Source organism: Ranitomeya variabilis, chromosome 4, assembly GCF_051348905.1.
Source record: "Ranitomeya variabilis isolate aRanVar5 chromosome 4, aRanVar5.hap1, whole genome shotgun sequence".
In the NCBI taxonomy this organism is placed as follows: Eukaryota; Metazoa; Chordata; class Amphibia; order Anura; family Dendrobatidae; genus Ranitomeya; species Ranitomeya variabilis.
In genome coordinates this window covers 662,741,093-662,813,181 of record NC_135235.1, presented here as the reverse complement: position 1 = coordinate 662,813,181, position 72,089 = coordinate 662,741,093, and the positions used below count along the sequence as shown (strand labels likewise).

Genomic DNA, 72,089 nt, shown 5'->3' with positions numbered 1-72,089 from the left:
TTTGTGACGCAACAGCGACCTCAGTAGCGATCTCGCTATGTGTGACACGTACCAGCGATCAGGCCCCTGCTGTGAGATCGCTGGTCGTGTCGGAATGGCCTGGACCTTTTTTTGGTCGTTGAGGTCCCGCTGACATCGCTGAATCGGTGTGTATGACAACGATCCAGCGATGTCTTCACTGGTAACCAGGGTAAACATCGGGTTACTAAGCGCAGGGCCGCGCTTAGTAACCTGATGTTTACCCTGGTTACCAAAAAAAACAAACAGTACATACTCACCATCTGATGTCCGTCAGGTCCCTTGCCGTCTGCTTCCCACACTGACTGAGCGCCGCAAAGTGAAAGTACAGCACAGCGGTGACGTCACCGCTGCGCTCTGCTCTCACTGTACGGCGGCACTCAGTCAGAGCAGGAAGCAGACGGCAAGGGACCTGACGGACATCAGATGGTGAGTATGTACTGTTTGTTTTTTTTGGTAACCAGGGTAAACATCGGGTTACTAAGCGCGGCCCTGCGCTTAGTAACCCGATGTTTACCCTGGTTACCCGGGTGCTGCAGGGGGACTTCGGCATCGTTGAAGACAGTTTCAACGATGCCGAAGTCGTTCCCCTGATCGTTGGTCGCTGGAGAGAGCTGTCTGTGTGACAGCTCCCCAGCGACCACACAGCGACTTACCAACGATCTCGGCCAGGTCGTATCGCTGGTCGTGATCGTTGGTAAATCGCTATGTGTGCCGGGGCCTTAAGTCACCATCTATAACTGTAGAGTAAACTCTATATGTTCTGCAGGACTGGAATCTACCACTGACCATGTGGCTGTAATATCAGTGCTGGTCTTTGTATAGAGATTTATTTTCAATAATGCGCATTTATCTGCTGAGGTTCCCCTATACACACTGTAGTAATAATCATGGTTAGGGGCCACAGGCGGTCACAGAAAAGGGCCCATGTGCAAGAACAATATATGGGTCATTTGCAGCACAAGAGCTCCTAAAAATGCAAAATTCAGCTTCTTTGGAGGTAGAAATGGTCCCCCTTACCTCTTGGGCCCATGTGCAGCCGCACAGGTTGCACTAATGATATGTCTGCCTATTAGGAGCCCACTCACATGTTGCGTTTCCCATGAGCTGAACCCCTAGCTTCGCCTCTGATCCTCACCCATCCCTTGTAGATTATGAGCCCTCATGGGCAGAGTCCTCTTTCCTCTTCCTCATTTTGTTTTAGATTATTGAACTTTATTTTTTTATGTATACTCCTTTTCAAATGTAAAGCGCAGTGGAATAAATGATTGTACGATAATAAATATAATAATCTTTTTTAATTTTTGTAGGGTGATAGAAAAAAGGGGTAGTAGGATTTTTGATTACAAGAAACTTTTTTGAATGTAATATATTATCCTCAAGATGCCTTATTGCTGCGGTTATTATACTGTATATTGGAATCAATTTAGGTAGAGGATCTGAAGGAGTCTTTTGATAGTAGTTTGCATCTGATATTATCCTATAAGCTTCATTACAGTAGTCGGTACAATTTTGTGTTACTATGCCACCTCCCGTATCAGCGAATCTGATGACCAAATTTTCTTTTCTGCAAAGAGAATGGAGAGCTTTCTTTCTGATGCTGAAAGGTTGTTGCTGTTTTTACGTGGTGGACCTCTATTGTCTCTGTTGGGTAGAACTTTAAAGGGAACCTGTCACCTCCAAAATCGAAGGTGAGCTAAGCCCACCAGCATCAGGGGCTTATCTACAGCATTCTGTAATGCTGTAGATAAGCCCCCGATGTATCCTGAAAAATGATAAAAAGAGGTTATATTATACTCACCCAGGGGCGGTCCCACTGCGGTCCGGTCGGCATCGCGGTCCGGAGCCTCCTATCTTCTTACGATGACATCCTCTTCTTGTATTCAGGCTGCGGCTCTGTCGCAGGCGTACTTTGTCTGCCCTGTTGAGGGCAGAGCAAAGTACTGCAGTGCGCAGGCGCCGGGCCTCTCTGACCTTATACTGGGTGAGTATAATCTAACCTTTTTCTCACCTTTCAGGATACATCGGGGGCTTATCTACAGCATTACAGAATGCTGTAGATAAGCCCCTGATGCTGGTGGGCTTAGCTCACCTTCGATTTTGGGGGTGACAGGTTCCCTTTAATTTAGTTTTCACATCCACATGCTGTTGAGTGTCGGTTTGTAAAGGGGAGGGATTGGAATGTGCCTGCTCGTTATTCATAATAAAATGTCTTTTTAGCATCATTTTTCTAGTAAATATTTCAAGATCCAAAAAGAGATCAAAGTCTTTGTGTTTCTTAGTATGGTCATTGGAAGTAATAAGTCATGTGCCAGTATTTTGCACTGGCCACACATATATTTTTTCTAAGATAAACAAGCCCAACTTTTCCAACCTTTCATTATATGAGAGACCTTGCATCCCTTGTAATAATTTAGTTGCCCACCTTTAAACTAACTCTAACTTCTGAATATCCTTTTTACAGTGTGGAGCCCACAACTGGATCCCATATTTTGGATTGCGGGATTTTATCTCTCTATTTATATCGGGATTTAGGGATTTTCTCTCTCTTTTCTACTAGTTCCTCAAGTTGTTTTTTTTTCTTTTCCCTGGTTGGGGAGAAGTCTTGGTTTATGCATCCCTTTTTGGGGATATAGCTCGAGATAAAAAAAGACACCAATTATTGTGATAAAATCATCTATGAGGCAGGATAAATTCCTCGTGTAATTGCTGAGATGAACAGAAAGCATTATTGGACAATAGACAGCAATATCTTGTAATACATGATGAAATCCATTTCTCAAACCATCTAGATGTGGTAGATTCTGGTAGGGTCCAATTGTTCCACAAAAGTGTATACAATGTGAGGCCTTCAAAACATTTTGTTTTATTTTTATTACAATTTTTGGATAGGCCCAACAGTCAATGGCCTGGATTTCCCTTAGTTTTCCCAAGCAGGTAATTAATCTGTATACTTGAGCTGACATTTCAGTGTGTCATCATTGACATCTATTCCTTGTCCCTCTCAACAACCCCTTAAAAACGTTGTCCACTACTTTATAATTGATTACCTAAAGTGCAAATTATCACCGGAGAGCTGACACCATTCAGTAGATGTTTCCACTCCTCAAGCGCAATCTTGATAGCCAGAAGTTCACAATCCCCAATAGAATAATTTTGCTCAGCTGTTGAAAACCGTTTGGAGAAAAACCCACAAGAGACAGACTTCCCTGAAAAAAAGTTATTTGCAGAAACACTGCCCCTGCACTGACAGAAGTTTAAGACAATCTAGCCAAGGAAGAGTAAGAGGGTTTTTGCAAAGACAAATTTGGATAACTTTGCAAATAAATTGTTCTCCGGAAAACATTGTAGAGCTTGTTGGACATGCTCTCTGTGGGTAGGAAGATAGGGAGAGATTATCAGGAAATCGTCCAAGTATGCAACCATGGAAACATAGTGGAGATCCTGGAAGATATAATTAATGAACTCCTGAAACATTTTGGGTGTATTACACAACCTGAAGGGCATGATGACATTTATAGTGACCAACATGGGTAATAAAGACCATTTTCCATTTTCTGCACATACGGATACGAATCAAGTTCTAAACCCCTCGGAAATCCAATTTAGAAAGGATCTTAGCTCCCCAGATTCTGTTGAAAAGTTCAGAAATCAAAGGCAAGGGATATTTGGTGATTTTGATAAGACCTTGCTATACACAGGGACAAAGAGAACCATCCTTCTTGGTTACAAAGAAGAAGCCAGCATTAGTGTGGTAGGTCTTATGGACGAATCCCTCTGCAAAATTCTCTTGGATATATTCAGACTTGGCACGAATCTCAGGAAAAGAAAGGGATAAACCAACTCTGATAGGAGAAGTGCCAGGTAGGAGATCACTGGGACAGTCATAAGGCCTCTAGGGTAGCAGGACATAATGGATGCGCAGCAAGGCAAGGTTCAAAGAGATAGTAGCAGGACTCTTAAGCGTGACCTTGGTGGAGGCAATTGTAAGACCAATGTGATAACAGTCGATAACTGTCACATGTAGACACAGCCATGGAATTCCCAGAACTGAATTCACCGATCTGGATCGCACATAGAAGGCGATCCTTGTAGTAAGAAGCTCACCAAGCCACAGCACAACTGGCAGTGTAATGAATCAAACAGGTTTAGCCAGGAGTTGTCAGTCTATGAAAACAATAATCGGGAAGATGTAACCGTATTGTAGGGAGTAGAATATGACAGTCAACATCCAGATTAATGAAGTTGTATGTGGAGCCCGAATCCAGATGGGCAGAGATGGAGAGGGACCTCTCCTGCCATGGCAAGGTAATGTCAGACATTAACCTTGTAGAACATTTACTCTCACCTAGGGTAATCTCTCCGGCAAACCCTTGGTGCTAGTTTCCCAATTTCACTGGCGAACAAATTGTCCCTTGCCACCGCAATACAGACAAACATTCTCTCTGTACCTCCGCTTCATTCCTTACAATAAAGTTTAGTGCACTGTGAGGCAGCGACCGGTGTCACAGGTAGGAGTCGCTGTTTATGCTCCCCAGGATGCGCACAGAGGTGTATTGAGGTCATGAGGGGGCATTGCAGTCACAGGTGTAGCTGTGATTCCAATGGTGAAGCAGTGATTGATGTCATAGGTAGGGGTCAATGCGTGTTCTCCCCAGGATGTGCGTGGAGGCGTATGAAGGCCATAGGAGTGCATGGCAGTCATGGGCGTAGCGGTAACTGCAATGCAGACTAGAGATAATCAAAATAAGTGTAGTCTTGGAAATGCTAGTGTCCAAGGCAGATGTAGGGAAAACCTGCTCTGGGATGTCGTGTTGTCAAACAGACTGCAGGATGGTAGTCGTGCAGTTCGTTTCATTCCAAGGTCCGGGTTTTCCTTGTGGCTGAAGGCCACAGGTTTCTTTGTTAAAAGCCCTGCAGTAAAAGGTTTGGGTGTGTCAATGCCAGTTTCACTTTCGTGTAGGTGAGAGTGAAGAGACACAGGACAGAGCGGAGCCAATAGGTCTAGCACCCACAGCGGTGTTGCCGTCCACAGTGACTGGTCTCGAAGGTGGATGTCCTGTGCTCGAAGGAGGACTAGCGTGTTTAACGGCTGCAAACAGGTGGATATGGTACCCCGTTGTAATAAAGAGGATATCAAGGACTGTGTACGGCTGTGAGCAAACAGACATTAACACGGTGGTGTAGTTGCCCATGAAAAATAGTCAGAGGAAGACTGGCGTGTTTAGTGACTGCGATCTAAAGGATATTGTGTACTGTGTAAAGGCTGTAAGAGACATAAACACGACTGTGCAGTCGCCCACGGCTACTGGTCAAAGAGAAGGCCAGCGTGTTTAGTGACTGTAAATGGAAAGGATGCCGTGTAGTATGTAGTGCGGTGAAATGGACAATAATACTATGCACTGAAATTATATGCACTTGTGTGAATTTTGGACATTTAATGCTGTGAAGAAACACATTAAAGGAGTTTGTTTGAACTTTGTGGGTCATTGCCTCATCACTGCATAAGTGTGCTACTGTGGCACTACAGTACTCAACCTGAAAAGGTTCAGAAGCTGGTGGTAGCACTTGCGGTGGCAAAGGAACCTGGAAGTTTGGAGCCAGTCTGGGAGGTCCTCTGCCATGAGGAGATGCTGAAGCTTGTTCCAAAGCTAGCTCATGGAAGTAGAAATCAATCCTGGTGGAAAGATGTATGATGGGGAGCGAGGAGGTTAAGTCTCTGCCAGGCAACTCATCCTTAATTCAAGTGGAGAGCCCCTGCAAGAAGATCACCAACAGAGTTTCTTCATTCAAAGCCAGCTCCGCCGCCAAGGTATAGAAATGCATGGCATACTGGGCCACAGGATCCGTGCTGTGCTTTGGACTCAACAGAGACAAGGCATCAGAAAAGTTATGGCCTGGAATGTAAAAAAATGCAAAGAACATCTCCAGTAACCTTTCAACACCATGGGTCTCTGGATCACCAGGCTGCAAAATAGGGTTGTCCAGACCAGGGCTTGTCCCGACAACAGCGAGATCATAAATGCTATCTTAGTCTGGTACAATGGAAAGAGGCGAGTATGGAGGGTAAAGTGGGCCTTTCATTGATTAGTCAAACCTTGGCTCTCTTTAGGGTCTCCTGCAAACCAAGACAGAAATAGAAGTTGGAGCTTAGCAGTTCCAAAAGACACTGGAACATAAGGTATATCCCTCAGAGAGACTAACTGTCCAGAAGGGGGGTGGCTGGACATGGTAAAATTTGACATAGGGGTGGACAGACCCCACAGGGGTGTGACCACCACATTGATAGCCTGCATCAACTGGTCCTGATGCTCACACTGAGAGCAGAGCTCCTCATACAACACCTGTGCAGTATTGGAATCGCTGGGTCTATAATGGGTCAGAGGGGTCAATGGCTTGAACGTACTGTAACGCTGGTGGGTATGGACCCACTGCACCATGGGCTGGACTTACCTTGGAGGGCAATGACTACCTTTTTTTTGCTAAAGCCTCTGGTGGTGATGATACGCCTGGTCCCAGTTAATCACCAGATACCACTAGTGCCAGTGCAATTCCCAGGACTTCAGAAGCTGACAAGAAGGTCAGAGCAACAAGTGAGCACATACTACAGGAGTGCAAAGACAGATATGTGGTTAGACGGTCCGAGGTTGGGGTAGCAGGACAGGATCAGTAGGCGTAGCTAAGGACAGAGGTAGATAGGTCAAGTAGGACAGGTAAACAAGCCGAGCAGCAGATTACAGGAGAATGCTATAACATGAACAGGGAACGAACAATGTTCGAGCAAAGAGTAGTGGGTGGAGCTGCTTAAAATAGGACCTGATGGCAAGGGTAGGCCAGTGAGCCAAATATCTGCAGGACATAACAGGGTTAAATTTGTGCAGAAACCGGCCACGCCCCCATAAAGCTAGATGTATACCACCTGCAGAAGCATCACTGCTGAGGAGTGCAGGAGGAAACAAACTCAGTGTCATGGCCTGCAGTGAAGAGAAACCGCACTGTGAGGGGTGCGGCGCTGAGGATACATGCTAGTTGCCACCGTGACACTCCCCTCCTGCTCTGTGACATCAATCTTCAATTAACGCTGTCAAAATTTTCCAGTCAACAACGGATCCCCCTACAAACGGCCCATACACATGTCACAGTACCTCTGGACGGCGCGTAGACTCCAGGCCCCAAAAAAACGCTGCAGAATATGCTTCTGTGCCTTTTTGGCCCACAAGTGCCCTCCTAGCATGGGTGAGCCATGTTGAGCCCACCCTACCATAGGATTTGGGCACCACCAACTGTTCTACCACATCATCCCAGACTTTATCCACCTGGTATAACAACTCCAGCCTGTTGACCACCACCCTCTCTACCATCTGGAAAGGATTTTATGTCCCAGGCTGGAGCCATTTTTTAACCAACTGCAGCAAGTCATATGCCTGAGACCTGGCAGGACGCAACTCAACAAAAGACCACTGGAATACCCGTTGAGCCCACACATAAATATTAACCCCCAGTCAGGCAAGGATCTCACCTTTCAGCTTCCCATAGTCAAGGGCATCGTCCCGACTGAGGTCTAGGTAGGCCTTCTGGGCATCTCCTGTCAGAAAGGGGGCCACCACTTCAGCTCACTGGGTTTATGGCAAGCTCTCCCACACTGCTGTGCGCTCGAAGACTGTAAGGAAGGCCTCCATGTTATCCTCAGGACCCATCTTCCTCAGCGCTGACTGGACTTTATACCGTACCTCCGAACGGATTGAGGTTGCTGGTGGGGCCGCCTCTCGCATAGCCACGATCTACTGCATTAACAAGTTATTCATCTGCTCCTGCTGCCGTTGCCGCTGCTGAGCGAGGACCAACTGTTTCAAAAGTTCCTTCATCTTGTCAGCAATTTTGAGCTGTAGCATTACTTGCTTGCTTACTGACATGCAGCACACTGTGGGGTATGCCTCAGTTGACACTGCTTGCATTTTCCAACCATATGTAGTGCAGTGGGGTGGGTGTGGTATGACAAGCAGTGACCACAGGGAAAGTTCACAGCAAAACATGTTTAATGTCAAAAACTCACAAGTGTGCAGCACTCTGTATCCTCCAGATCGCAGCCGGGAAGCGAGACAGTCCATAAATGCGTCCGGTTGCTGAGGGTGATTGCACCACCGTATCCCGCTGCGGGGTGCCTGGAGTTCACTCTGCTGGGCTCTGTGATACTCTTACACAGGCTAAGCTTTTGAAGAGAGGACTGCTCTGCTCACTACAAACTCCACACTGACCCACCCAAACCAAACCCTGCCTGCAGGGTTTTTCCTCTAAACTGGAATCTGTAACATTGAGCCACTTGTAAGATCCGGCCTGGAAGAAGCAGACCAGCCCCACTAACTTCTTGGAATCCATTTAAAAAATAAAAGCCCATACCGGGTTTTCCTGAACAAATGCCTTGGCCAAATAACTTGACCAGGTTCATGCTTACTTTTATTTTGCCATGTGACTCACAGGCATCCTGTGTGACCACAAGCCACTCCAAGGGGTCTAATACGCTTCTGAGCGCATCCTGGGGAATACATAGCGACTCTCACAAAAAACACCAGTCGCTGCCTCACACTAAGTAGTACTGTACAGCCACATATGGGGTATTGCCACGTTCAGTAGAAATCGTGGGATAAATTTTGGGGCCATTTTTACCCACTTCTTGTGTGAACAATATAAAATCTGGTTCTAATCTGGTAAAAATGTAGTTATTTTTACTTCACTGCCCAATGGAATAAAATTCTGTGACATACCTTTAGTGTCGGTATGATCACTGCACCCCTAGATGAAATCATCGGGAGGTGTAGTGTGTAAAATAGGGTCATTTATGGGGGGTTCTGTTGTTCTGGCACCTCATGGGCACTCCCTGTGGGCCATGGCACCTGCAAACCATAACAGTAAAATCTGGCGCTCCTTGCCATCTGAGCTTTACACTGTGCCTGAAAAATATTTCCAAATTACATGTAGGGTATTGTATTGGCGCCCTTAGGTAAAAATGCACCTCAGTTTGTTTTAAAAAAAATTTCCTATTAGGCCATAGAAAATTTAAAAACTTGGGGTCTAAAACATTTTAGTGGTAAAAATGTAATTTATTCTTTCTTCACCGCTCCGTGGTATAAAATTTTGTGAGGCACATGTGGTGTCAATATGATCACTGCACCCCTAGATGAATTCAATGTGGAGTGTAGTTTGTAAAATGAGTTCACATATAGGGGGTTTCTGTTGTTATAGCACCTCAGGGGCTCTGCCAATGTGACATGGCACCCTCAAACCATTTATGCAAAATCTGAACTCCAATATGGTGCTCTTCCCTTTTGAGCTTTGCACTATGCCTCAAAAGTAGTATTCCCCCACATTTGGGGTATCGGCGTACTCAGGACAAACTGAACAAATTGTATGGTGCACTTTTTCCTGCTACCCATATGAAAATGTAAAATTTAGGCCCAAAATAACATTTTTGTGGGGAAAATGTGATTTTCTTTTTATTTTCACAGTTAAACTTTATAAACTTCCGTGAAGCACCTGGGAGCTCAAGATGCTCACCACTCATCTAAATATGTTCCTTGAGGAGTCTAGTTTTCAAAATGGGGTCACTTGTGGGAGGTTTCCAAGGTTTAGGCACATCAAGGGTTCTCCAAATGGGACATGATGTCCCCTAATGATTCCAGAAAATTTTACATTCAAATTATGCTTTTTCCCTTTTGAGCCCTGCCATGAGCCCAAACAGTAGTTTTCTCCCTCACATTGGTTATCAGCGTACTCAGGAGAAATTGCACAACAAACTGAATGGTGAAATTTTTCTTTTTACGTCTCAATGTTATAAACTTCTGTGAAGCACCTCGGGGTTCAATATGCTCACCACAAATCTAGATCAGTTCCCTGAGGGGTCTAGTTTCCAAAATGGTGTCACTTGTGGGGGATTGTCACTGTTTAGTCACATCAGAGGCTCTCCAAACGCGACTTAGCATCCGCCAATTGTTCCAGCAAATTTTGCATTGAAAAAGTCAAATGGCACTCCTTCCCTTCCAAGATCTGCCATGCGCCCAAACAGTGGATTTCTTCCTCATATGTGGTATTGACATGCTCAGGAGAAATTACACAACAAATTTTCGGGATTATTTTTTTCCTGTTACCCTTGTCAAAATAAAAACATTAGATAGGAAGTAATTTTTTTGTGAAAAAGTTAAATGTTTATTTTTTCCACATTCCAAAAATTCCTGTTAAGCACCTGAAAGAGTTAATAAACTTCTTGAATGTGGTTTTGAGCAACTTGAGGCGTGCAGTTTTTAGAATGGTGTCACTTTTGGGTATTATATAGACCCCCTAAAAGGGACTTCAAATGTAATATGATCCCTAAAAAAAAGATTTTGTAAATTTTGTTTGTTGTAAAAATGAGAAATCGCTAGTCAACTTTTATCCCTTTATAACTTCCTAACCCCAAAAATGTTCTGTTCCAAAATTGAGCTGATGTAAAAAGTAGACATGTGGGGAAAACTAAATTACTTACCGGTAATTGTGTTTTATGGAGTCCACAACAGCACCCACTTGAGAGGATCCGCCCACAGGGACAGGAACCTGCAGAAAAAAAAGGGCTGTCCCCCTCCCCTCCTCAGTTGGATTACAGAGCATGAGAGGAGCCGCAAATTTTAAGACATTCTGCATAATGATTAATCAATATACATAAATATATACAGCCTTCACCAGGAGTGAATCGCATACACCCATATATTTTTTTTTACTATGAGTAACTAAGGGAGGGAAGTGAGAGGGTAATGTCATGGACTCCAAAAAACACAATTACCGGTAAGTAATTTAGTTTTTTCTTTTTACCGCGACAGCACCCACTTGAGAGACTTTCAGAGAACCATAAGCTGGGTGGGACCACCATATTCAGGACAGATCTGACCCAAAAACCAAGTCAGGGGGTGATGATAAATCAAGTCTATAGTGATTGTAAAAGGTAGATGGTGAAGACCATGTTGCTGTCTTACATATCAGATCGATCGACATGTCCGCCTTCTCAGCCCAGGAGGATGCCATAGCCCGTGCTGAATGGGCCCTTACTCCGTCTGAGGGATTTTCACCTTTCGCTGAGTAGGCCAGACAGATTGCCTCTCTGATCCATCGAGATAAAATGCTCTTTGTGACTCCAAACCCATTCCAGTGGCCCCTAAAGGACACAAACAGAGCCCTACTCTGCCTCCAGGGACGACTTCTGTCTATATAATGTAGGACAGTTCTCCTTACATCTAAAGTGTGGAATCTCTCTTCCTCAGGAGTATAAGGGTTAGAAAAAAAGGAGGGAAGAAAAATTTCCTGACTTCTGTGAAATTTGGCAACTACTTTAGGGAGATAGGAAGGGTCTGGTTTCAGCACTATCCTATCAGAAAAAACTAAAAGAAAAAGGAGGCTCTATAGATAGAGCATATATGCACTATTCTAGCTGATAATGCGACTAACAGAGCAGTTTTTAACGATAGGCATTAGTGATGACTCGGGTGGTTTACGAGTATTTGTGAGTGCTCGGAGATTTAGTTTTTGTCGACACAGCTGCATGATTTGTGGCTGCTGGACTGAGCTGAGTTGAAGGTGGCTGTAAGTGGAAAGGGCTTGGATATGTGGTTTGAAGGAGAGATCAGTGTCAAGGATTACCCCGAGGCAGCGAGCTTGTGGGACTGGGGGCAGCCGTTTACTGTAATGGATAGGTTCGTTGGGGGGGTCGCGTGAGATGGGGGAAAGATGACTAATTCTGTTTTGTCCATGTTAAGTTTTAGAAATCTAGAGGAGAAGAAGGATGAAATAGCGGACAGACATTGAGGGAATCTGGTTAGTAGGCTGGTGATATCTGGTCCAGAGAAGTAGATCTGTGTGTCATCAGCATAGAGGTGATACTGAAAGCCGTGAGATTCTGTGAGCTATCTCAGGCCAAAGGTGTAAATGGAGAAGAGCAGTGGCCCTAGGACTGAACCATGTGGGACTCTGACAGATAGGGGGTGAAGTGAGGAGGTGGTGTGTGAGTGGAAGACGCTGAATGTCCGGTCTGTTAGGTATGACGAGATCCAGGATAAGTCTGTGATGCCAAGGGATGAGAGGGTCTGTAGTAATAGGGAATGGTACACGGTGTCAAAGGCAGAGGACAGGTCCAGGAGGAGGAGAACAGAGTAGTGTCGCTTGCTCTTGGTGGTTAATAGGTCATTGGTGACCTTAGTTAGGGCAGTTTCAGTCGAGTGGTGTGACCGGAAGCCATATTGTAAGCGGTCAAAGAGGGAACAGGAAGAGAGATGGGAGGACAGTTCAAGATGGATGTGTTCCAGTAGTTTTGAGGCACAGGGGAGAAGTGATATAGGGCGATTGCTAGATACAGAGGATGGGTCAAGAGAGGGCTAGGTGTGATTGAGGCATGTTTAACATGCATCTGGGGAATAAAAGTTTAATAGCCGATTTTATAGACTCCATCTTGAAGGTGTGAAATCGAAGGAAGGTATTCAATTTCTTCAAATTAATGATGATTCTATAAGAACCATCTGGCTTGGAGACCAGGAGCAAAGGGGAATAAAATCTCCTTCCCTCCTGGTCCCCTTCTTTTGAGCACCACTACAGCTGTGCCACGATATACGTTTATATACATGTTTAGACAACAAACTCAGGACCTCCAACACAAGAGGATTCTGTTGCGCAGGGGATTTAAGTGAAGTCACTGTAAAGGAATTTGGGGGGATCTGATGAAATTCCAGCTTCAATCCAGATGATAATAGGCTCAGCATCCAGGGATAAGATGTAATCTCCCCGCATTTGTGGCAAAAGAATTTTAATCTGCCACATACAGGAGGGTCAGGGTTAACAGAATTTGTTTCCGCTTTTGGAAGAGGATCCACTAAAAAGGGCACCTTTTTGTTTGGACTCCTTAGTCCCCCAGCGATCTCTGTCTCTATAGGGCTTTCTTTTACCAAATGGCCGCTTCTTGAAAGGCCATCCCTGGCATGGAATTGCGCACAACTTAGATTTTGAATGCGTGTCACCCTTCCAGCATTATAGCCATAAGGCACGGCGAGCAGAATTTGGGAGACCAGCTGATCTAGCCACCAGGCGTAGGGGAGTCTGCAGAAGAATCAGCTAGATATGCGGTAGCTCCCCTGATCAATAGGAAAGAAGACAACAGCTTCTCTCTCCTTTCCTGATCTGTTCTTCTAGCTGATCAACCCAGACCAACATTGACTTTGCTGTACACGTGCCAGATATAGCCAGTTTAAAGGCCCCAGTACAGGATTCCCATGATCTTTGAGCAACGTCTCCACCTTTAAGTCCAGAGGGTCAGATGGAACCCCAGAGTCTTGTACGAGTAGGGCAGAACTTTTAAATTTCGAAGCCACTGCGGCGTCCACTTTGGGAACTTTAGACTAGGTTGCCAAATCTTCACCGTCAAAGGTATACTTCCTCTTGGAAGATGAAGGAAGGAATCATCGCCGCTCTTGTTTGTTCCACTCCTTCCTGACCAGATCTTTTACTGACTGGAAATGATTGTCTTTTTTTTGCGAGAGACCCGCAAACATGATCTCTGGAGTAGTAGTGGCTTCTTTTGTATCTGCCATTCCCATGGTAGTATTTCTAACCAATTTTACCAGGTTATCGATGCTTTCTATGGGAAAACAGGATCATACTTCCTCATCAGATGATGATGAATGAGCAGAACAGGTGGACCTAACCTGGTCACTATTGGAAGAGGAGCTGGAGACGGGGGTAAAACTCCTTGTTCTGGTCTTATGCCTTTTTAGGTTTGTCTGAGCGTTTTAGGGACTGGAGCTCTTCCCTTATCATTGCTGGACCTGACAGATGATTCATCCTCCAAATTTTGGCTGATACTCTTCTGACGCAGTCTTTTAGTATAGGTGTCAGGAAGGGGCTGCGAGCACAAGGCACATTCTTTGTGTTTAGACTCTTTAGCTTTCTTAGCCTAAAGGGGTACACAGAAAGAAGGGGTAATCAGCTTAGTAGGCAGAGCCATTTAACACTCACCCAGTGAAGCTTGCAATGTGGTACCAGTTCTGGAGGTGGAGGCACAGCATGAGTTGTAGTCGGCTCAGATTTGTTGCACCATCCACTCTTAGGGTATGTGTCCACGTTCAGGATTGCTTCAGGATTTGGTCAGGATTTTATGCAGGTAAAATCCTGAACAAATCTGCACCTGAGGTCACTGGCAGGTCACTTGCGTTTTTTCTGCAATGTAAGGACATGCTGTGTTCTTAAAAGACGCGCCGCATGAGCGTTTTCTCAGGTGTGCCGCATGCGTCTTTTACTGCATAGTGGAGAGGGGATTTCATGAAATCCCCTCCACTATGCTGTAACATCTGGACGCTGCATTTTTTTATGCTGCAGCTCAACGCTGCGTCAAAAACGCAGCGTTTCCTGAACGTGGAAACATACCCTTATCGGTGGAGTCGCCCTCACTGGAGCGCCCACTGCTGCTCTTGGTCTTGCTGTGGATTTGCAGTTCCACCACCTGTGAGTGCACTTTGGATTCTCCTGGAGAGGACATCCTGTGGGCACACCAGCAGCAGGACGCCGCCTGATTTTATACTGACAGACCGCCCATCCATCTCTCCATCCTGGAATACACCTACCTGGATCCCCAGAAGTGAATACTGAGCACTTCCGGGTCAGGAAAGCTAAACGTTGTACATGCGCGGCTCCACTTCATACATACCACACACGCGCAGCTGCGCTCCGTACACACACAGCTCCGCTCCATACTTCCTGTACACACGCAGCTGCGCTCTGTACACCTCATACACACACGGCTCTGCTCTGTACACCTCCTATACACATGGCTCTGCTCCGTACACCTTGTACATACACGGCTCCGTTCTGTACATCTTGTATACACGCAGCTCCATTCTGGACCCCAGGACCGAGAGTCCGTGTAAGTAAGGCTGGGTTCACATTCTGTTGGTGCAGTCCGTTCAACCCCTGCATTAAACGGACTGCACCAATGCTAGTGCCTTTTCCAAGATCACGTTATGCCATCGCGATAGCATCTGCATAGCGAAGACGGACCCGGAAACGCTGCAGCCCGTGTCCGAGGGTCTGTCACAGAATTACGGCACATCGCTAATGCCGACAATGGGAGCGCTGAAGCATCTGTTACATTGCGTTAGTGCCGCTGTGTAACGGATGCCATTGACGCAATGTGAACCTGGCCTAAGAGACCGGAAGAGACTTCTACCAAGATGTCTCAAATCTGTAAGAGAGAGAGAGCACCGCCCCCCCGGGACTGAGAGTCCATGTAAGGAAGAGGCCGGGAGAGACTTCTACCAAGGTACCCCAAATATGAAAGAGAGAGCGCCGGACCCCCGGGACTGAGAGTCCATGTAAGGAAGAGGCCGGGAGAGACTTCTACCAAAATGCCCTAAATCTGAGGCTGCCGTCACACTAGCAGTATTTGGTCAGTATTTTACATCAGTATTTGTAAGCCAAAACCAGGAGTGGGTGATAAATGCAGAAGTGGTGCATATGTTTCTATTATACTTTTCCTCTAATTGTTCCACTCCTGGTTTTGGCTTACAAATACTGATGAAAAATACTGACCAAATACTGCTAGTGTGACGGCAGCCTGAAAGAGAGAGTGCCGACCCCAGGACTGAGCCCAGGGCAGAGAAATGGTGGTGTAAGGGGAAAACTGGGTGTGCCAAGGGGAACACAATAATATACACACAGCTTCGCTCCGTATACACATGGCTCGGCTCTGTACATCTCGCACACACATGGCTCCAGTCCGTACACGCGTGGCTCCGATTCATACATGTTGTACACGCGGGGCTCCACTTCATACATCCCACACACACGGCTCCGCTCCATACATCCTGTACACACGCAGCTCTGCTTTGCTTCGTACACCTCGTACACACGGCTCTGCTCCATACACCTCGTACACACGGCTCTGCTCCATACACCTCGTACACACACGGCTCCGCTCCGTACACCTCGTACACACGGCTCTGCTCCATACACCTCGTACACACGGCTCCGCTCCGTACACACACGGCTCCGCTCCGTACACCTCATACACACACGGCTCCGCTCCGTACACCTCGTACACACACGGCTCTGCTCCGTACACCTCATACACACACGGCTCCGCTCCGTACACCTCGTACACACATGGCTCTGCTCCGTACACCTCGTACACACACGGCTCCGCTCCGTACACCTCGTACACACACGGCTCCGCTCCGTACACCTCGTACACACATGGCTCTGCTCCGTACACCTCGTACACACACGGCTCCGCTCCGTACACCCCATACACACCCGGCTCTGCTACATCCACACTGAAAACCCCTCCTGACCCCACACATAAACTTCCCCTCATCCAGCACCATGACAACCAGCACAGCAGAGTCCTGCATACACTGAGGCCCCTGATCATGTGACCCCCTGACTCCTCCCCTCCTGTGACCTCATCACAGGTCCTGTGCGCACAGAGCAGCCATATATGTGGTGTGCGGCTCTGCAGGTGGAGGTAGGTGCTGGAGGTTCCCCATTACTGGGCGGGGGCAGGGGGCAGTAACCCCTTTAGTGCTGAGACTTTTGGTGTTTTTCTGTTGCTACTGATAGATACATATGACCCCAGTATGGAAGAAAGGAAATGTATTGTTCACATAGCACAGGGCCGCTTTATTGCCCCCCCACACACAGTATAAAGTTCCCCCAGTACCACCATCCCCCCACACACATTATGATAGTACAAGTTGCCCCCACAATATGGCACCCACCTCCTAATAAATATCTCCTCCTTCCCCCACTCCTGGTACAGATACAGATGACCCCGGGACACAGCACCGACCTCCTGGATCAGTTTCCCAGGGCTGGAGATGTGGCCCCGGGGCCGGTGCTATAGATGTATGAGGGGCTGTTATCTGCGGGGGGAGCTGTACATGTAATGGAGACTGTTAAATATATTTATTTTGCACATTTATTTAATCAGGACTCTGTACCAGATGTCTCATAAAAATGTAGTGATTTATTGGATTGTCCACCAAAACGCATCATTGCAGCAAAACATAAAATAGGTGAAATAGTTACACATAGATTGTCCATATCAAAGTTTGTTCCCCATTTTTCCTGAGATTCTGAATGGTAAATGGTATCTGTCCCTGTCATAGAGTATGGTAGTAGTCATCCTTGTTAACTCACATACCAGCTGTTCAATCCATCTGGGTGAAGTCTGAAGTCCATAGAGAGAGAAGGAGAAGGCAGGTGGAGGCCCCAAGTGACAGCCCCCCTCCTAACATATATATATATATATATATATATATATATATATATATATATATATATATGTCCCATAGAGCACGTGTTCTCTCTATATGGTGTCACTCTAAGCTAAATATACAGAAATAGATTTTGTAATGTTAGCCAAACCTTCCACGAGGCTCAGTACAGAATTGAGTATAATAATAATTAATATTTAACCCCTTAATCCCATATGACGTACTATCTCGTCGAGGTGACCTGGGACTTAATTCCCAGGGACAGGATAGTATGTCATATGCAATCGGCCACGCTGACGGGGGGGAAGCGCGGCCGAGTGTCAGCTGACTATCGCAGTTGACATCCGGCACTTTGTGCCAGGAGCGGTCACGGACTGCTCCTGGCACATTAACCCCTGGCACACTGCGATCAAAGATGATCACAATGTTCCGGTGGTATAGGGAAGCATCGCGCAGGGAGGGGGCTTCCCTGAGACCCTCGGTACAAGACAATGTGCTCACCTTGTACCGTACTTCTCCTCCCTGCAGGCCCCGGAACCAAAATGGCCGCGGGGCTACTTCCGGGTCCTGCAGGGAGGTGGCTTACCAACTGCCTGCTCAGAGCAGGCGCCTGTAAGCCTGGAGCAGTGCACGTCAGATCGCTGATCTGACACAGTGCTCTGCAAAATGTAAGATCAGTGATCTGTCACTATATAGTGATGTCCCGCCCTGGGACAATGTGATAATGTAAAAAATATATATTTAATAAAAATAAAAATAATTCCTAAATAAAGAAAAAAAAAATTGTTCTCATAAATACATTTCTTTATCTAAATAAAAAAAACAATAAAAGTACACATATTTAGTATCGCTTCGTCCGTAACGACCCAGCCTATAAAACTGTCCCACTAGTTAACTCCTTCAGTGAACACCGTAAAAAAAAAAAACTAGGCAGAAAACGCTTTATTATCATACCGCCGAACAAAAAGAGAAATAACACGCGATCAAAAAGACGGATATAAATAACCATGGTACCAATGAAAACGTCATCTTGTCCCTCAAAAAACGAGCCACCATACAGCATCATCAGTGAAAAGATAAAAAAGTTATAGTCCTCAGAATAAAGCGATGCAAAATAATTATTTTTTCTATAAAAGTTTTTATCGTATAAAAGCTCCAAAACATAAAAAAATAACATAAATGAGGTATCGCTGTAATCGTACTGACACGAAGAATAAAACTGCTTTATCAATTTTACCAAACATAGAACGGTATAAACACCCCCCCCCCCAAAAAAAAAAAAAAAAAAGAAAGAAATTCATGAATAGCTGGTTTTTGGTCATTCTGCCTCACAAAAATCAGAATAAAAAGCGATCACAAAATGTCACGTGCCCGAAAATGTTGCCAATAAAAACGTCAACTCATCCCGCAAAAAACAAGACCTCACATGACTCTGTGGACCAAAATATTGAAGAATTATAGCTCTCAAAATGTGGAGATGCAAAAACTATTTTTTTGCAATAAAAAGCGTCTTTTAGTGTGTGACAGCTGCCAATCATAAAAATCCGCTAAAAAAAGCGCTATAAAAGTAAATCAAACCCCCCTTCATGACCCCCTTAGTTAAAGAAAAATAATAAAATTAAAAAAATGTATTTATTTCCATTTTACCATTAGGGTTAGGGCTATGGTTGGGGTTAGGGTTAGGGTTGGGGTTAGGGCTAGGGTTAGGGCTAAAGTTAGTGTTAGGGCTGGGGCTAAAGTTAGCTTTAGGGTTGGGGCTAAAGTTAGGTTTAGGGCTGGGGCTAAAGTTAGGGTTGGGGCTAAAGTTAGGGTTTGGATTACATTTACGGTTGGGATTAGGGTTAGGGGTGTGGTTAGGGTTATGGTTGGGATTAGGGTTAGGGGTGTTTTGGAGTTAGGGGTGTGGTTAGGGTTGGGATTAGGGGTGTGTTGGGGTTAGGGGTGTGGCTGGGGTTAGGGGTGTGTTTGGGTTAGGGTTTCAGTTACAATTGGGGGTTTTCACTGTTTAAGCACATCAGGGCTCTCCAAACGCGACATGGCGTCCGATCTCAATTCCAGCCAATTCTGCGCTGAAAAAGTAAAACAGTGCTCCTTCCCTTCCGAGCTCTCCCGTGCGCACAAACAGGGGTTTACCCCAACATATGGGGTATCAGCGTACTCAGGACACATTGGACAACAACTTTTGGGGTCCAATTTCTCTTGCTACCCTTGGGAAAATGAAATGATTTTTTCTATTCGCCACGACAGCACCCACTGAGAGAGGGGATCCGCCCCTGGGAACAGGAAACCTACAGAGAGATAAAAGGGGCGGCCCCCCCTCGCTCCTCAGTTGGTTTCCTGTTCCTAGACGGGAACCCACAGAGAAGACTCTATGGAGTTGCTATCAAGAGGAAGACCCGCCTGGACTGCCGCCTGTACGACTCTGCTGAGCGGCAGGGGCTCCAGAGCGGGTAAACAGAGACGGGGGGATGATCCTGTGGACCCCTCATCTGCTGAAGCCATCAACAGTCTCCCTGCTGGGACACTGTTGTATGAGGCCACCGATGTTGCAGAGCGGCACCTACCTCGTCCAGCCCGGGGTCCGGGGCAGGTAGGAAGATATGCTCCTGGTGGAGCTGCGGTAGGCTGGCGTCTCCCCGGGGGTTTTTTTGTTCCCCTCCTGGTCCCTCCAGAGTGAAGCTAACAGGGCTGCAGGTACAGCGCTAGAGCGTCTTCCAGCGTGTAGCAGAGACGCCGGCGCATGCGCAGTAGCAGCGGCGTCCCGGAAATGCTTGGTTCAACTTCCGGGGTCGCGGGGGCAGCCTGGGCTCGTCTATGGGCGCAGCGGTTGCCGGTAATTACTGCAAGCATCTGCGGCTGGAGAAGGAGACTGCGGGCCACACACCTGGGATAATCGCTGATCTCCTCTGTTGATCAGGTATAAAAAAAAAAAAAAAAAAGGGGAGTGCTTTCTCAGCTGTGAGGCACAGGATGTAAAAGAGTTGAAGGCTATATTTTATTCCCTGCTCCACTTTCTCCCTCAGCTGAGAGGCTCTCACACAAGGGTCTTCTCCGACAACACAACCGCAGTGGCCTATCTGAACCGTCAAGGAGGTACTCGGTCAGAAAATCTTATGGGAGTTGCTTCAGACATCATGGAGCTAGCCGAAGGTCACCTACTATCCTTGTCGGCAGTTCATATCAGAGGCATAGACAATCTTCGTGCAGACTTCCTCAGCCGCCACACTCTGCATCAGGGGGAATGGATGCTCAACAGGAAAGTGTTCAAGTTAATAACAGCCAAATGGGGTGTACCCCAGATAGACTTGTTCTCCACACGAGCAAACCGTCAGGTGAGGATGTTCGCCTCTCTATGCAGAGAGGACAATCCAGACATATTCGATGCCCTCCATATAACATGGGCATTCGACCTAGCCTATGCATTCCCTCCATGGAATCTACTGCCAGTGGTCATAAGAAAGATAAGGGAAGAAGGGGCAAGAGTTCTGCTGATAGCCCCATTCTGGCCCAAGAGGCCATGGTTTTCGTGGCTCAGAGCGATGTCAATTTCAGACCCCTGGATTCTGCCTCAGACCAAAGACCTTCTATCTCAGGGGCCGTTCCTACATCCTCAAGTGAAAGGAATGAACTTGACTGTCTGGAATTTGAGAGGCAATTACTAGAGCTTAGAGGGTTCTCTAGGGGGCTAATAAATACCCTCATGAGGAGTAGAAAGCCTTCCACTACCAGAATTTATGTTAGGATTTGGAAGAAATTTCTTGAATTCCATACTGCACAACTCTCTTCGGAAGTTCCTATATTCTCAATATTAGAATTTCTACAGAAGGGTCTGGACTTGGGACTCTCGGTTAGCACATTAAAGGTCCAAATTTCGGCTCTAGGAGCTCTATTTAATTCTGATATTGCAGGCAATAGATGGATATCTAGGTTTATTTCTGCTTGCGAGAGATCAAAACCTATTAGAGTACCACAGATTCCTCAGTGGGATCTGACGTTAGTCCTGGATGCATTGACACAAAGCCCTTTTGAGCCTCTTCAGACAGCCTCTCTGAAGCATATCTCATTAAAAACGATATTACTAGTGGCATTAGTATCTGCCAGAAGGGTGAGTGATCTCCATGCCTTATCAGTAGATCCTCCATTCCTATCAGTGACTTCTGACAGAATAGTTTTAAAAACAGATCCATGTTATCTCCCTAAGGTAGCCACTAGTTTTCATAGGTCTCAGGAGATCTTGTTACCTACCTTTTATGAGAACCACTCGACTCCAGAAGAAGCTAGGCTTCATACCCTAGACGTTAAAAGAGCTATTCTAACCTATATAGAAAGAACTAGGGACTGGAGGGAGAGTAGGTCTCTCTTTGTGTCTTTCCAGGGGAAAAACAAAGGATCCAGAGTCACAAAGTGCACACTGTCGCGCTGGATCCGGGATGCTATAATCTTGGCGTACAAATCTAAGGGAAGAGATCCTCCTCTGCATATCGGAGCACACTCCACTAGGGCCGTGTCGACTTCCTGGGCAGAAAGAGCGAACGTGCCAATACACCTTATATGTAAGGCTGCAACTTGGTCTTCGCCTAATACCTTCTATAAGCACTATAGACTAGACCTATCTGCTGCTTCTGATCTAACCTTTGGGGTTTCGGTTCTTGACTCAGTTAACCCACCCAATCTACAATCTCTGTAAATCTCTCAGTGGGTGCTGTCGTGGCGAATAGAAAATATCGGATTACGTACCGGTAATGCTCTTTTATAGAGCCCACGACAGCACCCATTCGATTCCCTCCCTTTTCTTTATTTAGTTGCACGTGGTGTCTTGTAGGGAGATGTATATAATAGAGTAAGAGGCTATGAAGTTGTAAATATGTATATATAACTGAACCTGTTGAACTAATAAGCCTGGCGGCGGTTCCTCCTTATTCTCTGTAAAACAACTGAGGAGCGAGGGGGGGCCGCCCCTTTTATCTCTCTGTAGGTTTCCTGTTCCCAGGGGCGGATCCCCTCTCTCAGTGGGTGCTGTCGTGGGCTCTATAAAAGAGCATTACCGGTACGTAATCCGATATTTTATTTTCACGGCTCTGCGTTTTAGACTGTAGTGAAACACTTGGGGGTTCAAAGCTCTCACAACACATCTAGATAAGTTCCTTAGGTGGTCTACTTTCCAAAATGGTGTCACTTGTGGGGGGTTTCAATGTTTAGGCACATCAGGGGCTCTCCAAATGCAACATGGTGTCTCATCTCAATTCCAGTCAATTTTGCATTGAAAAGTCAAACGGCGCTCCTTCCCTTCCGAGCTATGCCATGCGCCCAAACAGTGGTTTACCCACACATGTGGGGTATCAACGTACTCAGGACAAATTGTACAACAAATTTTGCGGTCCATTTTCTCCTGTTACCCTTGGTAAAATAAAACAAATTGGAGCTGAAGTAAATTTTTTGAGAAAAAAAGTAAAATGTTCATTCTTTTTAAACATTCCAAAAATTCCTGTGAAACACCTGAAGGGTTAATAAACATCTTGAATGTGGTTTTGAGCACGTTGAGGGGTGCTGTTTTTAGAATGGTGTCACACTTGGTTAGTTTCTATCATATAGACCCCTCAAAATTACTTCAAATGTGATGTGGTCCCTAAAAAAAAAAATGGTGTTGTAAAAATGAAAAATTACTGGTCAACTTTTAACCCTTATAACTCCCTAAAAAAAAAAATTTTGGTTACATAATTGTGCTGATGTAAAGTAGACATGTGGGAAATGTTACTTAGGGCTGTCCCACACGTCCAGATAATTCCGGTACCGGAATAAATCGGTACCGGAGTTATCCGTGTCCGTGTGCCTGGGAACTCACGGAGGCCATACGTGCGGCACACGTGTGCCGCCCGTATGGCGAGTGGGTACCACATGGAGCGTGTGGTACCCACTCTGCATCATGCTGAAGCCGCGATTCATATGTTCCCTGTAGCAGCGTTTGCTGCAGAGAAAATATGAATAATAGTGTTTAAAATAAAGATCTATGTGTCCGCCGCCCCCCCACCCCCTGTGCGCCCCCCACCCCCTGTGCGCCCCCCCGCTGGTCAGAAAATACTTACCCGGGTCCCCTGTCGGCTGTCGCTCCTTCCTGGTCTGGCGGCGGCTTCTAGTGTATGCGGTCACGTGGGCCCGATCATTTACAGTCATGAATATGTGGCTCCACCTCCCATAGGGGCGGAGCCGACTATTCATGATTGTAAATGATCGGCCCCACGTGACCGCATACACTAGAAGCCGCCGCCAGACCAGGAAGGAGCGACAGCCGACGGGGGACCCGGGTAAGTATTTTCTGACCAGCGGGGGGGCGCACAGGGGGTGGGGGGGCGGCGGACACATAGATCTTTACTTTAAACACTATTATTCATATTTTCTCTGCAGCAAACGCTACTGCAGGGAACATATGAATCGCGGCTTCAGCACCATGTGGGGGGGACAGCGCTTACTGTAGCGCTGTCTCCTGCACGCACACGGACCCCAGACGGAGAATGTCCGTGTGAGGTCCGTGTTTTACACGGACCCATTGACTCTATTGGGTCCGTGTAATACGTGCGCTCCCACGAACACTGACATGTCTCCGTGTTTGGCACACGGAGACACGGTCCGCAAAAAATCAATGACATCTGAACAGATGCATTGATTTTTATGGGTCTACATGTGTCAGTGTCTCCGGTACGTGAGGAAACTGTCACCTCACGTACCGGAGCCACTGACGTGTGAAACCGGCCTTATTAAGTATTTTGTGTGACATATCTCTGTGATTTAAGGGCATAAAAATTCAAAGTTGGAAAATTGCAAAATTTTCGCCAAATTTCCATTTTTTCACAAATAAACGCAGGTAATATCAAAGAAATTTTACCACTATCATGAAGCCCAATATGTCACGACTCGAGAAAACAGTGTCAGAATCACCGGGATCCATTGAAGCGTTCCAGAGTTATAACCTCATAAAGGGACAGTGGTCAGAATTGTAAAAATTGGCCCGGTCATTAACGTGCGAACCACCCTTGGGGCTTAAGGGGTTAACAGAGACAGTCTGGGGACAGATTATCCCAGAAGTAGAACTTTTTATCTTTAGTGAATGTAGCTGGTTTTGATCTTGTTTGGGTTCGCCTTATAATTTAATTACATCATTATAGGATATAGATCACGACATGTGTTGGTGGGAGTACTGTGCCAAAAAGCCTATGAGTTTAAAAAAAAACAACACTTTTTTTTTACTCTGTACTTGTGTCTGTAGGACCACTGTGCCAAAAAGCACTATTTTTTTCTTTAAACTGTAAAACCCAACATACAAGGATAAAAAAAAAATTGACGCTTTTCTTAATCATAGCATAGTACTGAAATGGCAATGGTCCTGTTTTAAACTAAACACAGCCAATCATAAAGAGGCTGAAATTTTGTGTAATTAGCAGGTGTGCAGGAGTAGGGAACATGTCGTGAAGAGCAAGAAGTAACCAATCAATACGTATATAATAGTGATCTATCCACTTGTTCATACATATGAAGTATGCCACGCTCGGGTGGTCTCCGAGTATTTGCTAGTGCTCGGAGATTTAGTTTTCGTCACTGCAGCTGCATGATTTGCGGCTGCTAGACAGGCTGAATACATGTGAGGAATGCCTGTTTGTTAGGGAATTCCCACATGTATTCAGGCTGTCCAGCTCGCTCATCACTAATAAAAACCCTTCAGAAGGTCAGTCCCGGTTCAGTGTTTCAGCTGGGGGGGGGGAGGACACCCTGTATCTCTCTTTCTGCGAAACTCACTCAGCAAGAGCAGTGCCTCCAGGCTCAAACCAGAGTGCAGGCTCCTGACATTAACCCCTTCCTGACATCCGACGTACTATCCCGTCGAGGTGGGGTGGGCCCGTATGACCGCCGACGGGATAGTACGTCATAGCCGATCGGCCGCGCTCACGGGGGGAGCGCGGCCGATCGCGGCCGGGTGTCGGCTGCATATCGCAGCTGACATCCGGCACTATGTGCCAGGAGCGGTCACGGACCGCCCCCGGCACATTAACCCCCGGCACACCGCGATCAAACATGATCGCGATGTGCCGGCGATGCAGGGAAGCATCGCGCAGGGAGAGGGCTCCCTGCGGGCTTCCCTGAGCCCCCCGCAGCAACGCGATGTGATCGCGTTGCTGCGAGGGTCTTACCTCCCTCCCTGCCTGCTCCAGACCCGGATCCAAGATGGCCGCGGATCCGGGTCCTGCAGGGAGGGAGGTGGCTTCACAGACGCCTGCTTAGAGCAGGCACTGTGAAGCAGCCTGCACTTCTCTCAGATCGGTGATCTGTCAGAGTGCTATGCAAACTGGCAGATCACCGATCTGTATTGTCCCCCCCTGGGGCAAAGTAAAAAAGTAAAAAAAAAAATTTCCAAATGTGTAAAAAAAAAATAAAAAAAAATATTCCAAAATAATGAAAAAAAAAAAAAAAATATTATTCCCATAAATACATTTCTTTATCTAAATATAAAAAAAAAACAATAAAAGTACACATATTTAGTATCGCCACGTCCGTAACGACCCAACCTATAAAACTGCCCCACTAGTTAACCCCTTCAGTAAACACCGTAAGAAAAAAAAAAAAAAAATGAGGCAAAAAACAACGCTTTATTACCATACTGCCGAACAAAAAGTGGAATAACACGCGATCAAAAAGACTGATATAAATATCCATGGTACCGCTGAAAACGTCATCTTGTCCCGCAAAAAACAAGCCGCCATACAGCATCATCAGCAAAAAAATAAAAAAGTTATAGTCCTGAGAATAAAGCGATACCAAAATAATTATTTTTTCTATAAAATAGTTTTTATCGTATAAAAGCGCCAAAACATAAAAAAAATGATATAAATGAGATATCGCTGTAATCATACTGACCCGACGAATAAAACTGCTTTATCAATTTTACCAAACCCGGAACGGTATAAACGCCTCTCCCAAAAGAAATTCATGAATAGCAGGTTTTTGGTCATTCTGCCTCACAAAAATCGGAATAAAAAGCGATCAAAAATGGTCACGTGTCCGAAAATGTTACCAATAAAAACGTCAACTCGTCCCGCAAAAAACAAGACCTCACATGACTCTGTGGAGCAAATGTGGAAAAATTATAGGTCTCAAAATGTGGAGACGCAAAAACTTTTTTGCTATAAAAAGCGTCGCTGGTTTCACACTTCCGTTTTTGTCTGCAGCGTTTTTTGCACAAAAAAACGCATGCGTTTTTTCCCTATATTTAACATTGAAAACGCATGCGGTTTTTTTGTACGCGTTTGGTCGCGTTTTCAAACGCATGCGGTTTTTTTCTGCATGCGTTCATTTTCAGAAATACAACCTGCAGTATTTTCTTGCGTTTTTAAGCACATGCGTTTGTTTGCGTTAAAAACGCATGCATTTTTATCGAAAAAAAACAGAAAACACACTGAAAAGCCACCCACCACCATCAAGGTGATAAAGGGATCCAAACCCTAACCCTAACTCTACCCCTAACCTCACCCCTAATCGTTTAATGAACATTTTCTGACAGTCATAGTGCCACGTATTTCAGTGCCATGTATTTCAGTGCCACGTATTTCAGTGCCACGTATTTCAGTGCCATGTATTTCAGTGCCACGTATCACGTATTTCAGTGCCACGTGTTTCAGTGCCACGTATTTCAGTGCCACGTATCACGTATTTCAGTGCCACATATTTTAGTACCACGTATTTCAGTTGCACGTATTTCAGTGCCACGTATTTCAGTGCCACGTATTTCAGTGCCACGTATCACGTATTTCAGTGCCACGTGTTTCAGTGCCACGTATTTAAGTGCCACGTATCACATATTTCAGTGCCACGTATTTAAGTGCCACGTATTTAAGTGCCACGTATTTAAGTGCCACGTATTTCAGTGCCACGTATTTCAGTGCCACGTATTTAAGTGCCACGTATCACATATTTCAGTGCCACGTATTTCAGTGCCACGTATTTCAGTGCCACGTATTTCAGTGCCACGTATTTCAGTGCCACGTATTTCAGTGCCACATATCACATATTTCAGTGCCACTTATTTAAGTGCCACGTATTTCAGTGCCACGTATTTCAGTGCCACGTATTTCAGTGCCACGTATTTCAGTGCCACGTGTTTCAGTGCCACGTATTTAAGTGCCACGTATCACGTATTTCAGTGCCACGTATTTCAGTGCCACGTATTTCAGTGCCACGTATTTCAGTGCCACGTATTTCAGTGCCACGTATTTCAGTCACGTTTAGGGTTAGGGTTAGGGGTAGGGGTAGGGTTAGGGCTAGGGTTGGAGGTAAAGTTAGGGTTGGGGCTAAAGTTAGGGTTGGGGCTAAAGTTAGGGTTAGGGTTTGGATTACATTTACGTTTGGATTAGGGTTGGGATTAGAATTATGGGTGTGTCAGGGCTAGGGGTGTGATTAGGGTTAGGGGTGTGTTTGGGTTAGGGTTTCAGGTAGAATTGGGGGGTTTCCACTGTCCAGGCACATCAGGGGCTCTCCAAGCGCGACATGGCGTCCAATCTCAATTCCAGCCAATTCTGCGTTGAAAAAGTAAAACAGTGCTCCTTCCCTTCCGAGCTCTCCCGTGCGCCCAAAAAGGGGTTTACCCCAACATATGTGTTATCAGCGTACTCGGGACAAATTGAACAACAACTTCTGGGGTCCAAGTTCTCTTGTTATCCTTAGGAAAATAAAAATTTGGGGGGCTAAAAATCATTTTTGTGGGAAAAAAAGATGTTTTATTTTCACGGCTCTGCATTATAAACTGTAGTGAAACACTTGGGGGTTCAAAGTTCTCACAACACATCTAGATAAGTTCCTTGGGAGGTCTAGTTTCCAATATGGGGTCACTTGTGGGGGGTTTGTACTGTTTGGGTACATCAGGGGCTCTGCAAATGCAACGTGACGCCTGCAGACCAATCCATTTAAGGCTGCATTCCAAATGGCGCTCCTTCCCTTCCGAGCTCTGTCATGCGCCCAAACAGTGGTTCCCCCCCACATATGGGGTATCAGCGTACTCAGGACAAATTGGAAAACAAATTTTGGGGTCCAATTTATTCTGTTACCCTTGTAAAAATACAAAGCTGGGGGCTAAAAAATCATTTTTGAGAAAAAAAAAATATATATTTTCACGGCTCTGCGTTATAATCTGTAGTGAAACACTTGGGGGTTCAAAGCTCTCAAAACACATCTAGATAAGTTCCTTAGGGGGTCTACTTTCCAAAATGGTGTCACTTGTAGGGAGTTTCAATGTTTAGGCACATCAGGGGCTCTCCAAACGCAACATGGCGTCCCATCTCAATTCCAGTCAATTTTGCATTGAAAAGTCAAATGGCGCTCCTTCCCTTCCAAGCTCTGCCATGCGCCCAAACAATGGTTTACACCCACATATGGGGTATCAGCGTACTCAGGACAAATTGCACAACATTTTTTGGGGTCCAATTTGTTCTCTTACCCTTGGTAAAATAAAAAATTGGGGGCGAAAAGATCATTTTTGTGAAAAAATATGATTTTTTATTTTTACGGCTCTGCATTATAAACTTCTGTGAAGCACTTGGTGGGTCAAAGTGCTCACCACACATCTAGATAAGTTCCTTAGGGGGTCTACTTTCCAAAATGGTGTCACTTGTAGGGAGTTTCAATGTTTAGGCACATCAGGGGCTCTCCAAACGCAACATGGCGTCCCATCTCAATTCCAGTCAATTTTGCATTGAAAAGTCAAATGGCGCTCCTTCCCTTCCAAGCTCTGCCATGCGCCCAAACAATGGTTTACACCCACATATGGGGTATCAGCGTACTCAGGACAAATTGCACAACATTTTTTGGGGTCCAATTTGTTCTCTTACCCTTGGTAAAATAAAAAATTGGGGGCGAAAAGATCATTTTTGTGAAAAAATATGATTTTTTATTTTTACGGCTCTGCATTATAAACTTCTGTGAAGCACTTGGTGGGTCAAAGTGCTCACCACACATCTAGATAAGTTCCTTAGGGGGTCTACTTTCCAAAATGGTGTCACTTGTAGGGAGTTTCAATGTTTAGGCACATCAGGGGCTCTCCAAACGCAACATGGCGTCCCATCTCAATTCCAGTCAATTTTGCATTGAAAAGTCAAATGGCGCTCCTTCCCTTCCAAGCTCTGCCATGCGCCCAAACAATGGTTTACACCCACATATGGGGTATCAGCGTACTCAGGACAAATTGCACAACATTTTTTGGGGTCCAATTTGTTCTCTTACCCTTGGTAAAATAAAAAATTGGGGGCGAAAAGATCATTTTTGTGAAAAAATATGATTTTTTATTTTTACGGCTCTGCATTATAAACTTCTGTGAAGCACTTGGTGGGTCAAAGTGCTCACCACACATCTAGATAAGTTCCTTAGGGGGTCTACTTTCCAAAATGGTGTCACTTGTAGGGAGTTTCAATGTTTAGGCACATCAGGGGCTCTCCAAACGCAACATGGCGTCCCATCTCAATTCCAGTCAATTTTGCATTGAAAAGTCAAATGGCGCTCCTTCCCTTCCAAGCTCTGCCATGCGCCCAAACAATGGTTTACACCCACATATGGGGTATCAGCGTACTCAGGACAAATTGCACAACATTTTTTGGGGTCCAATTTGTTCTCTTACCCTTGGTAAAATAAAAAATTGGGGGCGAAAAGATCATTTTTGTGAAAAAATATGATTTTTTATTTTTACGGCTCTGCATTATAAACTTCTGTGAAGCACTTGGTGGGTCAAAGTGCTCACCACACATCTAGATAAGTTCCTTAGGGGGTCTACTTTCCAAAATGGTGTCACTTGTAGGGAGTTTCAATGTTTAGGCACATCAGGGGCTCTCCAAACGCAACATGGCGTCCCATCTCAATTCCAGTCAATTTTGCATTGAAAAGTCAAATGGCGCTCCTTCCCTTCCAAGCTCTGCCATGCGCCTAAACAATGGTTTACACCCACATATGGGGTATCATCGTACTCAGGACAAATTGTACAACAACTTTGGGGGTCCATTTTCTCCTGTTACCCTTGGTAAAATAAAACAAATTGGAGCTGAAATAAATTTTGTGTGAAAAAAAGTTAAATGTTCATTTTTATTTAAACATTCCAAAAATTCCTGTGAAACACCTGAAGGGTTAATAAACTTCTTGAATGTGGTTTTGAGCACCTTGAGGGGTGCAGTTTTTAGAATGGTGTCACACTTGAGTATTTTCTATCATATAGACCCCTCAAAATGACTTCAAATGAGATGTGGTCCCTAAAAAAAAATGGTGTTGTAAAAATGAGAAATTGCTGGTCAACTTTTAACCCTTATAACTCCGTCACAAAAAAAAATTTTGGTTCCAAAATTGTACTGATGTAAAGTAGACATGTGGGAAATGTTACTTATTAAGTATTTTGCGTGACATATGTCTGTGATTTAAGGGCACAAAAATTCAAAGTTGGAAAATTGCAAAATTTTCAAAATTTTCGCCAAATTTCCATTTTTTTCACAAATAAACGCAAGTTATATCGAATAAATTTTACCTTTAACATGAAGTACAATATGTCACGAGAAAACAATGTCAGAATCGCCAAGATCCGTCAAAGCGTTCCAGAGTTATAGCCTCATAAAGGGACAGTGGTCAGAATTGTAAAAATTGGCCCGGTCATTAACGTGCAAACCACCCTTGGGGGTGAAGGGGTTAAAGTCAGTCTCCTGGTCTTCTCATCCAAGATGGCAGGCTGAGCAAAGCTGTAAACACATCCAGAGTGGTGACTTACTCTGCCAACTTAGTTTTGACCCACTTTTAGTAATGGAAAACCTGTAAAATGTAATTTTAGCGCAGTAGGTGTGCACACATTCGTGCTCTCTGCTTGGTGACCAGGCCACGCCCATCATCTGAATAACGTTAATTGGAAATTTATATGTAAACCCCTGATGTATGTGCTCAGCATAGAGCGCAGGATCCAAAACCTTTTGTAAAATGTTTCCAATAAAAGCTTCATCTCAATCCACAAAAAAGCAAGTCTCCACTCAGGTCCGTCATCTGTTAAGGGAAATGTAGAGGGCTTCCATGTTACTGTAAGTACAAAGGCTCTGGAAAAAAAGTGAAATGGCTCCTTGCACCCCAGGAGAAATCCAGCTAATTCTGCACTCCGAAATCCAAATGCTCAACCTCCCTTCTGAGCCCCAGTGTGCCTAAACCACTTTTAGTGTCCACATCTTTGCCATTTCTCTAGCAATGGCAACTCACCTCATTTACAGGTGTGTGCCTCCAGAAACATGAGCTCGGCACTTCCACATACTGGTCACTACAACTTTCTGGGCACTACAATGGCATTTTGCAATTTTCACTCATCAACATCCACTGCTGCTTGTTTCTGGAAAAAGCCCATCGAGTCAAAATCGTCACTACACCTGTAGATAAATTCCCAAAATTTCCATTTTCTCTTGCTATCCTTGTGAAAAAGGAAAAAATTGGGGTTAAAACAACATTTTGTGTGAAAGATATTTTTTGTTCATTTTTACAGATCAACATTGTAAAATTTTGTGAAGCACTTATGGGTTTAAGGAGCTAACCACGTGTGTAGATAAATTCATTGAGGGGTCCAGTTTTCAAAATGGGGTCATTAATGGGGGATTCCACTGTTTCGGCACATTGTAGGCACTCCAAATGAGACATTACACCAGAAGGCCATTCCATCAAAGTCTGCATTTCAAAACGTCACTCCTTCCTTTCTAAGCACTGCCATGCGCCAAAACAGTAGTTTTCTCCCACATATGGGGTTTCTGCGTATTGAGGAGAAATTGCCCAACTAATTATGGATTCCATTTTCTCCTGTTACCCTTGTGAAAATGCAAAATTTGGGGCTTTTTGTGGGAAAAATGTTATTCATTTATTTTCACGACTCAACATTATAAACTTCTGTGAAGCACAGAGCGCAGGATAAATGTGATCCAAAACCTTATGTAAAATGTTTCCAATAAAAGCTTCAACTCAATCCACAAAAAAAGCAAGTCTCCACTCAGGTCCGTCATCTGTTAAGGGAAATGTAGAGGGCATCCATGTTACTGTTAGTACAAAGGCTCTGGAAAAAGTGAAATGGAGGTATGTTTTCTCCCCGACTCAACCGCCTCGCAGCCGTCCATCATCCCCCAGTCTTTCTTCCGGGCGCCGCCTCCTCTCTTTGTCATGACGTCACTGGCGTCTTTGTGTAGCAGAGGCCCCAGATCCCACCCCGCAGTGTGTTATGATGTATTCACGCTGCGGGGATGGGAATCTAGTGCCTGCACAGTAGAGCGGGTCACTGTGCTGCATTGAAGATAGTGCTGATGTCTCGCTAGATTTGTTAAGTCTCGCGAGACTTCGGCACTATCTTCAATGGAGTATGGTGACCCGCTCCACTGCGCAGGTGCCAGATTCCCAGCCCCGCAGTGTTCATCAGTGTTTGATAAGTTTCATCAGTTATTTGATGTAATAATTTTTTGATGAACTTAACTACTATATATACACTTCTTTTCTCTTTAGTTTTTTCAGCAGTTTATTTATGCGTGTGGTCAGTGATCCCCCAAATATTTGATGTGCCCTCAAGTTTCTTTGATAATACTGCATCGGGGAGAAGGTGACACCATGCTGGGGCACTGGCAATAGCACTATACTGGTATACATGGCCCCATCCATATCCTGGTGTACATGGCTTCTGATCCTGGTATACATGGCCACCATATCCCCTTCCTAGTATAAATGGTCCCCATTCCCATCCTGGTATATATGGCCCCCATTCCCATCCTGGTATATATGGCCCCCATTCCCATCCTGGTATATATGGCCCCCATTCCCATCCTGGTATATATGGCCCCCATTCCCATCCTGGTATATATGGCCCCCATTCCCATCCTGGTATATATGGCCCCCAGCCCATCCTGGTATATATGACCCCCATTCCCATTCTGGTATTGTGGCCTCCATTCCCATCCTGGTATATATGGCCCCCAGCTCAGCCTGGTATATATGGCCCCAGCCCATCCTGGAATATATGGCCCCCATTCCCATCCTGGTGTATATGGCCTCCATTCCCATCCTGGTATATATGGCCCCCATTCCAATCCTGGTATATGTGGCCCCCATCCCGGTATATGTGGCCCCCATCCCTATCCTGGTATATATGGCCCCCATCCCCATCCTGGTATATATGGCCCCCATCCCCATCCTGGTATATATGACCCCCCCCAATATTAATCCTAGTATACATGGCCCCCATCCCAATCCTGGTATACATGTCCCCCATCCTGGTATATATGGCCCCCATCACACCGCACACAAAAATAAACAATTCTACCCCCCTACCCTTTGCTGCCTCGCAGTTCGGCATCCTGTTCTGATGCCAGCTGCTGATTTCAGCATTTAAGCAGCGCATGATGTCACTGCAATGCGCCCCCACACGCTGAAGTCAGCTGCCAGAATTTTGACTGCTTCCCACGCCCGGGATTATGGGAGTTAGGAGCAGTGAATATTTTTTCTCTTTAATAGCAAGCACACATGGTAGCCGCCGCCACCTCTCAGCTCCGGCTTCAGTCATAGAGGTTGGAGGGCACGGGGAGCCGTGAATATTCATTCTCTTAACAGCGGGCACGCATGTTAGCTGCAGCCACCAGCTCCTGCTTCCTGTGATCCGCTCCTCCCCCGCCGCTGCATCTTCACCCCTCCCACACACCCGGATTATAAGGTACATATGGACTATAAGATGCACCCCCCATTTCCCTCAAACTTTTGGAGGAACAAAGTGTATATTATAGTCTGAAAAATACGGTAATGTATTGTCCAGTTCACAGAGCTTGGAGCTTTCCTTACTCTGTACAGGACTCTAGGTCTGTTTTTGGTAACACCCGTAACACAGTTTAATTTTTTTTTTCACTGCTAGAAACTGCAATTACACAACAAAAGTTGAAAATACGGTATATATTCTGACATATCTGTTTCTACCTAAAACCAAATGTAGTATATTTCCTTATAATTTATTCATACGTTTTAAGCTGTGTGAATATAACACCAGTAATTATGGGATGGCCCTTAGGGAATTCTAACCTGAAAATCCCAGAAAAACATCATATCCAGAATAAAAAAAAACCCATAAAATTGTACATGTCCGCGGAGTTTCTATAAAGAGCTTTTATAAATGCCTCAAACTTTTGTGTGTATTAGATATGAGATCTAGCAAAATAAATGATTACAGCTCGGGAAAGACAGTAATCATTCTGTAGCATAGCGCCTACTACGCACTCGGGCACGGTTTTCTTATAAAACACAGTCTCTTAGGTTTATTTCACATCAGCAAAACCACATCCACAGGAACTTAGTAACAGCTTGAACACCATCTGGACATATTTAACTTCACCACAGTTCGTCTCTGACCCCGGTCAGCATAACACACGGACCCCTGTCCGTTACCCGTTGGCGACCTTCACGGGTTCCTGGACACCTCTTGGCCTCAGAGGTGCCCCATACACAATGTCTCTCTCTTCTAACCCGGTTAGTATAACACAGATCCCTTTCCGTTACCTGTTGGTGCCGCACAGGTTTCTTGGATACCTCTCCTCCACAGAGGTATCCTTCAGACGTTTCTCACTCTGACCCCGGTCAGTACAACACAGATCTCCATCCGTTCCACTAACTGGCATGTGCTAGTTCCAGAGCCCTGCCATGTGCTCTTCAGGAATCCTATTCTCCAGGACTTCCAACACAGGCTTCCAGGACCTTCCAGCATAGACCATTCAGGTTCACACTCCAAGACCATGTGACCAGCCCTCAGTCACATTATATAGTACTAACCACTCCCACAGGTGGGAGTGTGGCTAGTTTGTCCCGCCCATCTCACACAACTAGCCTAGTAAGTCTCCCTTTCAACTATACAAACTCTTGAGGGACTACAGGTCCCAGAACAACAACATTGCAACAGACTTACCACACAGACTCCCTCTGCGACACATATCGGCCATTCACAACACTGCCAGTCACTGTTTCACCACGATTATAATGACAAATATGCCTCCATGCATATCCCAAGGAGCACACACAGCGCCCCCTAGCTGCCACAGGGGTCACTACACCACAATTCATATAGATGGCCGTTGGTGATGTCAGTGACGGACTCTGGCCACATATGTTTCTAGAGCCGTAGTAGAAGATGAAGATGTCGTCCTCATCATGAAGTAGTTATTTCTCATGTCACGTGTAATGAATATCTCCTGCAGTATTGCTAATGCCGATTCCAGTGTCAGTAAATGAGACGAGAATTAGCGTTATGGGCAAAGAGTCTATGAGAAACGTATTCAGCTGCCGACTCCGAGGAAGAAACTGCTTGTTGTGTGTGGTCTAAAATGTATAGGATTTATTTTTACATGGGATTCTTTATGATGTTGCATCTGTTCATCTTCTCATTCAGATTCCTACAATATCAGTTCCTCTCAGTGGAGATCTTCTGTATAAGTGGATTTTTCAGATTTATCCATCAAGGATGAATATGGACAAGGACAAGATGGTGGAGAGGATATTACACCTCACCCTAGAGATCCTCTACCGGCTTACAGGAGAGGTGAGAGATTCTGATGACGTCACATTACATCATTCTTATCTATGGGAATAACAGATGGACAGAACTGGAGAGGTGAGGACTCTGGAAATGTCTGTAGTGAGATTTATTAATGTGTCTCTCCATAACCAGGATTACACAGTAGTGAAGAAGACCTCTAGTGAGCATTCTCAGCCCCCTGTGTCTGAGGGATGCGGAAGACCCCTGTCCCCAATCACAGGGTCTGCACCTCACACCGTGATATATGAGGACTTCAATGGCCAGAAGATCCTAGAACTCGCCTACAAGATGATTGAGCTGCTGACTGGAGAGGTGAACACTGGTGGGAATGCTGGGACATTATACAGTAACACTATGAAGAGATCGGGGTGATGACGGCATCATTGTATTTATCAGGTTCCTATAAGGTGTCAAGATGTCTGCGTCTATTTCTCCATGGAGGAGTGGAAGTATTTAGAAGGACACAAAGATCTGTACAATGATGCCATGATGGATGATCCCCAGCCCCTCTCATCACCAGGTAAATAGAGACGAAATACAAACCGCCTGTAGATATCTGTAAATGAAGAATGATTTCAGTCCCTGTATGTGTTTTCTCCAGTTCTATCCAGTAAGAGGACAACACCAGAGAGATGTCCCCATCCTCTTCTTCCACAGGACTGTAAACAAGAAGAACCCAATGTTCCTCAGGATCATCAGGTAGATGGAGAAAAGGTTCATGAAATCTACACTATGATGTTTAGATGGCTGTTACGGTCTTGTTCTCAGTCTTGCTTTATCCACCAGTATTGTATGTTTTATACTTGTTTAATGAAAACGGTGGAGAAGGCAGGATTAGAGCGCATCATAGATGAGACTTCTACATCTGTCTGTGACTTTTACAATATTTATTTCAGGGTGAAGATCTGTCCCATATTAATATTATAGAGGTATATGTGAGGGGTGATGAGCGGTGTAAAGAGGAGATTCCTACATATGACTACCCAGGTGAGTAGTAACCATTAAATGCAGAGAAGTCACAGATTCTTCATAGTCACTGGCTGTTATGATAATGGTGAAGCACGGTTGCAATCCAATGGCCAGAGGAGCACGAGCGGACAACAGCAAGCGGTAGTTCCAGTTCTTGGAATTAGCACTAGGAATCATAGGAATAAGAGAGGGGAGGAGTGGGAACAGTCTGGAAAAGCCACATTCAGTATTTGTAAGCCAAAACCAGGAGTGAGTGAAAAATTCAGAAGTGGTGACATGTTTACATCATACTTGTCACGGTGCGACTTGACCCAATGGATGATCGGTTAGCTAACGGCATAATACACATACAACGGGGATTGTGTAGGTGAGAGGAAGGCCCTACCTGTAGGGAATGAGGAATGGTCACCACCTGAGCTCAAACCTGAGCCTGTCCCTGCACTCCCCTAATGCCCTATGCGGGTCCTTCCCCCCCACTGCCGTCAGGATATTTCGTCCCTAGTAGTCACCTATTACTGCCCTGGCTAGTGCAGTGGCCTGCAAGGAGCACTACCCTCACTTCTGCAGATAATACACACATGGGGAAGTGACAAACACCAAAGGGACAAGGTAACAAAAACACCACACTTAGCTTATGTACACCGCTGCTAAGCTCCACACCGCAGAAAACAACAGCAACTAGACTACAAACAGCAGACGTAGCTGACAACAGAGCGCTGCTCCTGTTAGGCTGGTCTCCAGAAAGGAACTGTATCACCAACAGTCAGCTGATGCATCAGGTGCCCTTTTAAAGTATGTTGGGAGTGTTCACCACCTGCATCAGCTGGCCCAGCAGCACTGCAGTAACATCAGATTGCCAGCTTAATGCTGAACATATGAACATGGACCAAGACAATTCTCAGGAGCTGGAGACTGAAACTAGACTAAAGGCTAGATACAATACTCAAGCAATGAGTGAGAGTTCCATGAGGCTATAAGTAGGTACAAAAACTAAATAAGATGGCTTCCACAGGTTCAAGATCGGCCATCTTACACTGTGTTCCAAATTATTATGCAAATTGGATTTAAGTGTCATAAAGATTTAATTGTTTTGTTTTTCAAATAAACTTGTGGATGGTATTGTGTCTCAGGGCTCAATGGATCACTGAAATCAATCTTAAACACATGTGATAATTAGTTTTCCAGGTGATTCTAATTAAAGGAAAACTCAAAAATGATGTTCCACATTATTATGCAGGTCACAGGTTTCAAGCGATATGGGATATAAAAGGGATCTCTCTGCTGCTGAAAAGCGTTAAATAGTGCAATGCCTTGGACAAGGTATGAAAAAATTAGATCTTTCACGAAAACTTAAGAGTGATCATCATACTCTGATGAGATTTGTGACTGAAACAGAGCACAGACAGAGTTCATGCAAATAAAGGCATAATGAGGAAGTTTTCTGCCAGACAAAGTCATTGGATTAAGAGAGCAGCTGCCAAAATACCATTACAAAGCAGAAAACAGTTATTTGAAGCTGCTGGTGCGTCTGGAGTCCCTCGAACCTCAAGGTGTAGGATCCTTCAAAGGCTTGCTGTGGTGCATAAACCTACTATTCGGCCACTCCTAAACAGTGTTCACAAGCAGAAACGGTTGCAGTGGGCCCAGTCATACATGAAGATTAATTTTCAAACAGTCTTGTTTACTGATGAGTGTCGAGCAACCCTGGACGGTCCAGATGGATGGAGTAGCAGATGGTCGGTGGATGGCCACCATGTCCCAACAAGGCTGCGACGTCAGCAAGGAGGTGGAGGAGTCATGTTTTGGGCTGGAATCATGGGGAACCAGCTGGTAGGGCCCTTTAAGGTTCCTGAAGGTGTGAAAATGACCTCAGCAAAGTAAATAGAGTTTCTGACTGACAACTTTCTTCCATGGTCTATAAAGCAGAAACGTGCCTTCAGGAGCAAAATCATCTTCATGCATGACAATGCACCATCTCATGCTGCAAAGAATACCTCTGAGTCATTGGCTGCTATGGGCATAAAAGGAGATAAACTCATGGTGTGGCCACCATCTTCCTCTGACCTCAGCCCTATAGAGAACCTTTGGAGTATCATCAAACAAAAGATCTATGATGGTGGGAGGCCGTTCACATCAAAACAGCAGCTCTGGGAGGTTATTCTGGCTTCATGCAAAGAAATACAAGCAGAAACTCTCCAAAAACTCACAAGTTCAATGGATGCAAGAATTGTGAAGATGATATCAAAGAAAGGTTCCTATGGTAACATGTAACTTGGCCTGTTAGGATGTTTTGGCGTTACATAGCTTTTTTGTTCAGTGAATGTGACCTCCTAATGCTGCAAATTCCACAAATGAGCATTTTCAGTTCTTTAAAACATATCAAATGTTTAGAAATTCTACTGTGCCTAATAATTTGGAACAGTGCATTTTGAGTTTTTATTCATTTTGGAGATTATACTGTTATCATTGGGAGGTTTCTTCAATAAAATTCGATGTATACTCTTAACGGGTGATGACTTTTATTAGACTGACTGTCATTTGCACCGACCATTTAGAAAAATCCGAGAAAAATGTCATTTGCATAATAATTTGGAACATAGTGAAGTGAAAGGTGATTGCAGAAACACAATAAAAGCCTCTAGTTTAAGGCCATGTTCACACAGTGCGTTTTTTATCGCGGAACCGCAGCGGTTTTGCCGCTGCGGTTCCGCAGCTTTTTTCCATGCAGGGTACAGTACAATGTACCCTATGGAAAACAGGAACCACTGTGCACATGATCCTGAATTAAAAAAAAAAAGCCGCGCTGAATAGCTGCGGGAAAAAAGAAGGAGCATGTCACTTCTTTGTCCGAAACAGCAGCGGTTCTGCACCCATAGACCTCCATTGTGAGGTCAAACCCGCAGTAAAACCCGCAGATCAAAAATATATCTGCGGGTTTTATTGCGGTTTGTGGTGCAGAACCGCTGCAGCAGGAAGTGCAGGGAAGCGGCCGGAAGTGCGTGGGCGGAAGTGCTTGGGCGGAGAGACATGGAGGCATACCGTCGCATGGGGATCGTGTCGGCCGTTTGATTGATTTGGTATGTGTGTGTGTGTGTGTGTGTGTATGTATGTGTGTGTGTCTGTGTGTGCGTGTGTGTGTGCGTGTCCCCATGCGACGCTAGTGCCACCATTGTGCTAAGTCGCCGTATGGGACTACTACTCCCATCCGGTATTAGGATGGGAGAGTTGTCCCTGTGTCCGGCGACTTAGCACAGTTGTAAAGTTACACAAAACACACACAATACACATACATGACACACAGTACAGTACATACAACATATAACACAGAGTATATACTCACCAACAGCACACTTGTAGGCGAAGCCCTCGATCCTCCAGGAAAAAAATCACAAAATAAAAAATCAAATTCATACTCCCTGTCCGCAGAATCCATAAAACGAGTGTCCCACGCCGATCGGCTGCTCTCCGGCGATACACTGCCAGGAGCGAAGAACTGTTCCGGAGTTCAATGACTCCGGCGTCTCGGTTAACGGCAGTACAGCTGCGTTGAACTTTCCCACGCAGCACTTCCGTTAAGCGAGAGTGCCGGGGTCAATGACCGCCGGTAAACTCGCTCACGCATGCGCAGTGACACACCGACAGGAACTATGGCTCCTGTCAGTGTGTTGCTGCAGCCGTGGAGAGCAGACATATCTCTGGATGTGTCTGTTCTCCATGGAAGATCTTCGTGGGATACGTGATACGTGGCACTTAAATACGTGGCAATTAAATACATGATACGTGGCACTTAAATACGTGATACGTGGCACTTAAATATGTGATACGTGGCACTTAAATATGTGATACGTGGCACTTAAATACGTGGCACTTAAATACGTGATACGTGGCACTGAAATACGTGGCACTGAAATACGTGGCACTGAAATACGTGATACGTGGCACTGAAATACGTGATACGTGGCACTGAAATACGTGGCACTGAAATACGTGATACGTGGCACTGAAATACGTGGCACTTAAATACGTGGCACTTAAATACGTGATACGTGGCACTTAAATACGTGGCACTTAAATACGTGGCACTGAAATACGGGATACGTGGCACTGAAATACGTGGCACTTAAATACGTGATACGTGGCACTTAAATACGTGGCACTTAAATACGTGGCACTGAAATACGTGATACGTGGCACTGAAATACGTGGCACTGAAATACGTGGCACTTAAATACGTGATACGTGGCACTGAAATACGTGGCACTTAAATACGTGGCACTTAAATACGTGATACGTGGCACTTAAATTCGTGGCACTGAAATACGTGGCACTGAAATACGTGATACGTGGCACTTAAATACGTGGCACTTAGGCTATGTTCACATTTGCGTTGTGCGCCACAGCGTCGGCGCCGCAACACACAACGCAAACAAAAACGCAGCAAAAACGCGGCACTTAAATATGTGATACGTGGCACTTAAATACGTGGCACTTAAATACGTGATACGTGGCACTGAAATACGTGGCACTGAAATACGTGGCACTGAAATACGTGATACGTGGCACTGAAATACGTGATACGTGGCACTGAAATACGTGGCACTGAAATACGTGATACGTGGCACTGAAATACGTGGCACTTAAATACGTGGCACTTAAATACGTGATACGTGGCACTTAAATACGTGGCACTTAAATACGTGGCACTGAAATACGGGATACGTGGCACTGAAATACGTGGCACTTAAATACGTGATACGTGGCACTTAAATACGTGGCACTTAAATACGTGGCACTGAAATACGTGATACGTGGCACTGAAATACGTGGCACTGAAATACGTGGCACTTAAATACGTGATACGTGGCACTGAAATACGTGGCACTTAAATACGTGGCACTTAAATACGTGATACGTGGCACTTAAATTCGTGGCACTGAAATACGTGGCACTGAAATACGTGATACGTGGCACTTAAATACGTGGCACTTAGGCTATGTTCACATTTGCGTTGTGCGCCACAGCGTCGGCGCCGCAACACACAACGCAAACAAAAACGCAGCAAAACGCATGCACAACGCTGCGGCGCAGACCGCAAATGTGAACGTAGACTTAAATAGCTGGATAGAGCTGGATCCGCGGGCTGTGATCTGGCCTACGCTCAGCACTCTGCGGAGCGCTGTCATTCAAAACACGTCCACTCATTTTGGTGTTTAGTCCCAAAATGGAGGATGGAAGAAGAAAAGGGTTGGACAAGGAAATGACATCATTTCTTTTTTTTTTTTCCCCCCACTGCAGTTAAAGCTTTATTTGTGTCAAACACAGACAATCTGCAGAGAAAACTGCATAAAAAAACCGCACTAAAAACCGCATCAAAAACGCACCATAAACGCACCTGCGTTTTCTGCCAAGAGCTGCGGTTTTTAGTCCTGAAAAAAAGGATTGAAATCAGGAACGTGTGAACATACCCTAAGGAGTGGAAATGCAGCACAGTAATGAAAATAAATAATAGCAGCCACAAGGGGTCAATCCGCAGAAAGACAACAGAACTCTGACACCAACCTTTCTTCTTTATCAGTGTTGTAGTTCAGCCACATTATAATCATATGATCACCATTTTACCGCTAAACCACCACATTGTGCTTCACCTGAAATTTTCAAATGACTTAGGGCATTGAAAGTCCTTCTTCTATAGAGCTTACAACTTGGAGGATCCTCCTACCTTCTGGGATTAGAAGATGTTAACCCTCACCTGTTCAGATCTGTAAACTACAAAACCAAATGACTGCGTACGTAGTATTTGCTGAGAAGCTAGAAAGTCTCTTAGAAGATAAATATTATGATATATATTATGCTTCTGCCAAATGCCTGAGATGTAAATTTAAGACAACTCAGCTCTGCACTGTTTTAAATGTACTCTTTAAATCTATAATATTTCTTCAAGAAACTCATCTGACAGATAAGATAAGTTTAGACGTCCAAGAGCCACATACTTGAATTACTCCAAAGATGTTTCACCACTAGTAACGCATTTTTTATTGATGAAGACTGTTGAGTTTGATCATTTCAGTAGATGTGTCATTGTCTATAGTCACAGTTTTGTCTACAGTAGTTAGTGCTCCATATACTCTGATTTATCCACTTCCGGCTGCCAGTTTTGTATTTCTAACCAGGCCCCATTTTTCAAATCTGACATGTCCCTTTATGTGGTGAATGTAGAAACTGGGAAAAAGAAGAGCACCAAACTGGGTTTTATCTGTTAAACATGCAGAAAAAACAAAGAACGGATCTGCTCACCTGGTATGGTTGCACCTAAGCAACATGTAAAAATCGCATATATCAGCTGCTGTACAAAACTAGTCCAAAGGACTTAGGGAGAATACATGTCCGGGTGAAGTGTCACTGGATTCACTGCTGATAAGATTTGACGAACAGATGATTTCCTCAAACGCTTCATAAACCTGTTCAAATAAAGTGTTCAAAGAAATCATCTGTTCGTCAAATCTTATCAGCCGCGCATCCAGTTACACTTCATCTGGATGTGTATTCACAATTTATATGGTGATAACTTTGGATGCTTCTTCCGATTCCAGTTATTCTGAATTTTTTTTCTGTGACACGTTGTATTTTATGTTTCTGGTAATCTTAGATTAATCCCTTCATGACATTTGAAGAATATACATAGGTCATGGAAGGGAAGGAGTTCTCTACCAGTGAAGTGTACAGTGGGTACGGAAAGTGTTCAGACCCCTTTTAAATTTTTCACTCTTTGTTTCATTGCAGCCATTTGGTGAATTAAAAAAAAGTTAATTTTTTTCCTCATTAATGTACACTTTGCACCCCATCTTGACTGAAAAAAAACGGAAATATAGAAATGTTTGCAAATTTATTAAAAAAGAAAAACCGAAATATCACATGGTCATAAGTATTCAGACCCTTTGCTCAGATACTCATATTTAAGTCACACGCTGTCCATTTCCCTGTGAGGGTATGGGTATGTGTCCACGTTCAGGATTGCATCAGGATTTGGTCAGGATTTTTCATCAGTATTTGTAAGCCAAAACCAGGAGTGGGTGATAAATGCAGAAGTGGTGCATATGTTTCTATTATACTTTTCCTCTAATTGTTCCACTCCTGGTTTTGGCTTACAAATACTGATGAAAATCCTGACCAAATCCTGATGCAATCCTGAACGTGGACACATACCCTTAGTGTCCACGGTCAGGTTTGCTTCAGGCTTTGGTCAGGATTTTATGCAGGTAAAATCCTGACCAAAAATGCACCTGAGGTCACTGGCAGGTCACCTGCGGTGTTCCTGCGTGTTTTGCTCATTGTAGCAACATGCTGCGTTCAGAAAAAACGCAACGCATGTGCGTTTTTGCGGGAAAAACGCGTGCGTTTTTTAATGCACAGTGGAGACAGGATTTTATTAAATCCCCTCCACTATGCTGTAACATCTGGACGCTGCGTTTTTGACGCTGCGGCTCAGCGCTGCGTCAAAAACGCAGCGTTTCCTGAACGTGGACTCATACCCTGATCCTCCTTGAGATGGTTCTACTCCTTCATTGGAGTCCAGCTGTGTTTAATTAAACTGATGGGACTTGATTTGGAAAGGCACACACCTGTCTATATAAGACCTCACAGCTCACAGTGCATGTCAGACCAAATGAGAATCATGAGGTCAAAGCAACTGGCTAAGGAGCTCAGAGACAGAATTGTGGCAAGGCACAAGGATACAAAATAATTTCTGCAATACTCAAGGTTCCTAATAGCACAGTGGGTCTCCATAATCCTTAACCCCTTTACCCCAAGGGTGGTTTGCAAGTAAGGCTGGGTTCACACTGCATTAGCAGCAGCCCGTTCAGCACATACGCTAATGGGCTGCTGTAACGCAAGTGCCAACGTTTACATCGCACTAGTGCAGATAGAGCATCTGCTAGCTCTATCTGCGCTAGCAGTGACGGACCCGGAAATGCTGCAGCCCGAGTCTCAGGGTCCGTCACTCAATGACGTCACATGGCTAGCGCACGCCCATTGTGGGCGTGCGCTAGCGATGCGTCCGACATTGCAGTCAAGTGCGGCCGTAACGGACTACGTTACACCGCTTTTATGCCGGGGTGTAACGTAGTCCGTCTAACGGACACCATTTAGGCTAGGGTCACATTGCGTTAGGGCAGTCCGTTTAGCGCATAGCACTACGGACTGCGCTAACGCAATGTCCCAAAAGGGATCGCGTTAGCCGATCCCGCTAGCGCAGATCCCCGATCTGCACTAGCGAGGAACGGACCGCGAACGCTGCAAGCAGCGTTCGCGGTCCGTCACTCAAATGACGGCACATCGCTAGCGCACGCCCAATGTGGGCGTGCGCTAGCGATGCGTTCACCATTGCAGGCAATGGCGGCGTTAACGAACTATGTTACACCGCGTTATGCCGCGGTGTAACGTCCGTTAAACGCGGTCACAGAACGCAATGTGAACCCAGCCTTAATGACCGGGCGAATTTTTGCCATTCTGACCACTGCCCCTTTATGAGGTTATAACTCTGGAACGCTTCAATGGATCCTGGTGATTCTGAAACTGTTTTCTCGTGACATATTGTACTTCATGATAATGGTAACATTTCTTTGATATTCCTTGTGTTTCTTTGTGAAAAAACTGAAATTTGGCAAAAATTTTGAAAATTTCGCATTTTTCCAACTTTGCATTTTCATGCCCTTAAATCACAGAAATATGTCACACAAAATACTTAATAAGTATCGTTTCCCACATGTCTACTTTATATCAGCACAATTTTGGAGCCAAAATTTTTTTTGTTATGTAGTTATAAGGGTTAAACGTTGACCAGCAATTTCTCATTTTACAACACCATTTTTTTTAGGGACCACATCACATTTGAAGTCACTTTGAGGGGTCTATATGATAGAAAATACTAAAAAGTGACACCATTCTAAAAAGTAAACCCCTCTAGGTGCTCAAAATCACATTTAAGAAGTTTATTAACCCTTCAGGTGCTTCACAGGAATGTTTGAAATGTAAAAAAAAAAATGAACATTTAACTTTTTTTCACAAAAAATTTACTTCAGATCCAATTTGTTTTATTTTCACAAGGGTAACAGGAGAAATTGGACCCCAAAAGTTGTTGTACAATTTGTCCTGAATAAGTAGATACCCCATATGTGGGGGTAAACCACTGTTTGAGCACATGGCAGAGCTCAGAAGGGAAGGTGCGCCATTTGGCTTTTCAATGCAAAATTGGCTGGAATTGAGATAGGATGCCATGTCACGTTTGGAGAGCCCCTGATAATAATAATCTTTATTTTTATATAGCACTAACATATTAAACAGAGCTTTATAGACATTATTATTGCTGTCCGCAATGGGGCTCACAATCTAAATTCCCTATCAGTATGTCTTTGGAATGTGGGAGGAAACCGGAGTACCGGGAGGAAACCCACACAAACACGAGGAGAACATACAAACTCTTTGCAGATGTTGTCCTTGGTGCAAGACTGCAGTGCTAACCACTAAGCCACTGTGCTGCCCGCTGATGTGCCTAAACAGTGGAAACCCCCCCACAAGTGACACCATTTTGGAAAGTAGACCCCCTAAGGAACTTATCTAGATGTGTGGTGAGCACTTTGATCCCACAAGTGCTTCACAGAAGTTTATAATGTAGAGCAGTGAAAATAAAAAATCATATTCTTTTCACAAAAATGATCTTTTCGACCCCAGTTCTTTATTTTCCCAAGGGTACCAGGAGAAATTGGACCCCAAAATTTGTGCAATTTGTCCTCAGTACGATGATACCCCATATGTGGGGGTAAACCACTGTTTAGGCACATGGCAGAGCATAGAAAGGAAGGAGCACCGTTTTACTTTTTCAACACAGAATTGGATGGAATTGAGATCAGATATCATGTTGCGTTTGCAGAGCCCCTGATGTGCCTAAACAGTGGAAACCCCCCGATTCTAACTGTGACCCTAACCCCAACACACCCCTAACCCTAATCCCAACCATAACCCTAACCACACCCCTAACCCGAACACACCCCTAATCCCAACCCCAACACACCCTTAACCCTAATCCCAACCCTAACCATAACCCTAAACACACTCCTAACCCTGAAACACCTTTAACCCAACTGTAAAGGTAATCCAAACCCTAACCCCAACTCTAGCCCCAACCATAACCCTAATTTTAGCCCTAACTTTAGCCCCAACCCTAACCCTAATGGGAGAATGGAAATAAATACTTTTTTTTATTTTATTATTTTTCCCTAACTAAGGAGGTGATAAAGGGGGGGTTGATTTACTATCTATAGCGGGTTTCTATAGCGGGTTTTTGTTTGGCAGCTGTCACACACTAAAAGACACTTTTTATTGCAAAAAATAGTTTTTGCGTCACCACATTTTGAGAGCTATAATTTTTCCATATTTTGGTTCACAGACTCATGTGATATCGTGTTTTTTGCTGTACGAGTTGACGTTTTTATTGGTACCATTTTCTGGCACATGACATTTTTTGATCGCTTTTTATTCAGATTTTTGTTAGGCAGAATGAGCAAAAACCAGCAATTCGTGAATTTCTTTTGGGGGGGGGGCGTTTATACCGTTCCACGTGTGGTAAAATTGATAAAGCAGTTTTATTCTTCGGGTTAGTACGATTACAGCGATACCTCATTTATATCATTTTTTTATGTTTTGGCGCTTTTATACAATAAAAACTATTGTATATAAAAAATAATTATTTTTGCATCGCTTTATTCTGAGGGCTATAACCGTTTTATTTTTTTGTTGATGACACGATATGGCGGCTCGTTTTTTGTGGGACAAAATGACGTTTTCTGCGGTTCCCTTTTTTATTTACATCTGTCTTTTTGATCTCGGGTTTATCCACTTTTTGTTCGGCGGTATGATGATAAAGCATTGTTTTTTGCCTCCTTTTATTTTTTTTTTACGGTGTTCACTGAAGGGATTAACTAGTGGGACAGTTTTAATTTTATAGGTCGGGTCGTTACAGTTATACTAAATATGTGTACTTTTACTGTTTTTTTTATTTACATAAAGAAATTTATTTATTGGAACAATATATTTTTTTTTCTTTAGGATTTTTTAAAAAAATATTTTTACACAGTGTAATATATATATATATATTTTTTACTTTTTACATTGTCCCAGGGTGGGACATCTATATATATATATATATATATATATATATATATATATATATATATATATATATATATATATATATATATATATATATATATATATAAGAGGCATCGTGATTACTCGCTAATCCCGCCCCCTGCACAGTAGCTCCGCCCCCCACATTACCACACATAATCCCGCCCCCCACCACAAAACCACACATAATCCCGCCCCCCACCACATTACCACACATAATCCCGCCCCCCACCACACTACCACACATAATCCCGCCCCCCACCACATTACCACACATAATCCCGCCCCCCACCACATTACCACACACAATCCCGCCCCCCACCACATTACCACACATAAACCCGCCCCCCACCACACTACCACACATAATCCTGCCCCCCCACCACATTACCACACATAATCGTGCCCCTCCCACATCACCACACATAATCCTGCCCCCCCACCACATTACCACACATAATCCTGCCCCCCACCACATCACCACACATAATCCCGCCCCTCACCACATTACCTCACATAATCCCCCCCACCACATTACCACTCTTAATCCCGCCCCCTTACCACATTACTACAGATAATCCCGCCCCCACCACATTACCACACATAATCCCGCCCCCACCACACATAATCCAGGCCCCCCATCACATTACCACACATAATAACACCCCCATCACATTACCACACAATCCCGCCCCCATTACCACACATAATCCCGCCCCATCACATTATCACACAATCCCGCCCCCCACATTACCACACATAATCCCGCCTCCCCACCACATTACCACACATAATCCGGCCTCCGCCACATTAGCACACATAATCCCGCCCCCCACCACATTACCACACAATCCCGCCCCCATCACATTATCACACAATCCCGCCCCCCCACATTACCACACATAATCCAGCCTCCCCACCACATTACCACACATAATCCCGCCTTCCACCACATTACCACACATAATCCTGCCCCCCACCACATTACCATACATAATTTCGCCCCCCACCACATTACTACAGATAATCCCGTCCCCCACATTACCACACATAATCCCGCCCCCACCACATTACCACACATAATCCCGCCCCCCACCACATCATCACACTATTGTTATTAACTACATTTTAAGTTAATTTACCACCTGCGTAAGCGCTATTGAATGTTGTCATTATTTACTTTATTTTAATCACCAGCAGCGTTAATTAGATAGCAATGAGTGTGCCGAGCGTTACCTGGCTGGAAACATCTAGTCACTATATAGTGTCAGATCACGTTGTTCTGAGGGTCTTAGGGAAGCACACAGGGAGCCCCCTCCCTGCGCGATGCTTCCCTATGCCACCGAAATGCTGCGATCTTGTTTGATCACAGTGTTCCGGGAGTTAAAGTGCCGGGAGCGGTCCGTGACCGCTCCTGGCACATAGTTCCGGATGTCAGCTGTGAGCCCCGTGAGCACGGCTGATCGCACATGACGTACTATCCCATCGGTGGTCATACGGGCCCAGGTCACCTCGACCGGATAGTACGTCTGATGTCAGAAAGGGGTTAAATGGAAGAAGTTTGGGGCCACCAGAAGTCTTCTTAGACCTATCCGTCCAGCCAAACTGAGCAGAGCAATCGCGGGAGAAGAGCCTTGGTGAGAGAGGTAAAGAAGAACCCCAAGATCACTCTGGCTGAGCTCCAGAGATGCAATAAGGAGATGGAAGAAAGTTCCACAACGTCAACTATCATTGCAGCCCTCCACCAGTTGGGCCTTTTTGGAAGAGTGGCCCGACTGAAGCCTCTCCTCGACATATGAAAGCCTGCATAGAGTTTGCTAAAAAACACATGAAGGACTCCCAGACTAAGAAATAAGATTCTCTGGTCTGATGAGACGAAGATAGACCTTTTTGGTGATAATTCTAAGCAGTATGTGTGGAGAAAACCAGCCACTGCTCATCACTGCCCAATACAATCCCAACAGTGAAACATGGTGGTTGCAGCATTATGCTATGGGGATGTTTTTCAGCTGCAGGAACAGGACGACTGGTTGCCATTGAAGTAAACATGAATGCGGCCAAGTACAGAGATATCCTGTATGTAAACCTCTTCCAGAGTGCACTGGACCTCAGACTTGGCCAAAGGTTCACCTTCCAACAAGAAAAGGACTCTAAGCACACAGCTAAGGCTACTTTCACACTAGCATTGTTTGCTGTACGTCGCAATGTGTCGTTTAGGAGAAAAAATGCATCCTGCAAAGTTGTCCGCAGGATGCGGTTTTTCCCCATAGATTTACATTAGCGACGCATTGCGATGTATGGCCACACGTCGCAACCGTCGTGTACATGTAACTTTTTTTGCCCGTCGTGTCTGCCATTTTTGATCGCGTATGCGCAGCCAAAACTCCGCCCCCTCCTCCCCGGACCTTACATTGGGGCAGCGGAAGCGTCATAGGACTGCTTCCTCTGCCCACGTTGGGCATCACTTTCACAATGCGCGTCGGCACGTCGGGCCGACGCATATCGACGGCCCCGTGCTGACGCTAGTGTGAAAGCAGCCTAAAATAACAAAGGCGTGGCTTCAGAACAACTCTGTGACAATTCTTGACTGGCCCAGCCAGAGCCCTGACCTAAACCCAATTGAGCATCTCTGGAGAGACCTGAAAATGGCTGTCCACTAACGTTCACCATCCAACCTGACGGAACTGGAGAGGATCTGCAAGGAAGAATAGCATGAACCAGAATGAACTTTTTTGAATTTACCAAATGGCTGCAATGAAACAAAGGGTGAAAAATTTAAAGTGGTCTGAATACTTTCCGTACCCACTGTATATAGATGTCATTTATGCGACCACGGTGACTAAATGATAGGTGCCTGCTGATTCTGACAGCAGGGTACTTGGACTCATAGCCATTGAGGGTGGTGGCACCGCCTCCCCTGCAGCTGTGATCGATGTGATTGGCTGCTTTCAGCCATTTAAATGTTTCAAGCAATGAAAGCACTGAGGTTTAGTTATGATCAGTGCAGTAGCAGCATCGATCATAGCCTGACTGGTGCTATCGGACGATGACTCCAATTGCACCAATCAGTGTGCAATGCAGTCTGACCTCAGAGTGATTCCTGTGCACTTCCTCATTCCAACTTGGAGACATTGCAGGGTAGTTACTGTGTTGTTATTTTGCCAGATCTCCTGGGACTTGTGGTGCTACAGGTTATTTTTGTATGTGCTATCATTGCTGCTGCTGTTCCTGAAAGAAGTTCCTGGTACTTCCCTGACCAGTTCCTGTCCTAATCCACTCCAGTATGCCCCCCCTTTTCTCCCTCACCCACTCTATCTAACCGCCTCCCCACGCCACCTTCTGCCACGGAGCTCTGATCAGTACTTGATCGCTCGATTTTTGGCAGTTTTTTTTTTCATGTGCATGAGTCCTGTATCCCCCGAGTGCTGATCAGTGACCAATATCACTGATTGCTACCCAAGCTCACTATTTTCCCCCGTCCATTTTTTTTTTTTTTTTTTGGTGCGTGGAGAAAAATAGAATAAAAATTACGAGTCATACCCGGGGGTCGGCAGGTGAGGGGGGGCGGGGGCTGTGTAATTATACTTACCTGCTCCCGGCGCGGTCCCTGGACGTCCCTGCTTCTTCCGGCGCTGCATCTTCTTCCTGTATTGAGCGGTCACATGGTCCCGCTCATTACAGAAATGAATATGCGGCTCCACCTCCCATAGAGGTGCAGCCGCATATTCATTAATGTATGAGCGGTAACGGTGACCGCTCAATGCAGGAAGAAGATGCAGCGCCAGGGAAGAAGCAGGGACACAGCTCCAGGAGCAGGTAAGTATACGGGGAGGGGGAGCGCAGCGCTGCGCGATATTCACCTCTCCTCGTTCCAGTGCGGCTCTGTCTTCATCGTCCTCTGGCAGTGACGCTCAGGTCAGAGGGCGCGGTGACGTAGTCAGTGCGTGCCCTCTGCTGAACGTCAGTGCCGAAGACGGAGCCGCACGAGGACCAGGTAAAAGTGCCGGGGTCCTGAGCGACAGAGAGGTGAGTATGTGATTTTTTTTTTTTTATGGCAGCAAAAGCAAATGGGGCAAGTGGCTGTGCGGAGCATCTTATGGGGCCATAACACTTGTGCAGCACTATAAGGGGCAAGTGTCTGTGCGGAGCATCTGTATGGGGCCATAACACTTGTGCAGCACTATATGGGGCAAGTGGCTGTACGGAGCATCTGTATGGGGCCACAACACTTGTGCAGCACTATATGGGGCAAGTGGCTGTACGGAGCATCTGTATGGGGCCATAACACTTGCGCAGCACTATATGGGGCAAGTGGCTGTACGGAGCATCTGTATGGGGCCATAACACTTGTGCAGCACTATATGGGGCAAGTAGCTGTGTGGAGCATCTGTATGGGGCCATAACAGTTGTGCAGCACTATATGGGGCAAGTGTCTGTGCGGAGCATCTGTATGGGGCCATAACAGTTGTGCAGCACTATATGGGGCAAGTAGCTTTGTGGAGCATCTGTATGGGGCCATAACAGTTGTGCAGCACTATATGGGGCAAGTGGCTGTGCGGAGCATCTGTATGGGGCCTTAACACTTGTGCAGCACTATAAGGGGCAAGTGGCTGTGCGGAGCATCTGTATGGGGCCATAACACTTGTGCAGCACTATATGGGGCAAATGTCTGTATGGAGCATCTGTATGGGGCCATAACACTTGTGCAACACTATATGGGGCAAGTGGCTGTACGGAGCATCTGTATGGGGCCATAACACTTGTGCAGCACTATAAGGGGCAAGTGTCTGTGCGGAGCAACTGTATGGGGCCATAACAGTTGTGCAGCACTATATGGGGCAAGTAGCTGTGTGGAGCATCTGTATAGGGCCATAACAGTTGTGCAGCACTATATGGGGCAAGTGGCTGAGCGGAGCACCTGTATGGGGCCATAACACTTGTGCAGCACTATAAGGGGCAAGTGGCTGTGCGGAGCATCTGTATGGGGCCATAACACTTGTGCAGCACTATATGGGGCAAATGTCTGTATGGAGCATCTGTATGGGGCCATAACACTTGTGCAGCACTATATGGGGCAAATGACTGTACGGAGCATCTGTATGGGGCCATAACGCTTGTGCAGCACTATATAGGGCAAATATCTCTATGGAGCATCTTATGGGGCCCTTATTACCCTTTATGCAGGATTATATGGGGCATATTTTAATATGGAGCATCTAATGGGGCCCATCAAACTTTATGGAGCATTATATGGATATTCAAAAACACTTAAACTACTGATGTCTCAATTAATTTTACTTTTATTGGTATCTATTTTTACTTTTGAAATTTACCGGTAGCTGCTGCATTTTTCACCCTAGGCTTATACTTGAGTCATTAAGTTTTCCCAGTTTTTTGTGGCAAAATTAGGGGGGTCGGCTTATACTCGGGTCGGCTTATACTCGAGTATATACGGTAATTTAGATTAGTTGATAGGACTAGATTAGGGACCATGCATTCCACAGTAACAATATACGGTAGTAATTCACTTTTACTCCAGTGTTTTTTACTGAAATATAATAACAATCCGTGTTGCATAGTTGTGGGCACTCAGTAATCTGTTTTTACTGATGTCCGTCTAGTAATTGTAATTTCAGAATTTTAGTGGGAAATTATTGTAGTAACTAGACTGTGGCCCGATTCTAACGCATCGGGTATTCTAGAATATGCATGTCCCCGTAGTATATGGACAATGATGATTCCAGAATTCGCGGCAGACTGTGCCCGTCGCTGATTGGTCGAGGCAACCTTTATGACATCGTCGCCATGGCAACCATTATGACATCTACGTCGATACTGTGCCCGTCGCTGATTGGTCTAGGCGAATTCGCGGCAGACTGCCCGTCGCTGATTGGTCGAGGCAACCTTTATGACATCATCGTCGCCATGCTGTGCCCGTCGCTGATTGGTCGAGGCCTGGCGGCCTCGACCAATCAGAGACGCGGGATTTCCAGGACAGACAGACAGACAGAAAAACCCTTAGACAATTATACATATAGATTATACTACATGTTTTTTCTACTGCATAGAATTATGATTAGCGTAGTTTAGTTGCGGGCACTTAGAAATTGTATTTACTGTTCTCATTTTAGTACTTTTTAAAAAATTTTACCCAATTTTTATATTCTCCTTTTTATTTTTATCTTTTTTTTTTATATTATTTTATTCTATTCTTTCTACTCTTTTTTTTTTTTTTTTTTTTTTTTTTTTTTTATATTCTTATATTCTTACTCTTTTTTTTTCTTTCATCTATTCTAAATTTAATAAAAATGTCCCACTCATCCCAAACACAGTATTCAGCCAAGGAGATGGTGAGGAAAAGGATGCCGCCTTCCTTTTATTTTTCCTCATCCTCCTCATCAAGTGATACCCAACCACCACAGGACAGAAAATTAGCCAGCGCCCACCATTAGTTTTCAGGAGGTAAGGTTCATATGGAGACACTATGAGCCACAGATTTCTGATTTTGTGGTGTAATAAAGAATCCAATTTGACACTATTGGCCTCATGAAAATTGAGTTCTTCAAAGTCTATTTTTCTAACAGTTTTGTAGTTCTCATGATGTCCCAGACAAATTTGTCCCACCAACAATTTTTATCCCAAAACTCAACTTCATCATTTTCTAACAGGATCTGTGTAGATGCAGTAGAAAAAAAATAACTTTTTGGGCTTTGTCCTTCACATAGTGTTGATGTTTTATACATCACTCCAGTGTTCCACATGTCTATGACCTGTAAACATTTTGAGGCCATCCACAAATTTTGCATTACAACGATCATGCACAATGTTCTCACCGATCTGTCACCAACTTTGATGACTTTTCAAACTTCAGTCAGTCATTGATAACTTCAACAGCAAGTTTGCACTTGTACGTACACCAAAGTAACACCTGCGCATATGAGTCTCTGATAAATTTCAAGGTTGAGGCTCACATTCTGGCAATGCCTGCCCAGAAAGAAGGCCAGGTACAGAATTAAACTCTACAAGCTGTGTGAGAGTACCTCAGGGTACACCCACAGGTTTATTGTTTTTGAAGGGAAAGACACCCGGATTCAACCGGATTCAACCCTATGAATGCCCCCCTGTCCTGGGAGTGAGTGGAAATTAGTGCACCCACTGCTGGATGATTATCACCTCTACTTAGATTGCTTTTATATCAGCATCCCACTATTCAAATCCCTCACTGCCAGAGCTACTGCAGCACATGGTACTGTGAAAAATCAGAGAGGCCTTCCTAAGATGCTAATTTGGCAACTGCTCAGAAAGGGTGAGAGCAGAGCCCAATGCAGAGACAACATGCTGATGGTCAAGTACAAGGAAAAGAGCGATGTAATTTTTGACCACTATATATGGTGACAGCAGCACCCCCATGGATGTATGAGATTTTTCTATGCAGGTCACCAAACCAGACAGTGTCCTGGGGTACAACAAGAACATGGAGGGAGTTGATATCTCTGATTAATCCTTCAGCCTTACAGTAGCATGTGAAAAGCTAAGGAGTAGTACAAGAATCTGTCTGTGCACATGGCATTTTATAACACTTTCGTGCTGTCCCCATGTGCAGGCCAGACTGGTACATTCCTTCAGTTCCAGGAGATAGTGATCAAAGTCCTAATATTTGGAAGTTAGGAAGGAGCAGGCCCCAGTGCTTCCGAAACTGAAAGTGCCTGTGTTGTGTCAGGTCAACATTTTTCTGATGAGGTTCCTCAAACTGCAAAGAGAGGAAGGTCGCAAAAAAGGTGCAAAGTGTGTTGGAGAAGGGGGATACAAAAGGACACCATTTATCATTGCGACACCAGCCCTGACAAACCTGGTCTGTGTATGAGAGACTGTTTCAGAGTCTACCATTCACCCATGGACTAATACATTTATTCTTGACCTACACAATTCACGTGTGTCAACCTGATGCTCGCTACACAATTTACGTATGCCAACCTCATGCACTCTACACTTCTTCACGTATGCCTACCTGATGCACTCTGCACAACTCACGTATGCCAACCTTATGTACTCTACAATACTCACGTATTCCAACCTTATGCACTCTACACAACTTATGTATGCCACCACGTTATAAAATTCAAATACCAGGAAAACACCAGATCAATTCCAATATTAACAATAGATCAATTCCAAGGGGGTTTCCACTGTTTAGGAACATCAGGGGATCTCCAAACTTGACTTCATGTCCTAAGACCATTTAATCAAAGTTCGTGTTCAAAATCTCACGCCTTCATTTCTGTTGTGAACTATACTTTTTGGCTCCCTCTTGTGGTCACTAGCGGTATGGCTCTTGGATATTCTTTCCCCAGGTTGGTAGTCACCTGGTTCGTTAGACCATGGGTGTTCCTATTTAAACTTCCTGGATTCTTAGTCCATTGCCTGGCATCAATGTAATCAGTCCTTGTCTGGTTGCTCCTGTCTACTGGTCCTGATTTTTGCAAGATAAGCTAAGTCCTGCTTTCTTATTTTTGTTAATTTGTATTGCTCTGTTTTTTGTCCAGCTTGTTCATAATGTGATTTCTGTTTTTGCTGGAAGCTCTAAGGGGGCTGATATTCTCCCCCCACACCGTTAGTCGGCGCAGGGGGTTCTTGGATATTCAGCGTGGATATTTTTGTAGGGTTTTTCGCTGACCGCATAAGTCCGCTTTCTATATTTCTGCTATTATATAGTGGGCCTCTCTTTGCTGAATCTAGTTCATACTTACGTTTGTCCTTTCTTCTTACCTCACCGTTATTTGTTGGGGGCCTGTATTTACTTTGGGGTACCTTTCTCTTGAGGCAAGTGAGGTCTGATTTTCTCTGAAAGGGTTAGTTAGTTCTCCGGCTGGCACGAGACGTCTAGAACCAACATAGGTACGTTCCCCGGCTGCTATTAGTTGTGGGCTAGGATCAGGTATGCGGTCAGCTCAGTTACCACCTCCCTATGAGCTGGTTTTTTATGTTTGCAGACTTTGCTGAAAACCCTGAGATCCTCTACCATTGGGATCATAACAGAATGCCAGGCCGAGTGAATAGTTAATGCATTGCAGAAGTGGGATTAAAAGAAAAGAAGTTCTGAGTTTTTTTTTTCTTCCTCCCCTTTATCTCTGAGTGGCTTGAAGCTCTGCTGCAGACATGAATGTTCAGACTCTGATTACTAGTGTGGATCAGCTTGCTGCACGAGTGCAGGGCATTCAGGATTTTGTTACTAGCAGTCCTATGTCAGAGCCTAAGATACCTATTCCTGAGCTGTTCTCTGGAGATCGATTTAAATTTAGGAATTTTAGGAATAATTGTAAATTGTTTCTATCTTTGAGACCTCGTTCGTCTGTAGACTCAGCTCAGCAAGTTAAAATTGTTATCTCCTTCTTGCGGGGCGACCCTCAGGATTGGGCTTTCTCATTGGCGCCAGGAGATCCGGCATTGGCAAATATTGATGCGTTTTTTCTGGCGCTCGGATTGCTTTATGAGGATCCCAATCTTGAAATTCAGGCAGAAAAGGCTTTGCTGGCTATCTCTCAGGGCCAGGATGAAGCTGAAGTGTATTGCCAAAAATTTCGGAAATGGTCCGTGCTTACTCAGTGGAATGAGTGTGCTCTGGCCGCAAATTTCAGAAATGGCCTTTCTGAAACCATTAAGAATGTGATGGTGGGCTTCCCCATTCCTACAAGTCTGAATGATTCTATGACGCTGGCCATTCAGATTGATCGGCGTTTGCGGGAGCGCAAATCCGCTAATCCTCTGGCAGTGTTGTCTGAACAGACACCTGACTTAATGCAATGTGATAGAATTCAGACTAGAACTGAACGGCGAAATCATAGACGTCAGAATGGGTTGTGTTTTTACTGTGGTGATTCTACACATGTTATATCAGCATGCTCTAAACGCCTAACAAAGTTTGTTAGTCCTGTCGCCATTGGTAACTTGCAGCCCAAATTTATTTTGTCTGTGACTTTAATTTGCTCATTGTCTTCCTACCCTGTTATGGCGTTTGTGGATTCAGGTGCTGCCCTGAGTCTTATGGACTTGTCGTTTGCCAAGCGCTGTGGTTTTGTCCTGGAGCCTTTAGAAAATCCTATTCCTCTTAGAGGAATTGATGCTACGCCATTGGCGGAGAATAAACCGCAGTATTGGACACAAGTGACCATGTGCATGACTCCTGAACATCGGGAGGTGATTCGTTTTCTTGTTCTGCATAAGATGCATGATTTGGTCGTTTTGGGTCTGCCATGGTTACAGGCCCATAATCCAGTTTTGGATTGGAGGGCTATGCCTGTGTCAAGTTGGGGTTGTCAGGGAATTCATTGCGATTCCCCGTCGGTGTCTATTGGTTCTTCTACTCCTTCTGAAGTCCCTGAGTATTTGTTGGACTATCAGGATGTATTCAGTGAGTCCAGGTCCAGTGCTCTTCCTCCTCATAGGGACTGTGACTGCGCTATAGATTTGATTCCTTGTAGTAAGTTTCCTAAGGGACGATTATTTAATCTGTCGGTACCTGAGCATGCCGCGATGCGTTCTTATAAAAAAGGAGTCTTTGGAGAAAGGACATATTCGTCCATCCTCTTCCCCTCTTGGTGCGGGATTCTTTTTTGTGGCCAAGAAAGACGGATCTTTGAGACCTTGTATAGACTATCGGCTTTTGAATAAAATCACGGTTAAATTTCAATATCCTTTGCCACTATTGTCGGACTTGTTTGCTCGGATTAAGGGTGCCTGTTGGTTCACCAAGATAGATCTTCGTGGTGCGTACAACCTTGTGCGCATTAAGCAGGGAGATGAATGGAAAACTGCATTTAATACGCCCGAAGGTCATTTTGAGTACTTGGTGATGCCTTTTGGGCTCTCTAATGCTCCTTCAGTGTTTCAGTCCTTTATGCATGACATCTTCCGGAAGTATCTAGATAAATTTGTGATTGTTTATCTGGATGACATTTTAGTTTTTTCTGATGATTGGGATTCTCATGTAAAGCAGGTCAGGATGGTGTTCCAGGTTTTGCGCGATAATGCTTTGTTTGTGAAGGGCTCAAAGTGTCTCTTTGGAGTGCAGAAGGTTTCATTTTTGGGTTTTATTTTTTCCCCTTCTGCTGTGGAGATGGACCCAGTCAAGGTCCGAGCTATTCATGATTGGACTCAACCCACGTCCATTAAGAGTCTTCAGAAGTTCTTGGGTTTTGCTAATTTCTACCGTCATTTTATTGCTAACTTTTCTAGCATTGTTAAACCTCTGATGGATATGACCAAGAAAGGTTCTGATGTTGCTAATTGGGCTCCTGCGGCCGTGGAGGCATTCCGGGAGCTGAAGCGCCGGTTTACTTCGGCGCCTGTTTTGTGCCAGCCTGATGTCTCACTTCCCTTTCAGGTTGAAGTGGATGCTTCTGAGATCGGTGCAGGGGCTGTTTTGTCGCAGAGAGGCTCTGGTTGCTCTGTGATGAGACCATGTGCTTTCTTTTCCAGGAAGTTTTCGCCTGCTGAGCGGAACTATGATGTTGGTAATCGGGAGTTGTTGGCCATGAAGTGGGCATTTGAGGAGTGGCGTCATTGGCTCGAGGGAGCTAAGCATCGTGTGGTGGTCTTGACTGATCACAAAAATCTCATGTATCTCGAGTCTGCTAAGCGCCTGAATCCTAGACAGGCTCGTTGGTCATTGTTTTTCTCCCGTTTTGACTTTGTGGTCTCATACCTGCCTGGTTCGAAAAATGTGAAGGCTGATGCTCTCTCTAGGAGCTTTGTGCCTGACTCTCCTGGAGTCTCAGAGCCGGCTGGTATTCTTAAAGAGGGAGTAATCTTGTCGGCCATTTCTCCTGATTTGCGACGTGTGTTGCAGAGATTTCAGGCTGGTAGACCTGACCCTTTTCCACCTGACAGACTGTTTGTTCCTGATAAATGGACCAGCAGAGTTATTTCCGAGGTTCATTCCTCGGTGTTGGCAGGGCATCCTGGGATTTTTGGTACCAGAGATTTGGTGGCTAGGTCCTTTTGGTGGCCTTCCTTGTCACGGGATGTGCGTTCTTTTGTGCAGTCCTGTGGGACTGGTGCTCGGGCTAAGCCTTGCTGTTCTCGTGCCAGCGGGTTGCTTTTGCCCTTGCCCGTCCCGAAGAGGCCTTGGACACACATTTCCATGGATTTCATTTCAGATCTTCCGGTGTCTCAGGGAATGTCTGTCATCTGGGTGGTGTGTGATCGTTTTTCCAAGATGGTCCATTTGGTGCCCTTGCCTAAGTTGCCTTCCTCTTCCGATCTGGTTCCTTTGTTTTTTCAGAATGTGGTTCGTTTGCACGGCATTCCTGAGAATATCGTGTCTGACAGAGGATCCCAGTTTGTTTCCAGATTCTGGCGATCTTTTTGTGCTAAGATGGGCATTGATCTGTTGTTCTCGTCTGCCTTTCATCCTCAGACTAATGGCCAAACGGAGCGAACTAATCAGACGCTGGAGGCTTATTTGAGATGTTTTGTTTCTGCGGATCAGGATGATTGGGTGACCTTCTTGCCATTGGCTGAGTTTGCCCTCAATAATCGGGCTAGTTCCGCTACTTTGGTTTCGCCATTTTTCTGCAACTCTGGTTTTCATCCTCGTTTCTCCTCAGGTCATGTTGAGCCTTCTGACTGTCCTGGGGTGGATTCCGTGGTTGATAGGTTGCAGCGGACTTGGAATCATGTGGTGGACAACTTGAAGTTGTCACAGGAGAAGGCTCAGCGTTTTGCCAACCGCCGCCGCGGTGTGGGTCCCCGACTTCGTGTTGGGGATTTGGTTTGGTTGTCTTCTCGGTATGTCCCTCTGAAGGTTTCCTCTCCTAAGTTTAAGCCTCGCTTTATTGGTCCTTATAGAATTTTGGAGGTCCTTAATCCGGTGTCTTTTCGTTTGGATCTTCCTGTGTCGTTTGCCATTCACAATGTGTTCCATAGGTCTTTGTTGCAGCGGTACATTGTGCCTGTGGTTCCTGCTGTTGACCCTCCTGCTCCGGTCTTGGTTGAGGGCGAGTTGGAGTACGTGGTGGAGAAGATCTTAGATTCTCGTCTCTCTAGACGGAGGCTTCAGTATCTGGTCAAATGGAAGGGCTATGGTCAGGAGGATAATTCCTGGGTGGTCGCCTCTGATGTTCATGCGGCCGATTTAGTTCGTGCCTTTCACGCTGCCCATCCTGATCGCCCTGGTGGTCGTGGTGAGGGTTCGGTGACCCCTCCTTAAAGGGGGGGTACTGTTGTGAACTATACTTTTTGGCTCCCTCTTGTGGTCACTAGCGGTATGGCTCTTGGATATTCTTTCCCCAGGTTGGTAGTCACCTGGTTCGTTAGACCATGGGTGTTCCTATTTAAACTTCCTGGATTCTTAGTCCATTGCCTGGCATCAATGTAATCGGTCCTTGTCTGGTTGCTCCTGTCTACTGGTCCTGATTTTTGCAAGATAAGCTAAGTCCTGCTTTCTTATTTTTGTTAATTTGTATTGCTCTGTTTTTTGTCCAGCTTGTTCATAATGTGATTCCTGTTTTTGCTGGAAGCTCTAAGGGGACTGATATTCTCCCCCCACACCGTTAGTCGGCGCGGGGGTTCTTGGATATTCAGCGTGGATATTTTTGTAGGGTTTTTCGCTGACCGCATAAGTCCGCTTTCTATATTTCTGCTATTATATAGTGGGCCTCTCTTTGCTGAATCTAGTTCATACTTACGTTTGTCCTTTCTTCTTACCTCACCGTTATTATTTGTTGGGGGCCTGTATTTACTTTGGGGTACCTTTCTCTTGAGGCAAGTGAGGTCTGATTTTCTCTGAAAGGGTTAGTTAGTTCTCCGGCTGGCGCGAGACGTCTAGAACCAACGTAGGTACGTTCCCCGGCTGCTATTAGTTGTGGGCTAGGATCAGGTATGCGGTCAGCTCAGTTACCACCTCCCTATGAGCTGGTTTTTTATGTTTGCAGACTTTGCTGAAAACCCTGAGATCCTCTACCATTGGGATCATAACACATTTCTAAGCCCTGACAGTGCTCCTTCCGATCCCTGCCGTGAGCCCAAACAGTAGTTTCCCCCACATGTGGGTTATCTGTGTACTCAGGAAAAATTATTGTTGTGGGTTATCTGCGTACTCAGGAAAAAAAAATTGTACAAGAATTTTAGGGCTCCATTTTTTCCTGTTATCACTTTGAAAATATACAATTTGGGGCTAAAAGAACATCTTTGTGGAAAAAGTCATTTTTTATTTTCACGACTTAACATTATAAATTTCTGTGAAGCATCTGGGGGTTCAAGATGCTCACCACTCATCTAGATAAATTCTTCGAGAGGTCTAAGATCCAAAGAGGGGTCACTTGTGGGGAGTTTCCACTGTTTAGGCACATCAGGAGCTCTCAACGCAACATGGTGTTCACTCAAGTTTCCAGTCAATTTTACATTTAAAAAAATCAAACTGTGCTCCTTCCGATCCCTGCCGTGAGCCTTATCAGTTGTTTTTCCCCCCATATATGATGTATCGGCGTACTCAGGAGAAATTGCAGAACAATTATTGGGATCCACTTTCTCTGTTACCCTTGTGAAAACAAAAAAGTTGGGGCTAAAACACAATTTTTTGTGGAAAAAAAGTAAATTGTAAATTTTTTCCTTTCACATTGCTTTAATTCCTGTGAAGCATATGAAGGGTTAATAAATGTCTTGAATGTGATTTTGAGCACCTTGAGGGGTACACTTTTTAGATTGGTGTCACTTTTGGGTATTTTCTGTCACACTGGCGCCTCAAAGTCACTTCAAATATGATGTGGTCCCTAAAAAAAAAATTATTTTGTAAATTTTGTTAGAAAAATGAAAAATCACTGGTCAACTTTTAACCCTTATAACTTAACAAAAAAATGTATTTTTCAAAAATTGTGCTGATGTAAAATCGTATCGAATAATTTTACCACTATCATGAAGTACAATGTATCACTAAAAATCAGTTTAAGAATCCGTAGCATCCGTTGAAACGTTCCAGAGTTATTACCACATAAAGTGACGCTGGTCTGAACTGTAAAATTTGGCCTGGTCATGAAGGTGCAAACAGGCTTGGGGATGAATGGGTTAATATAATTAGCATTTATTTTTGAAGATACCTGAAAATTGGCAAATAATTTAGAAAGATATGTAATTTTCAAACTTTGAATTTGTTTGCTCCGTAATCATATAGTGATACCAGACAAATTAGTGAATAAATAACATGTACCGTATTTCTACTTTAGGTCGGCAGGATTTTCCCAACATCCCGTTTTCTTTTTTAACCATTTTTTTTATTTATTTTTTTCAGATGATAGCAGGCTTACAAGTTTAGCACAACAAGTTTTTATATGTTCAATTAAATGTACGAAATCTAGTTTTTGTGTAACAAATCACTTTTGAAATTACTTTTTGAGGTGCCTAGATTTTTGATAGAACTTGGAGGGCAGAGAAAATACAAAATCAGAAGATGCAAGAGTAGTCATTAAATGGTCCAGGATCACAACGGTGCATTCCAGTTGGCTGAAGCAGGGAGCCAAATACTCCAGTTAGACTGCACACACACACCTGTACGGCCAGGCTTGATGATACTACTGGTCCTGGCCATCCTATTTTCAGTGGCTGACCAGAGTTTGTGCTGCCCAGAGTTTCTGGTTCCAATGTCTCCTCCATCAACAGCGCCGCCCGCAGGATGAATGATGGTGGTGACTGGAGATAGAACGAGACATTGGAGTAGATCCCAGAGGAGATGTGATGCACCATTTGCAGAAACACTAATGTTACAGAATGGCAGGAAACCAGAACAGTAGAAAACCCCATAAAGTGACTCCATTTTGATAATTACAACCATTAGTGAATTAATCTATAGGAGTAGTGATTATTTTGACACCTGAGTAGGAGCTTGTTTTTTGCAGAATGAGTTAAAGGTTTTTTTAGTATCATTTTCGCTTATATAACATTTTTTGATGGCTTTTTATTTCAATATTTGGGAGCCAGAACAAACATACAGTTGATAGGCAAAAGAAGAAACTTGAAGTTAATAGGCAACCGTCTTTTCACATTTTATTTTGTGTCCCTTCTGCTAAAAATGAGCTAAGTATACAGGATTTTTTGTGGTGGTGCATGTGCTCAGACTTCATACAAACCTGTCAGCAGTATTTTGCTAAGTAAACTACAGGCATTGTCACGTTGGCAGTGTCAAACTGATTAAAATGATACCTGAGGTGAAGAAATCCGTCTTGTGGTTCTTGTGTAATCAGTGTTAGAAGTTTTCAGTTAATGATATGCAGGGCTCTGGGGCTGTAGGCAGAGTCTTAGCTTCCTGCTCTAAGCCAGAGAAACCAAAGAGATACCTGCCCATATTCTTCCCGAGGCACAAACAGTCTGTCTCTCTCGCTCTGTCTCTAGGATGAGGAATATGTTTGTGCTTCAGGCAGGCCGGTGGGCAGGTCTCTTCATGGTTTCTGTGGCTTAGAGCAGGAAGATAAGACTCTGCAAACTTGTACACTGATTGCAAAAGAACCAGAAGATGGATTTCTTCACCCCAGGTATCATTTTAATCAGTTTAACACTGCCAATCTGACAGTGCCTGTAATTTACGTAAAGCGAACCTGTCAGTAGGATTTTGCTAAGTTACTTATGTAATGATAGAACAAAAATACAATAAAAGACAGCACTCACACATATCTTTAAGAGTCCTTTAATTCATACTTCAATACATTTTGTACTGCACACTTTCCTGATTCACTTGTATACCACAGAAAATGTCCTGGAGTATGGATTGAAGGACTTTTATTTTAAGGATCTGGTGAGTGCTGTATTTCATTTGAACAAACAATGAACTGTCATTGTCTTAGTGAATAATTCAGTTTTACTACATAAATTCCCATTTCTATAGACATTTTAAGTAGACATGTTCAAAGATATGAATTTCAAGGATATTGTATTCAAAAACAATAATGTGCATTGGAATTTAATTTTTGGCAGATGACGGTCACAGGAGATCAGAAGGACAACTGACATCTTCAGTTTTAAAATCAGATGACATTGACATCACACAGGATACAATTGAAGTGAATGCCATTGTTCCAGATATACCATCATCCTTTCACAGCAAAGATGTATCATCTGATCCTTTGAAACAGGTCCATGGGAGAATACATACTGGGGTGAAGCCATATTCATGTTCAGAATGTGGGAAATGTTTTAAAGAGAAATCAAAACTTATCAGACATCAAAGAACTCACACAGGGGAGAAGCCACATCTATGTTCAGACTGTGGGAAATGTTTTAACCGGAAATCTTATCTTGTTATTCACCAGAGAACTCACACAGGGGAGAAGCCATATTCATGTTCAGAATGTGGAAAATGTTATGGACACAGATCACATCTTGTTACACATCAGAGAACTCACAAAGGGGAAAAACCTTTTTCATGTCCAGAATGTGGGAAATGTTTTGTAGAGAAATCAAACCTTGTTAGACACCAGAGAACTCACACAGGGGAGAAGCCTTTTTCATGTTCAGAATGTGGGAAATGTTTTAACCGGAAATCTCGTCTTGTTGCTCATCAGAGAACTCACACAGGGAAGAATGCACATTCATGTTCAGAATGTGGAAAATGTTATGGACAGAGATCTTATCTTGTTAGTCACCAGAGAACTCACAAAGGGGAAAAAACTTTTTCATGTTCAGAATGTGGGAAATCTTTTGTAGAGAAATCAAACCTTGTTAGACACCAGAAAACCCACACTGGAGAGAAGCCTTTTTCATGTTCAGAATGTGGGAAATGCTATGGACAGAGATCATATCTTTTTAGTCATCAGAAAACTCATAAAGGGGAAAAGCCTTTTTCATGTTCAGAATGTGGGAAATGTTTTGTAGAGAAATCAAACCTTGTTAGACACCAGAAATCCCACACAGGAGAGAAGCCTTTTTCATGTTCAGAATGTGGGAAATGTTATGGACAGAGATCATATCTTGTTAATCACCAAAGAACTCACAAGGGGGAAAAGCCTTTTTCATGTTCAGAATGCGGGAAATGTTTTACAACTAAATCATTTCTTGTTGCACATCAAAAAATTCACACAGGGGAGAAACCATATTCATGTTCAGAATGTGGGAAATGTTTTTTATATAAATCATATCTTGTTAGGCACCAGAAAACTCACACAGGGGATAAGCCTTTTTCCTGTTCAGAATGTGGAAAATGTTTTCTACATGAATCACATCTTGTTGTACACCACAGAATTCACACTGGGGAGAAGCCCTTTTTCTGTTCAGTATGTGGGAAGTGTTTTACCCAAAAAAGTCACGTTCTTGAACATCTAAAATCACACATGGGGGTAATCCATTATCATACCTAGAATCACTTACTGGAAATTATAGTTTGCAAACCATCAAAAATTATGCACACAGGGAGAAACTGTGTTATTGACAAATTTTACAAAAACCATGAGAAAGGAAATTACTTTAGAACTTACTGTATTTCTTGGACTATTAGACTAATTTTTAATATTAAAAAGTCTTGCTAATAACGGAGTGTTTCTTATAGTCTGGATGCAGCTTTCTGTGATGTAGGAGAATGCTGAGACAGTGTAAATATGCATTTATGAACCAATTAGATCTGTGATGTGCTATATCCCAGATATAAGAAGAGATCTATGATAAGTTTTAATTCTAAGCTTTTTGAATAATTTCAATATTAAAATCGCATAAAGCAAGGAATACCTCTGTGGGACATCACACACCTTGATGCCTAAATATTGCTTGTAAAATCAGAGTACAAGTGAATCTCTATGGGGACAAAAGCAAAGAAGCAAAGACAATCCGCTCCACTGCGTTAAGACCCATAAATCTCACACACCTAACAGTTCAGTGCTTTTATCACCCAAAAGGAACGGGTGCTCAATCCAGAAAGCAGAATTCAATGTCCATTTGTGAAGAAAGGGAAAGGCACTCACCATCCTAAAATCCAAACTTTATTACGACATTAAGGGGAGAAATGTGAACAATGAACGGACGACGGCCGTTTTGGATTTTAGGACGGTGAGTGCCTTTCCCTTTCTACACAAATGGACAAGTGAATCTCTATAGTTATAAATCATAGTACTTTGCCAGTGCATAAAACTTTCCTACCCATACAATAGAAATTTTGCCCCAATTACAAGCTCTATCAAATCCACCACTAATTAAAGTGAACCTGTAAGCAGGATTTTGCTAAGTAACCTGCACACACTGTCAGGTTGGCAGTTTTAAACTGATTAAAATAATACTTGGGTTGAAGAAATCCATCTAGTGGTTCTTGTGTACACAATGTTAGAAGTTTGCAGCTAATTATATGCTCGTGCTCTGGGGTGCGACGGTAGGCAGAGTCATATCTTCCTGCTCTAAGCCAGAGAAACCAAGGAAAGACCTGTCCACTGGCCGCCCCGAAGCACAAACATATTCCTCATCATGTAGATAGACTGTCTGTGCTTCGTAGCGGCCTGTAGGTATGTCTCTTTTTGGTTTCTCTGGCTTAAAGCAGGAAGAAAAGACTTTGTTTACAGTCCCACCCTGGAGCAAGAGCGTATCATTAGCTGCAAACTTCTAACACTGATTACACAAGAACCACAAAACAGATTCTTCACCCCAGGTATAATTTTAGTCAGTTTAACACTGCCAACATGACCAATGTCTGTAGTTTACTAAGCAAAAACCTGATGACAGGTTCGCTTTAAGATATTACCCAATAGATTGGATAATATATAGGTAGTTTAGCTGAACATAGAAGGGTAACTGTCTCTGTGGGTCTGTTAAAGATAACAGGTTTGATGTGCCCCTGCTGCTAGGACACATATTCTAACAGACACTTAGAGACAGTTACCCTTCTATTTTCAGATAAAATACCTTTATGTTAAACAATCTATTGGATAATATGTTAATTATTGGTGGATTTGATAAAGCTTGTAAAAAGGGCAAAATATCTGTTGTATGGGTAGGAAAGTTGTTATGCACTGTCAAAGTACTATGAGTTATACCTATACAGATTCACTTGTACTCTGATTTTGAAAGCAATATTTTTGCTTCCAGGTGTGTGATGTACTCCAGTGGTATTGCTTATTTTATTTTTATAATTATTCAATAAACTTAGAAGTTTTAATTCTATCATAGATCTCTTATTTCTGGGATATGGCACATCACACATCTAATTGATTCATATGTATTTTTTGAAGTGCTAACGATTATTGTAGGACAAATATTGACAAGTTTAAATGTACATATGTAGCAGAGCTGTGTATCTAAATGTGCCGATGTAGCAGAGTTGAATGTGCATTCACTGTCCTGCAGTGTTGTGTGTACATATGTGCTCTGCAGAGTGCTCAGTAATGTCTGTGCTGTGACTCTATGTAAATAAAACACATGGTTCAGAGAAACACTAACAATAGATTTATTACTTCCCTATCCTACACTAGTGTATTACAATTAGTGATATCGACCACTACAATTTACACCACCAGGGAAGATTTAATTAGTATAATTATTTTTCCCCTTTTTTCTACTGTCTAAACCTGGGTGTTTCTTATGGTAAAGTGCGTCTGTAACGTTGGTGGGTGTGGATCCACTGCGCCACAGGCTGGGCTTACCCTGGAGGGGCATGACTAAGTGTCTACTGTGTCTTCACTAAGGCCTCTGATGGTGAGGATAGGCTGGGCTTACAGTAGACACCAGGTACCACTTCAGGGCAGTCCCCAAGACTACAACAGCTGACTGCAGAGTTACAGGAATTCCAGGAGGGCGAGAGAGAAGCGCAGTCAGATGGTCCATGGTCGGGGCAGGCATCTTGGGTTTTCTGTACAAAACCGGAGTTAGGGATAGAGAAGTCGTACAGAAAGGGTAGACAGGCCAGGTGGATAACTGGAGACTGAATAAGGAGATATGCATCAGCAGGTTAAGTACCAATGTTTGGGCAAAAAGAGTGGTGGGAGGAGCTGCCTAATATAAATCTTGCTGGTATGAGATAGGCCAGGGAACTTAATCTCTGCCGGAACTAGCAGGTTTAATTTCCTAGAGAGACCGGCCATGCCCCCTAAAGACAAATGGAAACTACATGCTGACGCAGCAGTGCTGAGGATTGCGGCAAAAGGCAAACTAAGCAAGGCGACCCGACACAAGGATAAGCCCCAAGGTGACTACAGTGAGTAAAGCGGTGCTGAGGAGGCCTGGAAGTTACCGCAGTGACATAACTACCCCCACATTACACCCCCTTTTCTATAGGCCAGCCCAATGGAGGAAATTGCTCAAGGATAGTAGGGGCAAAGATATTGTTGTCAGAATCCCAAGACCTCTCCTCAGGACCGAAACCTTTCCAATCGACTAGAAAAAAATATCCTCCTTTGAACTTTCTTGGAATCCAGGATGTCTTTCGCCTCATACACGTCCTAAGGACCCTCAGGAACAGTTATAGAGGCAGAAGTAAGGGGCTTGAAGAAGCGGTTCAGGACCAAAGTTTTTAGGTGTGAGACATTGAAGAAATTGGAAGATCTGTAGGCTCACTGGGAGCTGAAGTCTGTAGATCACCACATTGATTTGCGTGTGAACCTTGAATGTCCCAAAGTACCGACGAGTGAGCTTATAAGAAGGCACTTTCAGGCAAATTTTATTTGGCAGCCAACTTTATCTCGGTAATAGGGCGTAAAACTTCGCTAAGAAGAATCAATCGCTACTTAATTGTCATAAGCTGTCAATAGCCGGTTATTATATATTGCGAGAAAACTGATCGCTAGATATTGGATAAATGAAGAACCACCGATGGTGCAGGAATTTTATAGACAGTCTGACATTATTGTAGGAATAGAAAAATGTATTTATGCCAAAAGGAAAAAAGGTCATACTTTTGAAATACTGTGGAAACCCTGGGTGGAGAGATGATGAACCCAGAAAGTCTGTGTTATATTAATATATTACTGTTAAAATGCTGTTTGTGTACATTAATAGGGAGGTATTTTGTAATATCTATACTTGTTCACTTTTGACATATTGACTGTCTGATGTTTTGTATTTTGTTAATTAATAAAAATGTATCTGATTCAAAAAAAGAAGAATCAGTCGCTGGTAAGTCAGAGGGAGCAGACATAGACAAGGGCACTTGAGGGTGCTGTGAATAAAAAATGATGCTCCAGAAGACTCTCCAATGTGGTTGTTGTAAGAAAATTGCCCAGGGGGTAGTTGAACCCAGCCATCCTGACGGGCAGAGATGAAGTGACGAAGGTAGTTCTTGAGAATCTGATTTACCCATTGTACTTGCACGATGGTAAACGGAGGAAAAAATCCAGCTGTATATTCAGGAGTTTGCAAAGAGCTCGCCAGAATTTAGAAGTGAACTTAACTCTATGATTCGAGACTATATGGAGTGGAAATTAAGTAGAAACCTTAGTACTTTTTATATATATATGTTTACCCCCATTTTACCACCTACACTTAAACCAATCTGGAACAAATAGTATATTCTTCACACTTTATACACTCTCTCTGTGTACAAATAAGTTCTAAGATTACTTCCATTTTATTCATCTCCATTCATAATTCTTAACACATTCTCTACATTCTTTGTGATTCACAAACACATTCAACTACCCCATATGTTGGAGATCATATTCATTTTTCTTTATATTCATCCATTATAATTATTTAGCATAATTTACATTATATTTAATTATATTCATTTTTTACAAAAAGATTGTATTCACTTTCGCCGCAGTAAACTATTTTTTGCTGTTCATTACACAAATAAATGAATATAACTCTTTCCTTATTTTAGTTTTAGATTTCCTGAGCTAAACAATACAATGTTTTGCTTGCCTGTTTTTCATTCTTTATAAATCCTCAAACTCACCAATGATATGGTCCTGCTTTCTTCCACACCTGCTGTGTTTTCCTCTGGCCAGCACTTCCCTGTTATCCGCTGTCTTACTGTTCCACAATAAATCCATCCACTTGTCTCTATTTTATCTGTTTCTTCTCTAACCACCCTCGCTCTGCGACTTGCTGCCCTACTAACCCAGCGACCCGCTGTCCTACTAGCTCACTCTATAGGGTATGTGCCCACAATCCGGAATAGGAGCGTTTTGATGCAGCTCACCCGTGCTGCTACCAAAACGCTGCGTTCTAGGTTACAAGCGCAGTGGATGAGATTTATAGAAATCCCATGCCCACTGTGCTTCGAATTTGATGTTGCTTAAACTCATCCACGGTGTGGGTTTACGAGCTGCAGTTTCACCCATAGCCATTTATTAGATGTAGTAAATCTGCATGGTTCAATGAACACATGCGGGTTTACCTGCATGGTTAGAACGCAACGCTTTTGATGAGCTGAAAATACACTGCTTCCAAAACACTGCTATATCCTGCTGGTGGGCACATAGCCTTATAGTAATTAGTCCATCGGCATGCCCCCACCAGAGACATCGCTTTAGTCTGCTCTTTCTCCGAACCACAGCAGTTCTTTGAGCCGCTGCTTTGGTAATTAGTGTCATGATTCAGGATGGGATTTCTTCCCGGTCCTGGATCTATTGGGGTTAACTTTGTATGGCCTCTCTTTGGATTTTGGAGGGCTATTTAAACCTACTCTGAGCCAGGCTCTTTGACAGTGATACTTCCGTCCTCGGCTGAGCAGCTGACCCAAATTATACTTGTGTATACCGTTTGTTCCTCCGTGTGCTTGTACCGTGAATGATTCAGCTTGTCCCTTGTTCTGTGTCTGTATTGTGATTCTGTACTACTGTTATCTCTCCTGTCTCGACCTCTGGCTTGTTTCCTGACTTCCTCCTCATCTGTGTCCCTGGCTACTGCATCCCTGTCGGTCTTCAAACTTCGGCTCATACTGCACTATTCTCCTGTCTCATCCTTAGGCTCCTGTATTACACTCCGGTACTGACCTCGGCTTTTCTGACTATTCTCCCGGCGTTGCTGGCTCTCACTCTCCCGTACAGGGGGGATGGCTCGACCTCAGGCCACTCCCTCGGTGGTCTCATGTCCAGGCAGGTCCTGCTCTGGTGTGGCTTCACGCACAGCGGCTGCTGCATGCTGCTAAGCGAGGCTGT

At 44.3% G+C, this 72,089-nt stretch overlaps 1 protein-coding gene across 1 annotated transcript; it reads left to right on the top strand.

Moving 5' to 3' along the window:
- Positions 1 to 16,489: 16,489 nt before the first annotated feature.
- On the top strand, positions 16,490 to 67,187 carry LOC143766219 (uncharacterized). The gene is made up of 7 exons (XM_077253724.1): positions 16,490 to 16,543; positions 35,734 to 35,883; positions 36,013 to 36,192; positions 36,277 to 36,400; positions 36,482 to 36,579; positions 36,777 to 36,867; positions 64,993 to 67,187. The coding sequence occupies exons 1-7, from the start codon at positions 16,517 to 16,519 to the stop codon at positions 66,369 to 66,371; spliced, it is 2,049 nt and encodes a 682-aa protein (XP_077109839.1). The 5' UTR covers positions 16,490 to 16,516; the 3' UTR covers positions 66,372 to 67,187.
- Positions 67,188 to 72,089: the final 4,902 nt, after the last annotated feature.

Excerpts from the sequence above, each read along its gene's own strand:
- LOC143766219 (XM_077253724.1), top strand. The coding sequence starts at position 16,517 with ATGTGGTGTGCGGCTCTGCAGGTGGAG. Across the intron at positions 16,544-35,733 it reads GTGCGGCTCTGCAGGTGGAG|ATTCCTACAATATCAGTTCC; the intron begins GTAGGTGCTGGA and ends CTTCTCATTCAG. Across the intron at positions 36,401-36,481 it reads CCAGCCCCTCTCATCACCAG|TTCTATCCAGTAAGAGGACA; the intron begins GTAAATAGAGAC and ends TGTTTTCTCCAG.